At 32.3% G+C, this 62,804-nt stretch overlaps 2 protein-coding genes across 2 annotated transcripts in view; both read right to left on the bottom strand.

The window, feature by feature from the left end:
- Positions 1-4,013, bottom strand: part of LOC134249899 (tripartite motif-containing protein 3-like) — a 7,711-nt gene extending 3,698 nt beyond the window's left edge. Inside the window, exon 1 of the mRNA XM_062732261.1 lies at positions 3,949-4,013. The gene's annotated coding sequence lies outside the window, so the exon portion shown is untranslated. The remainder of the gene's footprint in view (positions 1-3,948) is intronic.
- An 11,766-nt stretch (positions 4,014-15,779) lies between these two features.
- Positions 15,780-48,442, bottom strand: LOC134249896 (uncharacterized). Its single transcript, XM_062732258.1, has 18 exons — positions 48,431-48,442; positions 44,545-44,728; positions 44,127-44,234; positions 43,436-43,505; positions 34,644-34,771; positions 34,376-34,426; positions 32,533-32,802; positions 27,969-28,241; positions 26,425-26,907; positions 25,806-26,045; positions 24,885-25,529; positions 24,388-24,524; positions 22,071-23,213; positions 21,068-21,116; positions 20,252-20,592; positions 17,704-17,910; positions 17,235-17,373; positions 15,780-16,839 (listed from the first exon to the last, which is right to left on the bottom strand). The coding sequence occupies exons 1-18, from the start codon at positions 48,440-48,442 to the stop codon at positions 16,205-16,207; spliced, it is 5,115 nt and encodes a 1,704-aa protein (XP_062588242.1). The 3' UTR covers positions 15,780-16,204.
- Positions 48,443-62,804: the final 14,362 nt, after the last annotated feature.

Here is a 62,804-nt window from a genome sequence, read left to right on the forward strand (position 1 = left end):
ATGATTCAAATGGTGATTCAAGATCATTTCATTTGGTATAAGGAATTCTGACTTGACAGCATGATAAGTGGAGGGTTTGTGAAAATAGTAGAAAATAGAAATCCTTGTATGCCACATAAAAAATTGAATGAGTGAAAGATTATACCAGAAGCCCCGTTTTTAAAGAAGATTCAAAGTTATGTGCTTGTCCATCTTCTGATGTTTTTTCATATGCTTATAAAATGACAAAAGTTGTTTTAACAATTGACCCAGTAAAGACTTGAAAATGTAAAATAATTCTTGTAAGATAAGAAAAATTGTAAATGTTTTCTCATACAATGTATTTAAAGGGACAAAAAAAACTTTTTTTTAATGACAAAATGAGAACTCTATCGTATACTGTACAGCAGGAAAATAACTCGCGGAGTTAATATTCGCTATATTCGCGGAAAAAGAAATTCCGCGAATTCAACATACAGTGAATAAATTCTTGAAAAGATTTATAAAGATAAACTGAAATTTTATTATCATCTGTGATTAGATGTAGACAGTCTTTATAATTATGCGAGTGTATCACTGTATGGATCAATTACAAACACGTAATTGTTGGTGTTTTTAAAGCTTATAGATTGTTAAATTAATTTCTATAGCTAACGATTACGGTAATTTTGCCATCTAGTAGACGTGCAGTATAATTATGTATAATTTCACCCGTGCGAATCACTCAGTCATTACCTTTAATCAAGGCATGTACACATACGTAGTAAACAGGGTATCGGCAATTAATTTATTTCAATTATATGATTAAAAGTTCAACATTTTGACTACTGTATATGATTTTTTTTATTTGGACTCAAAAATAAAAAAAATTCTAAATGTGTAACATTATTTTGACTTCAAATTGGGATCAGTCCGGTCTTTCGTTATTACTAGTATTCAATCGGGCTAAAATTGACACAATACATAGACTTGCTTTTCCTGACTGATATGCGCGATATACATGAACAGACTTTCGTAAGACAGAGACTGGAAATAACAGTTCACACAATATATACGTAAAGAAACATGCTTGTAAGTACTGTTTAAAAAATGTATTATTTTTACCTTTCCGCGAATTCAAACGACCGCGATCTGCTGAAAATTGAACAAATCGCGATCTTTTCCGACCGCGATTTTAACCTGCTATACAGTAATTAAAAAAATAAGGTTGCAATACATTTTTTCCTAATGTGATTCTAATAATGTTTGTCACTAAGATTAAAATACTTGAGAACACATCTTACAAATCTTGTTTAAGGCAGAGATATATTTTTGGATGACAACCAAGATGTGAAAAAAAAACCCAAAACTATAAACACTTGTGACATCTCATTGATTTTGTTGTTTACAATTTTATGTGTCAGATATTGGACAATATGTATATAGTAATTTCAGCATTTCAAAATTTGATATGTACTTTCAATTTAAGGCAGATTTTTGTACTGATATGACCTTGACCCCAAAGAACAGAAATGTCAAAGTCAATGATTAAAAGAATTATTTGTTGGATGTTTTTTACATTATTTTTGACCTTATATCTTACATACAATACCATGGAAAACTGTCTCGAATAAGATACCTATAAAGTTGAAAAAAATGAATATTGATGTTGCTTAGCAAGCATTTAAAGGTCATTTTACACAAATTTGAAAAAAAAATAATAAATGGATATTGCAATTTAGTATGATGCCCTCTAGAGAGTACATTCAGAATTTTTTCTTTTGCACCCATTGTTAAAAAATTTTCGCAAAAAAGATGAAACGTGTTGGAAAAGAATTCTAATATTATGCACGTATTTGACCTTTGACCTCCAAGATAATGAATTTATTCAGGTCAAACTTTAAGACAATTATGTGATGTATATTGTTTTCAGTATTATTACCCCACATATGACTTTAAAAAGTAATGGAATGCATAAATGTGTGTGGGATGAACAAAAAACAAGAAATACTACCTGAAATTGAAAAATACTCCATTGCATAGCAAATTATTTCAAGTCATTATTTGCAGAATTAAAAAAAAATAGTTCATGTGATTAATTTAGTAAAGGATAATACCCTTTTGCGAGTTTATTCTGAATTCCTTATTTCTATGTGGATCACTGTAAATATTTAACGTGAAAATTAAAATGTGTCAGAAAATGCAATAAAATTTTGAACTTATTTGACATTTGACCTCCATTTCAACTGGCGAGATTAGTCATGAAGTACCTGGTTAGTTATGAAATTTCATTTCCAGAAAATTCTCTACAAAATGGTATGCACTATGCGTAGGTTACTTTTTGAATAAAAAAGTTATAAATTAATTTATAAGAAAATGTCAAAAGGTCTGCAAAACGCTTAAAATGTGCCGGTAGAGAAAGGGTTGAATAGTAAAGAAACCTTGTATTAATATTTCTTTTTAAATAATAATATAGATTTCAGCTTCCTATTATCTGTAAAACTTGATAATTATTTTATCATAACTACTTTAATTTAGTCAGCTTTCTATAAATACGTTCTGATGTGTTCTAGATTATCACTTGACAGATCCATAAAAATTAAACATTTATTTCCCTTTCATCGTCATTATTTCCATCATATTCAACCTCCATAGAGACCTGTTTTATATCCTTTACTATAATTTTAGGACAATATTATCGCAAATTAAAGTTGCAAAACAATTGCCATAGTTGTTTCGTAAATTCCAAGACACTGTCGAAAAATAATCTTTTATTGAACTTAAGTAAATTGACTTGATTTCTTATCATACTAGTAACAGTAAATAGCATTTAAATCAGTAATAATACAGTAATGCACTTTCTTCAAAGTACACCAGTACACCATTAAAATTCCGTAAATTAGTGTTTCTTTGAATTTTTCCAACACCTTTTTTGTGTAAATTACATTTTTGTAAATTATGAAGACATTAAATCCTATGTTCCTCTTATATATCTGCAAATTACATTTTATTTCATGACAAATAAATTATAATATATATTTTTAATTTCGACAATTACATTGCAATCAGTGACCTGTATATTGTTATGCCTCCCGCTTGAAAAGTTGGAGGGTATGTACATGTACATGTAGTAATCGTGATGTCCGTCGGTCCGTCTGTAACGTTTTGAGTATCAATCTCTTTTCCGCAACTCCTCTCATACCACTGAATGAAATATGATGAGACTTTCATTGAGTCTTTATTACATGTTGCCATTGTGCACTTTCTATTATAATTTTTGATTCGACAGATATATTTTTGGTTTCTCATAGCAAAATATGAACACTTTGAAGGATCATTCCTGTAACAGAACTGGTTTATACGGGCGTTAATTATGCGGAATCGTTCGTGTAACGTGATGTAAGTTGTCAACAATAACGTTGCAGTGACTGTAAAAGGCCAAGTTAATTCAAGAAACTATAAATATCTTAAGCACAATTTAAATGCATATTTCATTCAAGCACTTCCATAAAAAAAAAATATCGAACATACGAAAATGCATTCCATCACCTGAGGCATTTCAAAATTTAATACGATTTGGAAGGCCTACATGTAGCATGCATGCATAAGGGGTACTGGCTCATATGTATGAGCTCTTTAACTAAAAATGATTACTCAACTTTGAAATTCCATTTACTTTTCTGTTGTTCCTTACAAGGAGTAAACTTTACCAATTTGCGCAAAAACATAAATTTAAACTGTTAAACCGTTAAACTAATAGCTACATTCCACTGCTCGAGTGATTAAACCATACTTTGAGAGACCTCATCTGGATTTACATAATTCCTGTATTGAAGTCAAAATTGTTAGCTATGATCACTGTCTCTCATAAAGCCTCGGAGTATTTCATGTCCAAATAAAGCGATTTTGAGATATTATTTCTGACGTCGTTATGTAAAGGTTGCCTGAGGAATTCAATTAATCAAATCAATGATATTTTAACAACCTTACCTGCTAATGTCATCAATTTTCAGAAATAAACCTTTCATTTTTTTCTAACTTTCGTTTTAATTTTTGACTTATAATGTATGAAAGCCACAAAGCGTCAAAATTTTCGAAGAAAAGGAATAGTAATGTTACATGAACAAGAAACAATTTGCTTCGAGAGAGCAAAGAGATGTAATTATTTAGGATCAAGTCGGTATATGAATCATATATGTACTAATATTTCCATTTCCAATTGCTTTCTCTACGATGAACACTAAAAAAGTCTTGTTAATTTTTTTGGTAATGTCTGTGGTACATGTATGTATATTTCTCTATTGAAATATTTCTGATAGGTCAAATGTCAACCTGCATGTATATGAGTGGCGTATAAAGCACTGAAGAAAAAAATAGATGTTTATTTTTAAAATTATAGTTTCAAGAGTTATCCTTCCTGACTGAGTGATTGCTTTTGACTTTGTTGATCAATGATTCTATAAAAAATCGCTTGCATAAAAATAGTCATCTAAATCATTTTTAAAAGGATTGAAACTTTTGTTGATATTGGAAGGTCTGTTTTTCTTGTATCTTATTTCATTGTTTGTTATTTCTCAATTTGTGCATCTTCCTAGTTTGACGAGGTTAAAAATTATGCGCTCTCTGATTGGCATCATGCAAGTTTTGTTTAACGTAAAACTAGATTGTTAACAAAAAAAAAACATTCCAGTTGTAGTCCTAAGAATTAATCATTAAATGGTTCAGTCAAATGTTTGTCTCAGCTTTTCAGTTGAGTGATCTTGAATTTATTATCGACTTTCAATATTATCTCGAATTCTCTGTTAAATTCATTCACTCTAATTGGCAAATAAAAGAGGTCAGTACAGAGTTCAAAATGTGTGATCTCACTAGATTGCGCGATAGTAAACCCCGTCAAACTTAGGTGGTTCGGTCATGGTATATGAGGAGCGGAGCGGATCAGAAACTCTTGACTTGGTAAGATGCACTTTGTGTAATCTCCCTTTCCGGGGGTTTGGTGGAATGAGTAAGTTGCAGGAAACACTATAGAAGTTTAGATATAGAACCATGGAAGTTGGTAAAAATACTCATGTCATCGAACACAATATCCCGTGATCCTCCCCTCTGTCATACCCAAGCTGATGTCTGTGATCAATGAGATTCTGTCACAATTAGTCTAAAAAATAGTCCATATTGTAAATGACCGAGTAAATGAAAACAATCATGACCTTCAAATGTCAACTAAACAAATGGAATGTCTTTTTGTTTTGAGTACACATGTAACAGAGACAAAGCGACCCACATGCACTTCAATCAAATCAGGTGAGAAGTCTCAACAGATTCAACGCTTACTCAGTTGCTATCCAAGTCCAACTTGCCTTTCATTGATAACATATTTTGTTTCTGCAATGATGGTTTTCACTAAAAGCACAAAATTAATTAGGTGTATTTTTTGAATATATATGCATTTTTAAGAAGAATTTTTCGCAATTAATAATTTTTCCAAGTATTTTTTATATCAAGTGATACTTTCTATCTGTTAATCAAATAAAAAAAATTATAGACTGTTAAAGTTTTAACTTTATACCTCCCATAGTTTTGATGCTATGGTAAAAAATAATTTTTGGACATGTTGACCTTTGACGAAACCTTAACTGGAAATGCCTTTGTCAGCCTAGAAGAAATCAAAGTGATATAGCTAGGCATATTTTACAATTTGAAATCAATTAAGAATTACAATAAAAATATAATCACACTTAATTAAATTTGCTTTTTAGCTCGAATGCTGTTTGTTATCTCAATATATTTCATATACCGACTCGTTACTTACATGTAATATAAATAGAGGATATTCAATGTTTTGTAGTTGAATATGAAATTTATTTCACGAGTGGGACAGGATTTTTTATATTTTCACGAGTGCGAAGCACGAGTGAAAATATTAAAAAAAAACCTGTGTCACGAGTGAAATAAATTCCATATTCAGCTACAAAGCATTGAATTTTCTGTTTATTACATTTTTAAATAAAATCCTTTGATTTTTCCTTTGCCTCTGTCTTTTTTTATTACACACTTAGTAATAAATACAGGTTTTTTGCATATGCGATATGGCTGACGTCACAATAGCCGTATCAGCCCTGCAGGGCGGATATGGATTTGCGGGGCTGATATCCGTATCAGCCCTGCAAATCCATATCAGCCCTGCAGGGCTGATACGGCTATTGTGACGTCAATATTACACCCTTAGTAAATTAAACCACAATAACAATACTTGTGATCATACACAATTTTTGGTGGGTTCATATTCTCTTAATTTTAACTTTTTGAAAATAAAGTTAATCTTAATTTACAAATACATGTAATACTATAGAATATTTTCAAATTACGGATCAAGTGCATTGAAATAGAAGTAGAAACAAACCCAAATCTTAAGAGACATTAGACTATGTACATGTATGTAAGAAGTCCATGCATGATTATTTACTTATTTTCTTCTCAACTGAATGTGTTCTGTATTTTATTACTAAGTATGTAATAAATATAATAAAACATACCCTTTTCCACATCACATCCTGTATCAGCCCTCGACCAATATCAGCCCTCGGGCCTTCGGCCCTCTGGCTGATATTGGTGTCTCGGGCTGATACAGGATGTGATATGGAAAAGGGTATGTATTATTCTCTATGTAATACAGTCACAGGCTCGTTACGTCATAGTTGAGCGGTTGAGACGTCACAGCTATGTGAAGTGAAAATACTGTAAACATTTATTTAGCAACATAATTTTGGTAATTTTGACAATTTTATTCGCTGTCAGAATGGTTTATTTATTTCCATCTATCTTATATTAGGTCATGGGAGATTTTTTTATAGTAATATTCGTTATTGGAAGGGAAATCGAGAGTTTTCCCGCACTTCTGATATTCGTCACACTGTGACAGAACATCACATTGATATCCTTTCACACTGTGACAGGATATCATTTTTATTCAATGAATAAATTACAGTATTTCAGGGGTAAAAATGTAATAAGATTTGTTATTATTCAGGAATTTTAATTGGAGTTTACTTTGAGCAACAAACATGAGATGTAGTGAAATATAAGAAAAAATAACAAATAAGGATTTGGAGATTGCGAACAGTATTCATTCTCGAAGTCCATAAAACAATACAAAATAGGAGCAGAGCAAACACGGACCTCCGAAACATCAGAGGTGGGATCAGGTGCCATGGAGGAGTGAGCATGCCCTGCTGACCCTTTACAACCGCCATGTGCTCCTTGTCATGCTCAGGAAATAACGGAAAATTCGTCTTGAATGCAGTCTATAAAAATGGACTAACGATTAGTATGAAAACGTCAGTCAGCAATTGACTCAATGATAAATTGTATTAGCTGACAAGGTCATTGTATCGACAATACAACTTACGAAATGATGACCTTAAAAGAGACTGTTGATATTCTTTTTTCATCAACTTGCTTGTCAATAATATACGTCATTACAGAAATTGTTCATACATACGGCGTGCTATTGCATATCGAATCAATTTACATATATATACTCCGTATGCAGTTGATTAAGTATATTGCTGCATAAGTAAGGGAAGTTGACGATAAAAAAGATAAAGTCATTACGTTTATCATATAGCTCGGTTGTTAGATTGCCACGCAGTACAGTTAAGGTGGAAATGGAAATGGAAATATCGACCAAATTTTGTATTTAAAAATGTATTCGTTATCGGGGTGGCGATTATTTTTAGTACATTACTTATATCGGATAATTGTAATTATGATTAATACCTACATATCAAGGTCGATTACATTTTATATTTAGATTAGTCACGTGATGCGGCAGTCACGCGATTTTAGCACATTGACTTTAAATATTGATGTTACATATAAATATCACTAGTGCAAGGGCATTTATAACCAAGTTCAATTTCTAAGTTTAATATATTAATATTTTCAACACGCATTGTAGTTTCTAACAAGTGCTGCGATCCTGTCTAAATTCTGCAATTTCATTGTTAAAATTATACTTGTATGTCCGAATGCTATTTTTTTCTTTTTTTGCTGGTCAGCGGCATTAAATATTGATATTATTAAATTTTTTTAAGAATTCATCAGTATCGCAGCACTTTTCAGAAACCTTTGTAGTTCTATAGTTGAAATGTAAAAGATTACTTTGATTCATAGAGTTTATGCCCTCTGCACTAGATCGATTTATAAAGACCCCCCACATTACCCTCCGATGTACTTGCATACAAATATACGGCAGTGTCAATATTAAATACGTAATGTACAGAAAATGTATTAATAAAATAGAGAAGAAGACATTAAATTCAAGTTATTGGCCCATGAAATGTCTGTAAATATTATTTTATTTAATAGGAGAATATATATTTTGTTGAGAAAATATTACTTGATCTGTCCCTCACTGCATACAAACTACGTCACGTTGTAAAAATTGACGTCATATTGAAAAGTGTATTGCGATCAGTGACTGTTTATAATTTGCTATATGGGATTTAACTTACGACAAAGCAACACACTGTAGTAAGTTTTTATGTAGTTTTATGATTTCTTACTTGTTAAATTAGCAGATAAACTCATTTTGTGGTATTTTAAAGAAATGGTGTATGACGTATATTGTGAATGATGTCATAGTAAAGTTTTCCCGTACAAATTAAACTCCGCCTCCTTTTTGTAACATGAACTGTGCTGCTCATTAACGTCTTTTTCAAGTAGAATATCCAAGTATGAAACAGATGTGTCAGACACTGTGATATCTTTCATCTCAATTTCACTAGGATATATGGTATTGACGAAGGGGTGGAAATTATAATAGTTAATTGACAATACGTCGAGCATCAATGCACCATTCAACATCAACAACATGTAACCTGTTTAGCACAAAGACACACACACTTTCACAAACAAATATGTGTTACTATATCTGCCCCTCCAACTCCCATGTAAGAGAATAATAGTTAGTAAGATAAAAGCAACTTATTTTTGCACATCGTTATCATCAGATAATTGAAACCTGATTGTTTGATAAACAATAGGTCAAACCCCACAGCAATGTTAAGGGTTGAAAAAGGGGGCGGGGCCTAATTTATACTGGAAAAGTTTACTGTGACGTCACGCAAAATTATTACTTTTATGTATTTCTCATAAAACGTAAAAATGAAATAATTTGCAATTTTTAAATGTATTAGCATAACAAACAACAATATAACTTATCAATGCATAAAAAAAATTGCTAGTTAAATCCCACGTTGCTGGTTATAAGCATCGTACTGATTGCGATGAACTTATAAACATGACGTCATATTGGTAAACATGGCGTATTTCATGTGCTGTGAGAGACAGATTAAGGAATTTTTTTAACAATGAAAAATGCGTTTTATTATTAAACGGATTATTATTTACAGGTTTTAAAAAGTCGATAAATACCAATGTATATCCTTTGTAAAGTGCAATTATTAATTAACTACCAAGAGAATGTATTTTACTAATTATGTCGTGTTTTTATGTACAGGTTACGTATATTTTACATCGAGATGTCTCATAAAATTGTACTTTCGCAAGGGCATACACTGCATAGATATGAACCATTCTTTGAATAAAGATAAAGGATATTTTTCTTAACTTGAAAAGTGCTGCTGCTTTCTTTAAATCGAGGGCGTGATTTTATAAGTAAACAAAATATTTGGTAAAAGTCAAACAAAATTCGACATTGGCCTATAAACTTTAAAATTTAAGTATTAAAACGGGAATATTATTCAAAGCAGAAGCACTGTTCAGAAACTACAAAGTATGCAGAAACAATTATGAGCTTAAATTTTTAATTTCAACTAGGGTATGCCCTTGCGATATTGAAATTTGTTAATGACCTACATTCAGTACACGAATTATGCATTCATTACGTGACTGTCCAATGATGGGACGAAACTTCATACAGTACAGAGTGGGTTATACTATAATATTTTCAATAGGTATTAAAATTCTTTGATAATAAAACAGCTAAATTAAAATAAATTCAATCTTTAAAAAAGTCTCCCTTTTTTGCACGTCTATTTTCCGTTGATTTCTCATAGTAGGCCTTAACAGTGCATGAGACCTTAAAAGACATCCTTTGAAATAGGGCAGATAAAATGCTTATAAGACATCATGGATCTGTTTTACAAAAGAACTTATTACTTAAATGAAAAATAATTTTGAGACTAGTTTTTTTTAAACATTGATTTGTAAATATTTTAATCCTCTTGAAAATAAGGTTGATAAATAATTTCACGCAAGCAATTCTTAACAGAATCATTAAATACGAAAGAATACATTGTATAGTGTTTGGTCCTAGTACAATGAAACATATAGATAATGAACAGTAATCAAGATCAAAAGTTCACAAAAATACATAATAGGATCAGAGTAAACATGTACCTCCAAAACATCATCATTGGAAACCGGTTAGAGGAGTGAGCATCCCTTGCCAACAGGTCACCTCCACTGTGTGCCTCTTGTCATGATCGAGAGATACAAATGTAACGTCAAAAAATACTTTTCTTAAAAATGCTTATGGTAAATCTAGGGATATATTGTAAATTAAACTTATATAAGGTACCTGGCAAGATCTTTTTTTTCAAAAAAGTTACCAAATACATTCGGCACATCGTTATAGGGATTGACATTCTTTTAAAGTTCACATACTCCAATTAAATAAATTCTGTCAGAAAGTCTTAACCATTGATTATAACACATAGCCGCTTCAGTGATACATATACTGGTTGATATATTGCTTTAATTAATCAGCAATTAAAATACATGCACAAAAAAGCATTTAATCAAAAGTATAGATATTGTTAAATTATATGCTAATTTTTGTTCATTTCTTATCATATTCGTAATTTTTGACTTGTGTCACATTTATAATATATTGTTTATATGAAACTAATTTAAAGAATAGATCAATGCAGCTCCCTCCCAAAGAGAAACAAGAGGGCCCTTCGGCAACATCGCTCATCTAAGCACTGTGGCTAGAAAAAAATATATAAAATGGTTTATTATTGAAAAGTTTACATCCAAAAGTAGTCTCATGACCAATCACGGATTTGCTATTCTTAAAGGCTGAGGTTTTCAACCGTACGGTTTTCCTCAGGTAAGTTTGGTGTAGGGTGGAGCTTAATCGAAGCGACTGAGAAGCCCCGAGGGAACGTCGCTGGCTTGTGCATACTACCTATATACACAGGATGTTACCTGAGTGTTTTACCTGTATGCGTTTTCCTACCACTTTGTAAACCGAGGCTTTTTTTTCATGTTTTGTTCATGAATTGAAATGCGATATAAAGCATTTTTTTGTTGCAGGCAGAATCCTTCTCAATTTCGTATTTTTAAATAAGTGATATTTTAATAATTCGACATTTTTTATTTACAGTGTGTTTCTTAATGAAGTGTTATAACGAAAATACATTTAGGACGAAAATCTGTCGTTGTAATCTTGGGACAAAAAGGGAAGTAATTCAAATTATACGTCGTCCACGCAAAACGAAAGAAGAAAGTGAATCATAAAACAGTCTCTCGGTAAATAGCAATGAAAATTAGAAACGATGTTTTGAGAATAAAATATTGAAGTAGAAGTATTTTTGTCTAAATAAATATCTTTTTAGGATTAACCCTACTTGATTTTTCCATAACGCAAGGTCTGAGGGACCGGTCTGTAAAAATGACCAGTGCTTCGGACCGGGGTTGTTTCCCCGACAGCTATAAAACAGGAATGGAATCAACTGCATCGTTTTTTTTTATTTGTCGGGATTTATTATTAATTTCAAACATTAAATACAAAGCAAGATGTTATATTCCGAGTAATTTCTCTTCTAAAACTTATTATTATACCATAACTTCTTCACCATGTCTCGAAGAAAAGCGACACGTAAGGTGTGTCTTATGAATATAAATTCGCTTGACTCATGAACAATGTTGTCATACTTATTTTTAAAAATAATGTTATTTGATTCCATGATATTAGCTTCAAATGCAGGTCAGTTGATTTTGTCAATTAATGGAGGAATAAATGTACGTCAATTCATGTTTTGATACGGAAATTAAAATTATCGATTGTAATCCTGATATGAAATCCTCTCTTTTCAAATTAAATTTATAATATATATTATATAGCCATGATTTTTCTCGTCATTTATTTAATTATTAGATATTTGATTATATTTATGGCATATTCTTATGAATTAAAAAAGAAAAGAACGATTTGTTTGCTTCGATCTTTATCGCGTTGGCATGTGCAGTAGGCATCAAAAGCCTGAAAGTTAATTCAATGGTTGGTACGATCTCCAGACAAGGTACACAAGATATACACAACAACAGCAAGCTAAATGTCAATCAAATCAAAGTATCCAACCCCAGGCTTAATTTCAGATGATTGACAGAGGTTCTAGGACCAGGTAAATTTGAAGGAGGTGCTTATCCCCCCCCCCTTTAAGAAGATGATTTAAAAAGAATTGTCCTATATATTTCTATGTTAAACTTTGGTCGGCCATTGTGGCCCCGCCCTTCCTCCGGAGGTCATGATTTGAACAAACTTGAATCTACACTACTTCCAGATAATTATGATGAATTATGGCTTTGTGATTCTTGAGAAGAAGATTTTTAAAGAATTTTCCTAAATATTTCGATGTAGAACTTGGTCGGCCATTTTGGCCCCGCCCTGCCTCTGGGGGTCAAAATTTGAACAATTTTGAATCTACACTACCAGAGGATTCTTTAATATAAATTTGATGAATTATGGCTTTGTCATTCTTGAAAAAAAGTTTTAATGAATTTTCCTATATATCTCTATTTAAAACTCTTGTCGGCCATTGTTGCCAGGCCTTACCCCCGGGAGTCATGATTTGAACAAACCTGCATCTACACTACCTGAGGATGCTTCCATATAAATATGATGAATTATGGCTCTGTCATTCTTGAGAAATTTTTAAAGAATGTTCTTATGTATTTCTATGTAAAATTTTGGTCGGCCATTGTGGCTCCGCCCTATGCCCGGGGGTTATGATTTGAATACACCTAAATCTACACTACCTAAGGATGTTTCACCATAAGATTCATCTTTCCTGGCACAGTGGTTTTGAGAACAAGATTTTTAAAATATGCCACCAAATTTTAATTAATTCCAAATTATCTCCCCTTGAATGAGGGCGTGGTCCTTCATTTGTACAAACTTGAATCCCCTTTAACCAAGGATGCTATGTGGCAAGTTTGGTTGATATTGGCTAAGCGGTTCTTGAGAAGAAGTCGAAAATGTGAAATGTTTACAGACAGACATACAGACGGACAGAGGAACAGACGGACGGCGGACAAGATGTAATCAGAAAGGCTCACTTGAGTCTTCGGCTCAGTTGAGATTAAAAGTAAAATAGTTTTAAAATTATTATGCATCATCGTTTAAAATGCACATATGTGTTTAAGGTCATTGGCAACGCAAGGTTTATAGAGAAAAAGGGTTGATATATAGGTTTTTACACTTGTGAAAAAAATCATTGAGAAAACAAATAAAGCATATGTTACAGACTGAAAGGTAAAGAAAAGCAGCGATAGGTTTCTTTATACTGTGCAGTCAACTGGTCGTTATTTAGAATCGGTACATGTATATGAATGCTGAGAAGTGCAAAGATGTGAAAAAATTACACTGAAAGTGGTGATAGCTAGGTAGACCGGATGAGAACGATTCTATAGGTTATGTGAAGGAGGCACCATTAAAAGTTACTAATAAACCCTTGCAAAATGTTTTATGACAGTTCGTTTCCAATAAAGCTAGTAAATTATAGAATAGAAACAAACAACCAGTCTCTTGATCATTAGGAATACTGATTAGATGGTAAGGTAAGTAACTCAAAATTAAAGAACAGCGCTGGTATTTCTGAGTTTTGTTTTATTATTTGCACTTTCTGCCAAAGTATATGCATGTTAACGAAAATAAGGTTTCAACAATGTATTCTATGTAAAAACCTTATGAAATAAATTAGTTTTTGAGAAAACTCATACTGTGGTTTCATCAATTTTCGTTGGCATCAATTTTCGTGGATTTTGTAAAATAGATAGTTTCGAGGATACGTAATTTCGTGGACAAAAGCATTTCCTATACAAGTGAATGTCATATTTCGTAATTCGATGAACATTTGAATTCGTGGATCTGCTCAACAACGAAATCCACGAAAATTGGTGCTCAACGAATATTGATGAAACTACAGTAGTTAAAAATAACAGAGGCCCATTTTAGCACCATTTTACAAAGGAAATGTATTGCGAATTGTAAAAACATTGATTTGACAAAATATATAAAGGAAGGCTGGCTTGATGGGTAAAAAGGACCTGAATTGAACATGTTTGGTACCATTAAACCTGTTCAAAAAATCTTGAAAAATTCTATATGAAACCAAGAAACGTTGCCAATGTCCTTAAAAAATATTAACGTATAATCATAAAGCTGTTAAGCTTATTTCAAAACAATGTTTTATTTTTGTTTGCCTTCTTCATAGTACTGTAATTTAGCATGCTTGTCATTCTATGTTGAAATATCCAATCGACAAATATGTATTTTTTTTTCTATCAAGTCTAAAACCTAGACTCCGTAGCATATGTCCCTTAATTTCACCAGAAAAAAAGATACATGTAATGCATATACACTGTATATGTACTTTATGTTTATATTGATTAATCAAGAGAAAAAGAGATACAGAAAAATGGTGATTTTCAAATACCAACAAAGAGGGTTGCTTGCATTTTAAGGTTTCACCAAGGTCAGTATATCCAAAATTTATTTTCACAATAGCTCCGAAACTATGTGAGGTATAAAATTAAAATGTTTACGGTGTATAAATACATGTATATCATTGATTTGCAGAAAGAAAGTATCGTTTTACATCAAACATTTTAAAAATATATTTTTTGAGAAAAAATATATATATATAATTTTGCATATAAAAAGTACGTCCTCTTTATGTTGTATTTTTAGTAAAAATCATCATTGTAGAAATAAGGTATGTTTATTAATGAAGGGGCAAGTAGGAAGTGAATGGTCTCTGATAGGCTGTTTTTGAAAGCATGATATGTATGAATACAGGACCCCTATAAAACCCGTCATTTGCATTGTACTTTCGGTTTCAAATCTTGACATTCAGACAAAATAAAAAGGGAAACAACTTTCCAGATGCTATCGAAGTCCTACCGGTACTTGCCCTTCATTGATAATCATATTTTGTTTCTGCAATGATGAATTTCACGAAAAGTGCGAATGTAGTAGGTGTATTTTGTAAAAGTAAATGCATTTTTTAAAAGAATTTTTCTCTTGAAATATTGTTTTTTAAGTATTTTTTATCAAGTAATAATTTCTTTCTGTTAATCAATTATAAATTTATAAACTGTAGAAGTTTGAAGTTTAGAAACGTCTTAGTTTTGGAGCTATTGTAAAAATAAATTTTGGGGCATGTTGATCTTTGTTGAAACCTTAATGGTAAAATCTGAAGAAAAAAGTGCCTTTCTAATTCAATTGTTGTTATCAGTTCCACAGAGAAGTGTTTTTTCTCAGTTTGATAACGTCTGACTTAGTTTGTCTGTTTGGAATATATAGATGAGTAGGGTCAAATAGTCTAGCTTCGTTTAGCAAAGCATTTTAGGTAACTCTCTGTGTGAAGTGTTAAGATCAATAAGTTTTTGACTGCATAGATTGCTTTTCATTATAACCAATGCCTGTAAATTAGACTTAAATTCTTGAATTGCAGTATTTAATTTTTGTTCCAAGTTGCACAGTCTACAAGATTCGTAGATAAGTGCTTAAAGTGCTCTGTATTCCGTCTTCCATCGTAGAAAATTTGACAGGTTTTTAGAGAATTTTCTTCACAAATTTCAACTGTACCGTAATACAATCATTTTTATTAAATGAATAGATCAAAGTACACGAAAATCTATATATTAAAAAAAAAACCAAACATTCAGCTCTTCATTTCGAAAAGGACCTTAAAAACTCTTCTATTATGTACACTGCAAAATTATCTTCTTTACAAAACCACAGTTTAATCCAATATAATACAACCTCTACGTCTACTTTGCGATTTTTCTAATCATTATAATATACTTGCATATAACTTTCATCTAAATGATTTCATTCATGATTCTGGTACCTTCTGTCTTATTCAAAAACTTTTTTTTAATTCGTGAACTGTGGCATTGATTCTGTCATTTTCGTCTGACATAATAAAATTTATATAGAATTAAATCCTCGACCCATTAGAACTGCTCCTTTTAAAACAGCTATTTCTGGTTCCACTGCTACAACACTGCATTTGGGGAAAGCATCCTTCACTGCATTTTGCAAAATTGCAGACTCGGAAAATCCTCCAATCATGAAAATTTTATCAACTTCTCGAAGAATTGGTAAAGCCAGCATTGTCTGAACATGTTGAACTATTTTATCACAGACTGGCACAAAGAAACTGCTAAACGTTGTGAAGTCAATCATGAGTTTATGAATACTCCCCCTCAAATATTGAACATGGCCCATGTATTTTGTCTCATCTATTTGAGTTTGTATACTATTGTACTGTCCAAAAAAACAGACAAAAGACTCAGGAAAATATAAGTAAATATCCGTCTTTTCCTTTAGTGCCTCGCCAAAACTTCTTTTTCTCACTTCAAATTCATTGAGTATATCTATATAGTCTTCAAAATACCTTGCGCGGTATATGTTTAACTTAGAAAGACCAAATAACTCACTCAAAAACGTTTCTAAGGCTTGGTCTACAATAATTCCACCTATATCTTTAACAAGCTTTTTGTCAAGTTCCAACAGGTTTCCATCGTGTGAAACTTCGTACACATGTAATTCAAGCTTTTTACCTGAAATGAGAAAATATTTCTCAAGTGCTTTGTTTTATTTAAAGTAGACAGCAACATTAACCTGTTGCATCCTTGTATCGTCTAAGACTATAAGTCATTGAGAAATGAAGTGAGACTTGAGATTATGCACTTGGATAACTGACATCGTTAGATATTAAAACATACCTACGCAAATTTTTAGATCCCTTGATTACTGCTGTTTTAAAATTAACTTTTAGAGTCCCACGATGTTATTTTTTTAATTGAGTTACGACCATTATATGAGTGTTAATTTCTGAAATAATAGCTAAGATTAAGAATACCTTTTGCAATAATTTCGGTGTGTGAGCATGTGTGTGTGAGTGTTGGGGAAGGGTTTGTACATGGAATTACATGTGTGTAAAATGCAAATATACCTCCAGCGTCCAGAAGTAAGTATTTGCCGTCTATATAAGAAGGGGTTCCTTTCCATCCATGCTTTGAAAGAATGTCATAATATACTGAAGCAGCTACGGACTCTAATTCAATACACATGTTTTGTTGACGCATGTCAGCCTATAAAATAGATAAATATCATTCTACATATTTATAGAATAAGAAATACGATATAATTCTGTAAATATCGGTTTGTCATATGATCAAAAACTTTTTTTTTCATATATATTTACTTAATATTTACATACTTCTACGACTGATTAGTGACAAATATTTGTATTTATTGTTATGAATCAGTGTAATCATTTATCATTTTTATTATGTGTCAGTGACTTAATATATAGGTACATGACTTGTATTGATATCCTTGCCTCAAATAATACTTTATACATGGAAGAGAATACATTTGTAAGATTTACTGATATAAAAAGTACAGTTAGAGAATCATACTCTAAGGGCCGCTGTCTTCATAAGTTGTTTTCCGGAATCATTCCAATGCGAGGGAACTGTTAACAACCATGCTATTTCATCTGGAATCAGTTCGTCTCGCAGAATTAGCTTCAGTTTTTGATCACACTGCATGTAAAGGCCTTTTATCACCAAGGAGAGTAATTCTACTAATGGTAATTTCTTCCCCCTTATATCTTTAATCATTTCCTTTTTAAAAAAAAGAAAATTGTATAAATGTTGAGGATACGTACTTGTGTATGATATTCTTTGTTTTGTAAATAGATAATCTATATTAACATTTGCGAATATTTTTTCTTTGATCGAACCTACTGGAACACAATATGCTCTGTATGAATTTATTAGGGAGTCAAAAGTCACAGCTTGATCGAATTACACGGCAAAAAGATATGTCTGTCACTGAAACTGCTTTCCAAATAAATAATTTAATTTCACTTGTATAAAGCAATTTCATTGGCTGAATCATTCAGAGGAACATTCGAGGACTGTTCAATAAATAATGTCCTGAACTATATAACACACATTACAGATAGCATATGACATTAAACTTGACTTTCTCTGATAATGGAATCTTTCATTAACTTATAACAGTTTCAGTGACCATTTTTCATCACATAGTTTCATCGTGAGAAGCTGGGAAGCAAGGGCTTTTCGAGACACTGCATTAAAATGAATGGTAAAGAATCAGTAAAATAGAGTGAAAATAAAAGCTTCATTATAGCTGCCGTAAAACTTGTTAAAAATCCCAAAGAAATATTCACTGAAATATATGACATTTACAGCAACCGATGCCCGTTTTATAGACAAAAGAGCAGGTGGATTTCAATGATAAAAATATTATATAATGGGTATCAAGAATGGGTACCCTCCTTGCCAACAAAAATTATAACAACTTACGTACTGGTTGCCCAATTTCAACAAATACTATTTGATGATGTATGATTGACTTTAAGACACATAGCAATTTTGATAAACATCATATCGGGAGTAGATTACACAGTTTTCAAGAAACGTGTGACGGTAAAAAAGCTTGGTACTCAAAGGTCACCCTATATTTTGAAAAATGAGTGAAAACGACAGCCTATACGAAATTCTAAACAATTATATTAAAATATCAGTAATTTAAGTTATCCACGTTTGTTTTATTTTAAACAGATATTGGAACATGAATCTATTGAATAAAACCCTCAAAACAAAATTTACCATAAGATGTACTTGATAAAAACGGCGAATGTCTGACAAGAGCACAGGTATTCAAGAGCACAAAGACAGATTTATATGTAATTTTCTTAAAAATTAGTGGTATTGTTGTTCAAATTCGTATTCGAAGAGACAGTTTAATTTCTGGAGGATTTTAAAAAGCAATTTTTTTTTAATCGAAAGGTTTAATAGAGGAAGGACCCAGAATCAGGAATCCACTAAATTGAATTTCTTCAAGACAGCGTCCAAACCTGCATGTCATGAAGAGTAAAGGGGTTTTCAGAATAAACAGAAAGTTAATGTTTTTTCACATTAACAATATTCGCCAGATCTTTGACCTTTTGACTTGTTTCTATTTCCAAACTTGAAAAAAACACCTTTCAGAGGGAAGAAACAAGTCCAGGAAATCATTGGATCTGCCATTTTCCAGTATACTAAGGGTCATACCCAAAAATGAGTTCTAAAAACAATCAGAAATTGGATAAAAAATGTTACGGACATGTATTTTACTTACAAGAGATTAATTAATAAAATCATGAAGACTAAATCATTGAAAAGCGTATTTTGCTTCTTTCTGAGCACCGAGGACATTATCTATTGAACAGCCCTCGTATAACATTTTGTATAACATAACTTGCCTACGTCACAATGAGTTACGTCAAAAACGTATAACTCCGCTTGACGTTACTTTTAAAATATTGCTCGATTTGAAGCCTTTTTCCGGAGGAAATATTGTCTCATTGTCTACACTGAAATTAAATTATAAGGAATGAAGCTAATTTCAACTTATGTTATCCGATATAACAAAACTTGGGGCAGCTTCGCGGTTTATAAAGCGTAAACTGCCGCATGTTATGTTATATCGGATAACATAAGTTGAAATTAGCTTCATTCCTTAATTAAAATAATGCTTTGTTTTTGAAAATTTTCCTTTACATCTGTCTTTTTAACACGGTGTCATAAACATCATAGTTGAACAGTTGAAACATCATGTCTTTGCGGTTATGATATTTGAATATTGTGATGTGAATTTTTGCAAAATATTTGGCATTTTTTGTCCCTATAAAGATGATTTAGTTTATATTTCAATCTTATAAAACACAAAAAAAATATTCTTGACTATTTTTGCTATATATACACTGTGACAGAATATCGCTTGGTATTTTTTGCACATTTTGAGAGAGTATCACTATTATTTGATAAACACAGTATTTCGATTTAAGAAAATTAATGTAATAATTATGTATAATTTGTAAATGAATAATGTAACCCTGAAGATTATAATCAGAAAAACTTAAGAAGATAAATAGTCTGTAACAAATGTACATACATTTCCTGTAAGACCAGCATCAAGCAACCATGTGAATTCTCGGAAATAATAGTAGCCCAGGTGTTTCCCTTCACATTTTAGCTCCGTGTACATTTTTTCTGCTTTATAACCGAAGGCTATGCATTTTTTATCCCTGTTTAGTAACAACAATGTCGGCGCCTTCAGTGAATTTATCTTACTTCCCTGCCAAGGAGGAATAATTATGTCTAAAGGGTCTTTTTGTATGTTTTTTGTAAAGATCAATGCGCATCCTGAAAAAGTTGTGCCAATGTCTATGGCAGCTAGTACTAGTTTATCCTTATGTGGTCGACCAAAATAATTCCAAATATTTGGTAGAGACACTGAAAATAAAGATAAGAAAAATATGTCAATTGTATTAATTGGCTCTATTATATTTTCATGGTATTTGATCGACATTCATATTAATAGATAATGAAAGGAAAAGGAAACGCATGAGAACATAATATGCGAAAAAATTGACTATGAGGCCGAAAATAATAATAATTGGTCTGATGTTTATTTCAGGTTTCTTTGCACTAAATCGCTAGTCAACCACGAAATTGATGGCGTCACCTGGTGAAAGTAAAAAAAAAGCCAGAAACATGCGCATATTGAAGATGAAAATTTTGTGATCACGATTTGTAGTTCCAAACGATGCATTAGAGTTAAAGACATCATTTTTGGACTTCTTGAACATGATATTTGTTCCTTATTTCATTCTGAATTTACAGACTTATTTTTCCCCTAAAATTTCAATAACAAAATTATTTGCTAGATTCTTGAAAAAAATTTGCCATGTTTTAAGGTTATTCTTACCGTGACGTTGATCTTCGGTATGATTGTCTTGTTGGTTTTCCCCAAAAGTCTAAAAATTAGTAATAAAGCTTTAAACTGAGTGTTATGCACGATATATCTGTTTGTAAGCGATTTGAAAATTCAAATAAAAACTCATCTAATTCTAAGTTATAATTTCTGAATCAACGAAGTAAAGAATCCTAAATGCATTAAATGCTAAAGAAGATATTATTCTTTAGCAAAGTAATACTCAATTAAAAATCATTTTTATATACTTATAACATAAAAACGTATCGGAGGTAAAGTCCAGACAAGATATAAATTAGATAAGTGTTAACATCAATAAACATATATTTCCGACTGTTTACCGCTAGAATGCGTAATTGGGAGGGCCTAATGTTTTCCTTCTATGACTAAACAAAAGAGAGCATTGGCAATAGAAAGAAATGAAAAAAGAAAATAGAATCTTTGTAGTTAATTTTTTCTCTCAAAATTGTTTGGTATTTTCAGGGCTAGCTGTGTGCTTGAAGATGTCAATCGTGCAGTCTCTATAAGAAACGATTGCATATATATTTACGTTTCTGAGTCTGACTATGGATCAGTAAGAGAGTAATAATTGTTGCCCGCGTCGCAGTTGCGAATCCCACTGATGATGGGGACCTGTCTTTCGGATGAGACTGTGTTAACGCGTAGTCCCCTGCTAGCACGTAAATGATTCCTCGCAGCTAAATCGCCCTTCGTGCCGTGTAAAGGACAAAATTTGCAGCCCTTCACCGGAAAGAAGTAGTGTCTACGTATGGGTGAAAACTTTTGAGAGAGACATTAAACAACAAACAAATATATTGCAATGTGGTGATGAAATATATTTTTTGGTTTTCACTCATAATAGGAATTCAAGTCATAGAATTGACGATTTTATATTTTAAAAAAAAAGGGTTATGCGGTTCTAACAAAAACAACAATGCCAAGTTGCAACTTTAATGCCATCCTTACAAAACATATGCTTAATTATTTCAAGATTTACCTTCCTCCAGATAATCTCTTTAACGATGATCTCGCTACCAATTCCGCAGTCCGAACACCTTATGCTTTCTCCAACTAAATCACTTTCTGCTATGAAATGCAAGTCACACTGATTCGGCTTTCCAAAAATGGCTTTCTTGCACATGTAGCCAACATTATATTTGCAGCATACTAACTTCTCTGCCAGATTAGTAATAACTTGGGTTATTTTCTCACGCACGCCCACATGATCAACATTTTTTGACTTAGAAAGTTCTAGAAACTGAACCACGATTTCATTGTTGTTATAAATGCCTACGAGAACTTCACTCTCATTCACATGAAAAAGGGTTGCCATTTGATAAATGCAATATTCTTTCAATTTGAAAACTTTCCATTTTAGTTGATTGCCACAAGCAGCAATTATGCGATGGTACATATCCAGAGGAAGATAAGTGAACTGAAAGCACAACAAAGATGAACAATCAGACTTTTTGAATTGCTCCACTGGAAAGGGTTTCTTATTCATGCAAGGACAGTACCACGTCTCTTCCAATACCTCTGTTAAAAGATTCAATCTAATCATGCAAGCAATGATTTCCTTTTTATTTGAAATGTAGGAATCTCTTTCCGGTATTCCTTGCCATATCGACTTTAAAAGGGAAAAAGTCAAAAGTCCTGTTTCATTGAATGAAGTCCATTGGTTATATAATTTTTCGTCAACATGTATACTTTTGTGGGTTTCATCAGTGATAGCATGTTTAAAGGCGTTTACAAACCACTGGACATCAAGAATGACAAAACTTCTTAGATAGTCTTCATCATAAAATAAGACAACTCCAATGTCATTGAGAAATCGAAGTGATGTTATGAGATCTTTATGACTTCTTATTCCAATACTACTTTCAATACATTTTCGGTAAAAATTTTCAAAACTTATTATTTTCATATTCTTCAACTTTCTGGTCAAGCTTTCAACATGGAACCAAGACATTGGGATAATTTTTCCCCAGTTAGGAAGTTTTTGAACGATATTCATTATACAGTTCTTTATTTTCTGAATATCATCATGGAAGCCAGTACTGAATGCATTTGATGAATAATCGATGTATGCACTTAAATGTGGCAGCTTGCTTCGGAGTTGTAGAAAGTATTGCTCTCCTAGCTGGAATAAGTGTAAAACTCATCATGTTCTAACATTAAAAATCACTCAAATGTAAGCATATCTATTGAAATTATGGTTTCAAAGCTTATAAATAAATATTACATTGAAGTGATTTTATTTCCGAAAAAGTTGAATACTACTACAAATCAAATTACTGAAACAGTACTGAAAGGCGGGGTCAAAATTAATAACATTCATGCTAGATTTCATATATGGGGTTTTTTTAAAGAGTTTTGACAAGAACTTTTTTTCATAAAATACTAAAATCATATATATATCATTACGTTTTTTTATTTACTTTGAAGTAGGAATTCCAGTAATTGCTAAATCTAGAAACCATTATGAATTGTCCGAATTTTACCTGCTTTGAATAAATATTTTATAGGAAGTAAACAATATATGATGCGTAGGCAACCGTAGTACTACGCAGGGGAATACAATTTTTAATTGTGTGATTTTCAACTAATATTTTTTTTTTCCAATTTACAATTTTTAAAACGCTTCTTTACTTTAAGTTAGAAAAAAGTTCATATCACTTTCTTCAGTTTGATACAGAATGTTTGTATTTTAATCAAAACAAATTCTGCACTCTTTCATAAAGCGTAGATTTAATTCATGTGTCCGGCCCCACGGTTACAGTTTTAAGGCTTCCCCTGATAAAAAACTAATGGACAGGGTCACCTGACCGTCAAAAATGAGATGTAATACAAATATTCACATTTCCAATGTCTTTGTCCGAGAAAAAATTACAAATAGTTAATGTAATTTATTTCTACATGAATGTACTGCTACATCAATATGCACGGTTTAAAAAAAATCACGTTCAGGGCGGGAAAAATAGCTAAACAGTAGATTGGTGGAAATAAGAGCATGTAATTTTAAGAAATAACTGTCAGATTTTTCAATATGATGAAGATGATCAATCATTTGGCTTCCGTTCGGCGTTTATGCAAATTATTAAGCAAATTATCACGCAAGCCAATCAATTGATTATATTATGTAATAAAAAAAATAAGACAGTTTTTCCTTAAATAAAATGATCTTTATGTTTTTTGTTGTTTTGATTTTAAATTATTCTTTATATTTTTTTTATAATGTATAACAACAAAAAAAAAGTTAATGGTAGTGTGAAAAAGAAATCGTAGCATCTGTGGATATATGTAAATGCAACAACCTTTCCATATTTTCCTTCAGCATGAGTTGCAACAAGAATCAGAGGAGCCTTTTTGGGCACTTCTTCATTTATCTCGTCGTTTTGAGCGAGACCAGTGGTATGAGATAAAATTGATTGTATCCAGTATTCTGAAAACTCTAAATTTACAAAGAATATTTTGAAAAAGTTTACCATTAATTAAACTTTATCAATTGCTATAAAAGTTTGTTTTTTTAGGTTTAAAATATTTAATTTTTATTGAAAAAACATGTTTTAGACTTGTGATAAGAAATGCCTTATCTATCATAAGAAAACATTGTAAATGCCTAATTTATTAAATTTCATTCCAAAAAGGCATTCTTTTATAGCTCGAATCAAAACTTGATTAATATGAATGATTGAATGAGTGTAACATTCTTTTCATTTAAAAAAAAGCAAACAGACACAAATAATAAATAAATAATCCCTCATTAATGAACAAAAAAATAATCGTATTTTTTAATTCGGAATTAAATTACCTAAGACAGTCCAATCGCTGTATACAGATCCTTTCATTCTATTGCTTTCTTCATTCAGTTCCTCGGTGATGTCATTTTCTTTTGATGCTCCTTTGGTTTTCTCTTTATGAATTTGACAACCTAATTTCTTTGTGATGTCCATAACTAGAATGTAAAAGTCATTAGGTGAAAAGTATACGTGATGACATGCATAGTAAGAAAATTGTCCAGCAAAGTCAAAGAATGACACTATTTTTCTATCCTTCTCTGTAAACGAGTCAGACAATGTGTGAATTGTAATATCAGATACGGGGAAGGCGTTTTCTTCATCACTTTGGAAGTGACAGGTATCCATATTTTCTATTTCTTCTTTGATAACTTCGTTTTTTCCAGTGGATGGTTGTCTCTTCCCTGCACTCGGTTCACTTGATGTCACACTATGACTGGAAATCTCACTTTGTTTGGTTTTAAAGTTATCTTTTTTTTCTAAAACATATCCAGCATTTTCTAACAATATTTGTGGCGGTGTAGGAAATGACTTGTTATTGTTTACTTTTTCATCTACCATGTGTGTGTGAGGTCTAATATCCTTTTCTTTTCGACTTGGAGCGAGTTCTTCGTTGTTCAAGTTAGAAAGAAGACTTGGTTTGTTTATATTTGCGGTGACTGCAAAAAGAGTTCAGTTGTATTTCATTGATTCAAAATATAAATTGAAACGATTAAAGAAACTATGTATTGTAATAAAATAACCTTTGATACAATGTTGAAAAAAAATCTCAGTATGTATGAATATTTGTTATCCAACACATTATTATCAAAAAGTTGTGTAGCTTTACAGTTGAAAAATACAGATTCAACTTTATCGATATTTTTTGAGAAAGCAAAAAAAAAAAAAACAGTATTTGTCTTTTATATTGATATTTTTATCAAAAAAAAACTTACCATTGAGACTTTCCCCTTGAACCGTAAATAAGTTGACATGGACATCTAATCCTATCGTTGATGAAGGATTGGGATTGTCTTTTCCTTGCAGTCTGTATAGGAGACTTGTTTTACCTACCCCCTCACATCCTACAAGCATGCCTCTGGCAACATATACTCTATGTTCACCAGTTTTAAGACTATCGATATAATTCGATATGCCCTCTTTACCTAAACTCAGAATACCTTTTGGGATGCTCACTGTAAATAGATAAGTTGGTGACATTTCAAAATTAATCAGTCATTATTTTGGTTGGCTGTGTTTTAAATTTTATCTACAGAACACCGAAGTGAAATTTGTATCATGTAGAAACGATGCCGTTTAGTAATTTTTTTTAAGTTTAGAAATTGTGTACAATGAAAGCATTCTAAACCGACCGCCATCTAGAACAGAACAAACGGTTGCAAAAAACCTGAGAATGCATAAAGAAAATTTATCTTTTGAATGATTTGGAGGAGGATGGTTTTCCGGTTTGCCAGATTTGAGAAAATTCACTGTATTAGTACAAAACAAGATCCTGACAATCTTCATTGAATATAACATAGCAAAGGCATTATTAAGTTTTATAACGAAACTTACATTCGTTTTCAATTATTTGGTGACAGGTTTTGTCTGCTATTGTATTATTAAAAAGGATGTCGAACTTCAGACGTTGTACCATCTTCTTGAATTGTTCCTGGTTAACATTGATGCACACTTCGTCAAGACCTCTCTGATACCCTGACGACCGGCAATAAATACCAATATTTTTAGTTGTTGAATGTTTTACAAAAAAATCTAGAAAACCATTGATTCGTAAAAAAGATTGAAACACTTTATCAGGGTTAATCAACCTAAAATCTCTATCTTTAATATCAAAGTGTTTGTTTGATTTTCCATCTTCCACAGAGGCAAGTGCGTTTTCTGCGTTAAACCCTTTTACATGGCCAAAACAAAAAAGGCAAGATTTCTCTAATTTTTCTTTCCATTGCTCTGGTTGAGTTTTACAAATTCGAAATTCATCCTGTAGTAAACAGCAAAGCAAGATACTTTGGTTCTCTTTTGAGCTGCACTGTATGTCATCTATAATTTGAAAAAAAAGATTTTTTCATGCAAAAAAGGACATGAATACATGTAAGTTATTACGAAAATGTCATGGAAAAACGCTGCAACTAATATATGCAAAGGGCATTATTGTACAGGCATAGATATTTGGAAAACGCAGATCATTTAAAAGTCAATGGATAAAACATTCAATTTAATTCTTTGTGCTTTAGACAGGAATTAACGGTTTTAACAACTGCCAAAAATCATTTGCAAAGTCTGCTCGTGCAACCAATAATATGCCGCTGTTTTCCGTTTTTGTACTATAAGCAAAATTATGCATTAATTATAAGATTATATTATATTCTACCACGGTTATTGAAAACTTCAAAGGAAGCCGCCGGACATTATTCTCCAATAAATCACGAACGTCATCAAAAAATTATCAGATCAGAAACACGTATCAGATCTGAACAATTCAAATGCATGTTTGGCTGTAGAATGAAATACTTGTTTACACCGCATCGATGTGTTGTCTTTTGCAGTATAAACACTGTAAATTGCATCAAGTTGCTGATGAATGTCGGTTTTTATAGCTAAGCGGGGCTATTCCACGGACCTCCCTACACATTAAACAACGTGATTTTAGCAGTAAAACAAGAACATGATTTTGTTTTTGTATATTCATTTTAACTGATCAATACATATTACGAACAAATTTGTAATTTAAAAAGATTATTTTTAATGCAACGAAAGCTCAAATCATCTGCATTCCATATATAGGTAAGTCAACAAAATTTATCTCTGGTGTTAAATAGAACAGCGTAATCGAGACATGGTGACCTAATTCGTTTCTCTATAGAGGAAACAATCGGCCGTATTTATCGCCCTTGGTAGAATAGAAATAAAGTCCTTGTTGTCGTGAATGATGCAGAATAACCTCCTCGGTCTCGAAATGTTGTTTGAAATATAAAAGCCTCGGCTAACGCCTCGGCTTTTATATTTTAAACAACATTTCTCGACCTCGGAGGTTATTCTGCAACATTCACGAAAACGCGGACTTTATTTCGTAAACAATGCCAACTTAAAACAAAAATTACCTAGAACACAGGAGATGCTGTCTTCACCAAAAACATTATTAACCGTGCATTCGTATATGCCAGAACTACCATCATTTACATTGTGGATTTTTAGAAAGGAATCGTCTAACTTTCCTCCAGAGTATTTTTCTGGTTCATCGGAAAGTTTCAGGCTGCATCTATTTTTTCTCCAAGATAATGATGTTAATGAAAAACATTCCTTAGATACCTCATATTCTATCGAGACGTTCTGTCCTTTGAATTCAATTCTTTTCAGAGTTAATTTAGGGCGATCTACAATATCCACAATACAGGGAATGCTGTTATTTTGCAAGAAAATAAAAAGGTATAATAATAATTTCCAAAAATAAGTAAAACCGTCACTAGAGTTCCATCTTTCTAGCAATTGTTTTGATTAGAACTGTAGAAAATACAATAGAAAACACATATGCATCAATTTTCTTTAATACAGGTATCAATATGGAATACAATTTTTTAAATATATTATATATCTTATTTTTATAATTATACACTAGACAAAATTGCTAACATACCACTTAAGAAAAAATGATATTTTACTTTTACAAACCTGTTTATGAAGTTTTTGATATGTAAATATTTTACTTTGAATAAAAAAAATATTCCATTTGAAATATCTTGTCATAGGTAATACAGATGTCAAATATGAAAGCCCTATCTCTTCTCAATCAAAGTTAAAAGGAACAAAATGCGTTTGTGAAACATTAATGACCCCGTATGGCAAGAAAGCGAAGATTAAACATTTTTAAAATGTAAATTAAATATATTGGTAATCAAATTTTAAAAAGTAGGTCAAACTGCAAAGTCAAGGTAAAGGGTCAAAGTTCTTAGTATCCAGTGAAAGGTCTTCTCACAAGGATTACTTTTGTGAAGTATGAAAGCACTAGCCCTTACCATTCAAAAGTTATGGCCAAGGTTAAATCTTTTAAAAATTAGATCAAACTCCAAGAACAAGGTCAAAGGGTGTAACTGGTTGATATCAAATGAAAGGTCTTGTCACAAGGATTAAATCTTTGAAGTATGAAAACACTAGCCCTAACCCTTCACAAAAGTAATGGCCAGGGTTAAATTTTAAAAGGTGGGCCAAACTCCAAGGTCAAGGTCAGAAGGTAAAAGTTCTTGATATTCCATGAAAGGACTTCTCTCAAGAATTATATATATGAAGCATGAAAGTTATAGTTCTTACCGTTTTGAAGTTATGACCAATGTTAATGTTTTTTCATAAGTACAGAAATCTCCTAGGTCAAGGTCAAAAGGTCAAAGTTCTTGATATCCATTGAAAGGTCTTGCCACAAGCAATACATATGTAAAACATAAAAGTCATAGTGTTTACCGTTCAAAAGCTACGCCCAAAATAATAAAAAAAAAATTGTGAAAAAGTAGGTCAAACAACAAGGCCAAGGAAAAATGTTAAATTTGGTGGTATCCAAAGAAAGGTCTTGTCACAAGGAATATACTTGTGAAATATGAAAGTCAAAGGTCCATTCAATCAAAAGTTATGGGCAAGTTTAAAGTTTTTGTGACGGACAGACAGACAGACAGACAGCTAGACAGACTGACAGACAGACGAATGAGATTTAATGTTCCCTCGCTTTCGCGAGAGCGGGGGACAATAAATGTGCAAATGACTTACGATGAAAGAACATCCTTTTAAATATGTGGTTTTGTCTTCTTACCATGTTTAGATTGATTGATTGATTGATTGATTGATTATATATTGTTTAACGTCCCTCTCGCGAATTTTCACTCATATGGAGAAGTCACCGTATGCCGGTAAAGGGCTTCAAATTTTGACCTTTACTCGGCACTCAGGGCCATTGAGCAGTGAGGGATCTTTATCTTGCCAACGCCTGCCGCTGACACGGGGCCTCGGTTTTTAAGGTCTCATCCGAAGGACCCGCAACTTTCACTTCAAAGTGCCGAGCGCATGGCGAAGGAAATGTTGCTTCCCATTTTAACGACTAGGTCAGTCGCGGCCGAGATACGAACTCACGACCTCCCGATCACGGAGCGAGCGCTCTACCGACTGAGCTACCGTGACTTGTACCATATTTAGATGCTAGAGAGATATGGTGAGGTAAAAGGCCATAAAAAATTCCAATAATTGTTAAAATGTAACCTGATTCCTAAATAATAAGATTTAATCAATGCTGTATCACAGGCCATTGAACAAAAAGTATATAGTAAACAAGAGGCCCACAGGCCTTATAGGTCACCTGAGTATCATGTAACAACTTTCCAGCGATTGTATTTGGTTCGTGTTTTAATCCAAAAGCCATGAAATTCACAAATTTTGAAAGAGGCACCATTGCTTATCAAAGGGCAGATTTCAAAGCATTAATTTATTTTTAGTCAAAGTACCCCCCCCCCGGTACCCCTGACCCAGCGGCCCTGAAATTATCTATTTTGAAAGAGGCCCCTTTCTTCATTATAAGGCCAGCATTTTTTATGTTTAGGTTTAGTTATGAACATGAGAATAGGAGTATTTTACCCTATCTTTTGACTTTCAGTAGGGCGTGACTTTCTTGGCGCTACGTAATGGAGAATACTAGTAGATTCTCATTGGTTACGAAAATAAAAACATAGGAATTAAGAATTGTTGTTGATAATGATCAGAAGACTTATGCCCCACCTCTGTGCCGTGAGAAAACTTTTAATTGGCTATTTACTTTACCAGTTGACATTCGGCCGCATTTCTATCATATGTATATTTCAACAGTGAAGGGAAGCTGTGCAAATTTCAGAAGCTAATTAGGTAACGTCGAGAATGCCACGCCTTACTGAAAGTCCTAACTAAACGTTTCAATATAATATCTTCATTTTTTTAATGTGTGTTAGGTGAATGTGTAAACATTGTTCTAAAATTTACTTGATGCCTAAAATTATAATTCCTATCAGGGAGAATTGGGGAGTAGGGTGAACATTTTTTCAATTAAGTGTAAAATAATTTTTCTGGCTGATACAAATGATACTACATGCCTGAATATTTTTGTATATTCTTGCCTTTTAATAGTTGAATTTTTTTTTATTTCTTTAGGATATTGTTTTTTTTCTTCCTCAAATGGACTTAACTTCTCCCATAGTTTTATTCATTACATCTGATGCATAAGCAACCCTTTTCTGAAGAATGATGCTTAGACTATAAGCTATAACAGAGACATAAACAATGTCGCTGGCAATATGCAATAAGCAATAGCTACCACGGGCAGTTTAAAACCTGGGGGATAGGAAAATAATTTACAGACAGTTACTTTTGAAACGAATACATAATTATCTTACCAGTATGTGATTGTGCAACAAAGTCGGCAGCATTAAATTTGTCCTTTGAACGGGTGAAACGTTTTGAATGGCACTCTTATCGATGGATTTTACACTAAACCAAGCTATCTCCTCAGATCTAGCTTTATTTACCCGCCGTTTCATCGTAAAACCGGAAGTGCGAGTTCGTAAATTTGAAATCTCGATCCCGACTCAAATTTGACATCGGAAAGAAAATTGTTTTTCTGAAAATTCAAAACCTTGAGCGGAGGGTTTTTAAAACAAAATAAAATAAATCCTGGCCTTAAATATGTAATTAGATCATTAGCATATTAACCAGGAGCAAAGGATAAGATGTTCAAAGAATTCATGCATTTCACTATATAATCATTAGAGCCCCACCTTAAAACAAGAACCCCTGACCCTGGGGCCATTAAATTCACAATTTTGGTAGAGGCACTCTTGCTCATAATAACTATGTATTAAGTTAGTTTATTTAATACCCAGGAGCAGAGAAGAAGATTTTCAAAGAATTCATGTATTTTCACTATATAATCAATAGAGCCCCGCCCTAACACCAGAACCCCTGACCCTGGGGCCATAAAATTCACAATTGTGGTAGAGGCACTCTTGCTCATCATAACTATGTACTTAGTTGGTTTATTAAATACCCAGGAGCAGAGAAGAAGATTTTCAAAGAAATAATGCATTTTCACTACCTACTTATTAAGCCCCGCCCTAGCACTAGAGCCCCTGACCCCAGGGCCATGAATTTTACAATTTTGGTAGAGAACTCATTGCTGATTACAATCATGCAAACAGTTTGACTGCTTGCTGTCCAGGAGTAAAGAAGAAGATATTTAAAGATTGCATTAATTTTAGTGGTTTTGGCCCCATCCCTCAGGCCCCAGGGGGGCAGGGATCATGAAATTCACAATTTTGGTTTCCCTTCACCCATAAATGCTTTGTGCCAAATTTGGTTGAAATTGGTTTAGTGGTTGCAGAGAAGAAGCTGAAAATGTTCAAATGTTAACACACGCACAACGCACGACGACGGACGAAAACAGATAGCAAGAGGTCACCTGAGTTTACTCAGGTGACCTAAAAACGAATCATACAGAAAATGTACATAGCTAATATCAGGTGATGAGTAAAACAACATTATTAATTTTAATAAACTCAGTAAAGAATATTTGTCCATACCGTGACAACCACATCCAATGTTGGATCGCCCTAAATAATAAAGCTATTTTATCCCATGTGTATGTTTTTGACGAAGAAAACTTACCTAAATTAATTCTAACTATGCTCTCGTATTCGTTGGCATATTTAAAGCAGCAAATATATTCTCCAATATCGACATGATTTGCATTTTCTATAACCAGGGTAAGCTTATCACTTGTTAAACTATATCTTCCATTTCTGTCATTCAATTTTATTTCTTTCCCATCTTTAAGCCATATCGCATTGGAAAGAGTTTTCCTCTGCTTTTCTGTAGGAATGCATCTTAATACAACATTTTCTCTGTCTGCTTCTATATGGACAGTTGGGGTAGTTTCTGTTGAACACAATTTTATATGAAAATCATTAAGTTTAATTACAGATAAAAAAATCAGATGGTATTTTAGCGGCAAACTTGTTGGAGAGGTAAATAAGATTACATTTCAAACAGTTCGCAACGTTCTCAAATGTCTTATTAAACGTATAAGTATAATTTTTTATCGTTTAAGGTATGTCACTTGTGAAATTTGTTAAATCAAGGATTTTTTGAGAAGTATATTTTGGATAAGTACTCATATAGTGTGACTTAAAATCGCAGAGAAAATAGGGGGTCAGTGTGCATCTTACTGATCTACGGTACAATGAAGTTGACCTTTTTGCACTTAAATTTTAACTCTTTGGTTAATTACTTTAACCTTTATCATATTTTATTAATTGTAACCATGGAAATAAATATAATTTTATTTGAAGTAAAATAGGTTGAATAATATTTATCATTGAACAATTCTTGCAACTTAATGTGCATAAATTATTGTGTGACCTTTTTGCACTAAAAAATAAAATATTTGGGGTATTAAAAATCTAAATTGACAATCAAACTTTTTTCTTAAACCAAGCTTTTTACGGCTTACGTGCTGATCTGTTACAAGTGTTAAGTACATTAAAACAATGAAAGAGAAAGTTTGGATCAGTGATGTTAATTTTGAAATATTGGTCAAAATATGTGATTTTCAGGCGAAAAATGGTGTAAATTTTATTTTGACTTATTTGGCATATATTCATTTTTTGGCAAAGTCTGTTAAATGAAGGTGTAAAACTTGTTCTAGGAATAAAAATTAAGAACTATATTCAGGACAAAACAAATAAACATTTGTCAAAAAATTAGAAAATAACAACTTGGATCATGTTTAAATGATTTAAATGAAAATATTCACAAAAATGGATTTTGAAGTGAGAAATATTTGTATAGATTAATAAGGATGGTTTCAGAAGGGCAGGCTTTTGAACATCACAGAAGGTTTACAATTTATTTTCTAGAAATTTATTATTTGCACCATTTGCAATGAAATTAGGTCAAAAAATGTTTACCAATCCATGCCTCCATTTTTGTTTGTATCATCTGTCTTTATAAATATCCCTAGCAATATCATAACGGAAAATATTCTCCGAGTTAATGTATATGTATGTGGGGCTAAAGTTCCAAGATATTAAATTTAAGTGTGCAGATTTGCAGAATTATCTGCTAAATATCCTTCCACCACAAGAAAAAGTCCCTCATAAATCTTGCTTCTTTGCATCTTTTTGAGCAAATCTCTCGTTGAATGTTAAGATATTAACAGTGTTAAATTTAAATAACTAATAAATAGTTTTGAAGTAAGGGGTTCTGTGTGACTTTTTCTAAAAAGCTGACGAGTGACATCCCTTAAACAAAAGCCTATGATGAATTAAACATGACTTATAAATGGTAAATTAAATAGTATTACATAAATCATGATTTTTTGAAAAGTTGTAAAACTATAAATTATTATGCATATGAATAAGTGGAGTATCCAATGCGGTATGATATTTGCTATTGCTCTATATACATAGTACATGTATTTTTCAGTCATAAAAAGGTGTTTTATATTCACCCAAAGGGTAACATTCCTCGTCAACATTTTGTTCTTTACAAAATGTGCAACCTGCAGAAGAAAAATTAAAATAAAATGAATGAAAATGAGATGTATATTGTTCTATAATTTCCCTAAAATTTTTAATTGTAAATCTATATGGTAGAAAATATCTACATCATTCAAAGAAACTCCATATTTTAAAATAAAATGAGGCAGTGTTATTTAGCGAACGCATAAAAAATTGATTGTGAGTTTATAATTATTGCTGAATTATATTATTATTTACCTCCAGTTTTCCTCCACACTAATGTGACAATGATTGCAATGATGATGAAAATGATAACAGTTGCAGTTGCCACTCCAGCAATGGTATTTGAAGAGGAACCTTCATAGGATGGTTGTATGATTGTTTTCCTGAATATTAATGTAAAGAAATTTATTCAACATTAAAAAAAATGCAGTAATAATAGTACATATAATATTAATAATACATGAGTGTAAAATATTTTCTTCTACTTTTCTATCAAATAAATTACATTTATTGTCCCAGGAAATATCTATATGCAAGTTTTTCACAATGGTTATGTCAATTTAATTTAAAGTTTGTAATTATCATTAGATTTTTAAGTTCAACTTTAATCAGGATCTTGCTCGCAATATCTTTTTAAATATGGTGGAACACGAGATTATGGAAATGAATCTCTGATATTCAACATTTTGAAAACCTTTGGCAAAAATAAAAATGTTACACTTTCTTCCCAACAACTTGTTTGACTATTGAATAGAGATAGATTCGCGTTTTTGGGATGTCAGTTACATGTACTTCAGGATAAAATTCTCAAAATGATACAACTGCTGGCAAAGACAGAACGATTGGTTGATTGTATATTGTTTAACGTCCCTCTCCATAATTTTCCACTCATATGGAGACGACACCACTTGCCGGTGGAGAGCAGCATATTTTGTCCTATACTCGGCACTTAGGGCCATTGAACAGGGATGGGTATTTTCGTGCCAGCACCTACTGCGACACAGGTCCTCGGCTTATACGGTCTCATCCTCCGAAGGACCGGTCTCCACGTCCAACATTCGGATTTAAATTCGCTGCGAAAAAGACAGAAAGAAAATACTGTTTAAAGACCTGCAGTCTTTGTAAGTCTAGGTTTGCTTTGATTTGCCTGTGACGTGGCAGCACCTACTTATGAATTATGATACTCTTAAGAGATTGAAGTTGTCATTTTCATAAAGAAACTAGTAAGTACTTTAAACTAGTGGACTGACCTTTCATTGATCATTTTAATGGCAAATCAATTTCTTCACAGAAAATCATATGCTTATCAATGTAACTAGTACACGCAGGTGGGCTTTGCAGCTGTATTTGGGTCCGTATTATTTGTGCAATCTTGGCTAGACATTCAAACAATTTGTCACATTATATAAAGAGTATTTTTCACATTGTCATACGGATGGAAATTTGGCTTCCTTATTTGAGTAATCGAAAATGTTGGCTGATATTGAAGATGTTGTTGGCAGGTATCCATCTTGGTAAGTAAAATAAGGCAATGAATTACCTTCTTATGTAATTTTTATTCAATGTTCTATCATAAATGTTGTAAATCTGTTCTGAGACTAGGATATGGCTGTTCAAATAGTTAACATCCTTTTTAGTCATCAACTCTGCCAGCGTATTGCAATACGTATGTAAATTCTATCTTAAATTCTGCCTGCATAGACAATAAGTAAAGGTATACGAGGTCAGCATATGGCTGCTTATATAAATTGTATGTTAAATGTGTTTGAATGAATATGAGCAAGGTTACATAAAAATATGTTAAAACCGGCATGCGTAGTCTGTGAACTGTAAGAAACCTGTGGTCAGCGTAAAGATACTAATGTAAATTGTACGTTAAAAACTGACCGAATTGACTAAAGTGAGCTAAGATATACGAGGCCAGCATAATAATTTTAAGTTAAAATTTGTCTGGATTGACAGAGACTAAGGTACACGAGCCCAGCATTCCATAAAGGCTGCTGAAATTATCTGTATTATAGTCCTGTGCTCAACATAAATCTGCTTATAAATGTTATATAGATGAGCAGATGACTGCTCCTATAAACTGTTTCAGTCGATGCATGTATATCTTACATCATTGAAGAACACATGTTTCTTTTATGTTTATGCACTAAGAAGAAAGTACGGTATGAGCAAAAATCCGCCCAGTCCCAAATTCTAATTAAATTGTTCTTGAAACATGTCTAGGGTGAACACTTCCTAAGTCATTTTAATTTTTGTTATTATCTCAAACCATTTCTCCGAGAGAGCTCTTAAATATAGGTAGTTTTCGTAAGAAAATAACGCAATGACGTTATGACGTCAACTTGACGTTATCGGATTTTGAACGTTTTATTCCCGATACCGCGTAAAAGAAGAATAAATTTTGAACTGAAAAAAGCTTTAGCTTACTCTTCTGTTTCTTTTGTGAGCTATTCTTTAAATGTGGCGAGAGTTTAAATTTCGCTGAATTTAAAAATTATTCGTCTTTACTGGAAATTTTGTTGGTCATTGATTTTTGCTAGTTTTTCCGAGTAAAAGATTCATCAAGAAAGTCAATGGAACATAATTTTAGCTTGAAGTCCATTTTTCCACTTTTTGATCACGATCAAATCTTAAAATTCTGAATGAACGATATATCTTTTTTTATTCAATTTTGTGTGTGAGGGTGTGTGTGTGTGTGTGTATGTGTGTGTGTGTACAGTGTAAGTTTGTAAATAGAAAATAAACACGAGGACATACATTATACATGTATGAATTAACTGCATACGATATTGTTCGTGCATTATTATGATGGTTTTTATGATAAAGACGGCTATCTTAATTTGAAGTTTGTTGATACCATGTATTTGAATTAACAAAACACAATTTTCAGTTTCGGCTTTTACTTTTTAAGAATACATTTGCATACGTGAACATATTTTTTTTTTCAACTTTAATAACAAACAAAAAAAAAAGAACACCAGGATATGCAAAAAAACATTCAAAGGAGCTACGATTCTTTTTTGGTAGTAATTAGCATTGAAAATTTCCCTTCTGACAAGTCGCTTGAAATCATTAATCCACCTTTACGATAGGATTTTCAGCATTATTGATTATGTTAGTACCCCCCCTTTTTCTTGGATCACATGTGATGCACATTCTTTAATTGAAGACTGATCTGCCATCATGTTTACTAAATGCAAATATATCTAACCTTGGTACTTTAAACGACTTGCGTTCAATGCTTATTTCAGATCTTTATTATGTACCGAAATTCTTATAGTAGCTTTACACCTTGCGACTATCAGAATTTCGGAGCGAAAAAGAAATCTGATTTTAACCAGAATTGCTCTTCATGGCAAATGGTGGCGTCTTCATATGAGTGAAAAATTCGCGAGAGATAAAACCTCGATATATTATTAATAATTATGTTCCATTGACATAGTAATGCTTAAGGAATGAATTTAATAGCTACCTATTTTATACGGTATAAACTGGGTTGGGGCAGTTTACGCTTTATAAAACCGCGAAAGCGGTTTATAAAAAAGCGTAAACTGTTCCAACCCAGTTTATGCCGTATAAAATGGGTAGCTATTAAATTCATTGTTTATAATTTAATTTTCATTCATTTGATGCAAGAAAAAAAGATGATTGTTCTAACAAAATGACTTTAATTTGTACAAAATTTGAATGTAACGTCAGGCGGATTGATACGTTTTTGACGCATGTCATTGTGACGTAGTCATCCCATTTCATACGATATAAAGTAAATTTTTTATCCAATCAAATACAGCGTTACAACCAGAATTAAATTATTTTAAAATTAAAATGCGGGATATAGATTCTTTCAGATTTATACAGGCATGTAGCAACGGGGGGCACTTTTATTTTCCAACATTACTTTTAATATTGAAATTGTTTATTGAAAAGCTGGTCGGCCCCAAGCTTTTACTATGGTAAAGTGATGTAAGGGAAATGTAGTATTGTATGCAAAAAAATGGTACTGAAAGAACTCGGCACCTGAAAAAATAATTGGCCGCTTCTCCTCACCCCCCACGAAATAGGAATTTCAAGTTTTGGCAATGCTTTTATTTTTTAGCTCGTCAACTTTTCCGGGTGAGTAAAAAAAAATTCACCCCCCCCCCCCCGTTTTTAAAAAACGATGCTAAGTGCCTGTTATATACATGTAACACTTGTAAATCTCTTTTTGTATATTTCTGATTAGAAACATAACTTCACACGAACAAGTTGTCATTTTAATTTGATTGAGAATGTAAAGTCGAACTAAATTTCAAAGCTAAATATGGCGAGATTAAGTGTAAATTAAGATGATATTTGCTATCTACGTTCAAATTGATTTTTTTTCACGAATTTGAACTTAAATATCCCCAAGTTTCTGTGGGTTAAATTGACTTTTAAACTGTGTCTGATATTCTTTATCCAAGCCGGAAATAAATAAATAGGTTATTGTTTCAAATCTGTGATACTGAGTATCTATGAAACGCGGTTGATTTAAATTGCCAAGTATAATTTACAGGAATTCCGAAATTTATATAAAGTAACAAAACAAATCGAAAGATCTGTTTAATTTCATTTAGTCTGCATGCCGTTTATGGCTTGAAAGCAAGGATTTTCGTGATTAAACGAATATACAAGTACTTTGTGAACATTGCATTTAAATTTAATTGAACTTTTTTGCACAACACTCGTTTACAAGGAATACATATACTTAAAAATATACCTTTACAAGATGATGATGAAAACTTACAAATGGATACGGATTAATGAGAACAAAGTTTGCTAAACGTTTATTTTTTTAATAACAAAGGGAACTATATGTCTGAAATGTGTTGTACAGCTCTCTTCCCAAGACACAAAAACATTGGATGAAATTCGGGGCTGATCAGGAGTGACAATTCTGGTATATCTATAAGGGCCGCCGCACTGAGTATTTTTTTCTTTGCAATATGCCCCCCCCCCCCCCCATTTTTTACAATAACTGTTTCAACGATCCCCCCTCATCCAAATTGCTCCCCCCAGGTTTTGTGTTTGAATTTTCTTTTTAACTTCTATTGACGTTTCAGGTTCCCTGACAGATAATTAATGACCGTCATTTTTAGTTTATCTAGTAATCTTTATTTAATAAAAATAATACTAGGTGAAGTTTATGCCTTTTTTGTTAATTCATCGTGGAATATAAACACCCCTAAAAATATAGACTGGTGCATTCAAAAGTTTATCTAGAGGCGCAATAAACAACAAGCGACAAATATAGAGCGTGAAATTAAATATTGATCAACGTTTTCAGGGTATCTTTTTTTTTTATTAACCATCTGACTGAGGGAAGGATATATTTTAAAATTCATCCGTAACGTACATAAACATGTGTGTTTATATAATAATGCAACAATATATGGCCTCAGAATATTGATTAATTTGAACAGATTTTGCAAAGAATTTTATTTTATATTATAAGTTTTTTGAATAAAAAAAAATAATTCATATGAAAATCAAACGGGGTCTATTGTGACGTCATCTTTGTTATTATTACGTAATTTATTCACATCTGTTGACGGTAGCTATATGAACTTTCTCAGTTTTTCAAATAAAATTATACCTTTGGCATAAAATACAAACCCGTTTTCTTCTTCTGTGCTAATAAGATTAATCAATTGATTTTTTTTTTAATTTAGCGTTTTCATTGGTTCTTGATCCTTATTGGAAATGATTGTCAGATGCAGGTTAGGCCTACACATCGCAGGGCCCATCGTCATCTGTCTTATTATTCTTTCGTATTTTCAAGTTTGTATGCTATTTTCTTGACAAATAGACTTATATGAAAAATAAATATATTGCTGATGCATGGATTATTAATTTATTAACATGTTGTATGAACTATGGTCATATAATTTCACATAAATAAAAATACACCTCTCAATGAACTTTCGATCCGCCACCGGAAATAGTACTGTAAGGTCAAAATAAACATACTGCACATTCCTCGAGCAAAATCTTATCCCTGTTTTCATTCGTCTCTCATCAAAATGTTTTGAAATATACGTGTTTTATTTTGCTCGAGGGATGTGCACTACTTCAATTTTAGAAATATCTGTCGAAAATAGTGGAAAAACTAGCAATATCCGGAAAAAACGGATCTTTAAACGTTGTCTATACGTCTAAATGACAGAGTGTGGAAATTTTTCTTCGCATATTCTAAAACTACCAATCATTTAGTACATGCACATAGATTTAAAATTTTGGCAAACCTGTATATTATATTACGGAAAATATTGGGCCTCCGTATAATAACTAACGTACTTAATTCTTTCAATACATTATATTAATATAAGTGTATAAAACAATGTTTTATACACTTTGTTATTTTATACATTTAATTGTAAAATTGATTATTGTAGTGCTACCATAGTCAATCAAACACTCTTCCAAAAAATTATTTTTTTTTCAACAGTACTTTTCGTTCAATGTAGTTTAGCGTGTTTTATGAACTCTTTTTGTACGCCATCTTTTTGTTGCAACAACTTTGCAATCATCGCAGGGGTAAAAAGGAAGCATACAAAATATTCTACCTTGACTAAACCAGTGCTACATTATGACGTCATAGTAGGCGAGATGACGTCAATTTTAGACAAGTTCTAGTTATATTGGTATCTAGAGATGTAATTTAACTCTAGAAAATGAATAGATAAAGATAAGATAAGATAAAATAATATTTATTTAAGGTCGGGAACATAGAAACGTATTATCATTAACAAAAATAAAATGTTCTTATTTTTTATGCTGTGTCTGTCATTTTGATTAAAATCTATCACCGATGACGTCATATGTGTACATCAAGTAACTTGAAAATTGATCTTGTCGTGTAAAGAGAATTTGGCTAAGACGGCACGTACTAAGATACGTGAAATGGAGTTTAAAAAGAAATCTCATATGTGAAATTCATATGGAGTTCAGTTAATTACAGGTATGCTAATTTATTTCCATCGGTTATATTCTCTTTCGAAGATAGTCAGCTATATACGTAGCCCGGCCGGCTTTTCCTCTGTCATTCGTGACAAAAATGCAACAGAACAACAATAAGCTGGATATTTCAAAACATTAGATTTGTACATATGGTAAGTTTGCCATCTGACAAACTTGTAAAGTGCTGCTAGAATCCAGAGTTAATCATGGTTTTACGAAAAATCTCGGTTCACATGTATATAATTCAAAACAGAGGGTAAGATTTTGTGCGAATGTGTGAAATAATTATTTTACTGACGGGACAGTGGGATTTTAGCAGCACTTTTAAGGCAAAATAGATGTTTATCAATTATATTATTTACTCAAATACATCATCAAACTCCGGGGTATTGTTGTTCTGTTAGCTTTTTTATTAAGGAAAATTTCGCTATTAATAGAAGTCACGTGATGCCGTGGCGGTGGTGCACGTCTTTGCGTTAGACACTCTTTATCTGTATAAAATAGGTAATAAGAGTTTACGTTTATCAGCGGGTTTGGTAATTTTTCAAAGTTAATTTTCTTTAAAAAGTCTAAATTTTCCGAGAAATGACTTATATGCTTCCTTAACATATCCGCGATCATATAAAATAGCTGGGATAAGCACTACGTTGCAATCTAATATATCTTAATTGAAACAACCGTATCCCAGCTTTTCATGTATTATTTTGTAAGTAGTTATATATTAAACTTCCTTTGTTAAGTTATAAGTTTTGTCATTTAACTTGGCAATAAATGACATTTTCACTAAGTTTAATTGTTTCTTCAATTCTGGTTAAAGGAACAAGAACAATTTTCAGGTAAAACATTCAATTTACTAAAAAGTGTATTTTTAAATGAAAAATTTGTGAATATCAAAAGATTTTAATCAGCTATCAATCCACTGGCAATTATTTAGAAGAATGTGCTTTTCAGGCAGAATAAACTAACTAATTTGTTTAAAATGGCATACATTATAGTACCGTTCACGGTAGCCTAGTGGTAGAGCGTTCGCTTCGTGATCGGGAGGCCCGGGTTCGATTCTCGTCCCCGGTGCCGCGTCAAACCTAGGACGTAAAAATAGGTAGCGACTGTTCCTTCCCCAAGCGCTCGGCATCAGAAGTGAAAGTCACGGGTCTTTCGGATATGACCTTAAAAACGTAGGTTCCGTGTCACGGTAGGCGCTGGCACGATAAAGAACCCTCACTGCTCAATGGCCCTGAGTGCCGAGTATAGGTCTAAATTTGAAGTCCTTCACCGGCATACGGTGACGTCTCCATATGAGTGAAAAATTCTCATGAGGGACGTTAAACAATATACAATCAATCAATCAATCATACATTAAAACTTTATATACCGGTATTTGATCTTTGTCATTAACTGATGGACTTGTATTGAGATACGAGGCAGATTTAAAGTTGCCTATACTATTTTAACTAGTGATAATTTTGTAGTATATATGCCTCATACTTACTCTTTTGAAGCTAAATATACCATTCACGGTAGTTTAATCGGTAGAGCGCTCGCTCCGTATTCGCGAGTTCGCTGCCGCGACTGACCTAGTCGATAAAATGGGTAGCAACTGATCCTTCACCATGGGATTGGAACTTTGAAGTGAAATTTGCAGATCTTTCGGATGGGACGTTAAAAACCGAGTCCCCGTGACAGCGGCAGGCGTCGGCACAATAAAGATCCCCCACGCCTCAAAGGCGCTGAGTGCCGAGTAAAGGTCAAAATTTGAAGCCCTTCACTGGCATACAGTGACTTCTACACATGAGTGAAAAATTCTTGAGTGGGACGTTAAACAATATATAATAAATCAATCAATCGAAGCTAAATAAGTTCACAATGCGTTTTGTCCAACACATTGTCTCAATAAGTAATTTGATTCTCTAGAAATCATTTTAAGTGTCTAGTAAATATACAGTTCAATTATGTGTCAAAAATATATGTACTCCATGACATATGTATAGATATAGGTCTTTATAATATCAGAACTCTTAATGTGTATATAATATTAAAAATTAAATATTAATTAAGGTTTTTACTTCTCTTTCAAGCATTTTTCATCTGCTTGAAAACATCCTTCCAATTTATTCAACTGTAAACATTGTCGATCTAAAAGACATGAAAAAAATTATACATAGCTGTAATTTAAACTAAAGAGGTAAAATCTAGAGTAAGGACAATTGTTTCATCTAAATATCTGTACCCCACAATAATGGTGTTCCATAATGTCCGTTCCTTTGATTTGGATAATATGAAAGCAATAAAGGTAAGAATTAAAAATAATATCATATATAATATACGCGTTTTTCGAGAGCCAACTGGTTATGTAGATACTTATACACCCTGCGTGAAAAGTGGGAGGGTATACTGTAATCGGTATGTCAGTCCGTCCGTATAGCTGTATGTCCGTCCGTCCATCCGACTGTCTGTTACGCTTTGGGGTACCCATCTCTTATCCGCAACTCCTCTTATACCACTGAGTGATATTAAATGAAACGTTCACAGAATCTTTATTAAATATTGCCATTCTGCACCTCCTATTTTACTCTTTGATCCGACACATATTTTGGGTTTCCCGGGCACAGCAAAACGTGGACCTTGCCATCATATCCATATGGGAGGCGGGGGTATCATTTAGTGAGCTCATTGCTCACAGTACCTCTAGTTTTGAAGTTGTTGAGAGTATGACATTTAAAAACCATATTTTTTTTAAGTAAAAGGCATACAAACATTTATAAAGTTCGTCACTTCTGTAGGTTTCATTCGGACATCCTTCTGTGAATCCGGAACAGTTGAATGTGTGCACGTAATGTACATCCAGTAAAATCCAACAATAACCTTAACATGAGAACAAAAGAAGCTTATATGGCATATATACTAAGCTACAAATTGTTTGACTTATACATGCAAGACAGTGTAAGTATCATATATCTCCTTCATTTTCCTTTTCAGTAATTTTTCTATTCTATTTCTATTCTAAAGTCTTTCATAGCCTACTGCACACTAGCCTGACAGGCCTAATGCATATTCATTTTATAACTATATATCGATCTGACAGACCTGTTTTGTTTGTTTTTTTTTTAACATGATCTGAATAAATGATGATGACAGTATAAATCTGAACTTTTCAAAATAAGGGAGAGGTTACCTTTCAACACGAAGGTAGGCGGTTCATCGTAACAGTATTCCAGTAAGGATGTCTGATTTTCATTTGAAGTACACTGATATCTGTCTGGAGACGTGCAATTCAAGTAACGTGATGCCCTCTCCCATGACGATTGGTTTGTAGGGCAGAAGTCAGTCTCCTTGACTTGAAGTGTCTTTGTATCAATCTGTACAAAAAGTCCACCTTTACTTATTACATATCTAATATATACAAATGTTTGAATTATCTACAATTCTATAATACACATATTCTTTACCAAAACTTCAGTTCTGTTACATACATGAATAAGCTGTATTTAATTTCGACTCCAAAAATGTTATTTTTGGCTGATCATGTTTTCGAGAGCATACATTGATTTAAACAGAAAAATAGCAAACATATATCTTATACGGTTCAGCAGTATGAACTGAGTATATCAAAAGAAGGCTAGGTACGTGTTAATTTGAAAAGAAACACAGACTCAGTACAAATATTTGATTTAAATTTTTATTTGAACCCCCTCCCAGAAAATAATTTATAACCTTCTAATAGATGTGTAAGTTACAACAAAATATCAGATTTTAGTGGATAGTACAGTACATAATAATTGATTTATATCATGACCTCCCAACTCCAATGCTCCTTCATGTAATAAACCCTCAGTGACGTATTTGTCAGTCTTTAGTGCATCTAACACAAACGCAATTCAATCGATATAGATGTGATTCTCTTAGGCATGGAGTTATGTTCTGCTCATGAGGATATTATTCCTTTTCTCCGAGTGCTCGCAAAGGTTTCTATTAGTAAAAGGAATCTTGGCGAACGTTTGCAATGTTGTTGTCTCAACGAAATAGTTCGAACGGTACCCATTCCAAACGGCACATGGTGAAAATGTCACCTAGTGTATGCAAATCGGCACTTGGTGAAAATCAGAAAATAGCACTTGGTTAGACCTGTACTTGGTTTAAACGGCACTTGTGATATACGAGAGCCGCTTAAAAAAGTTCGTTGATTACCGTCATAAAATTAAAACCGGTTTATGTACATAAATGAACTTTAAAATATATAGACGGGTTTAAGTCCTTACTCAGCTCCAGATGATCAAAATAAACGTATGGGGGAGAAGAACCGGACATTTAAAACAACAATGACGTTGTCGGACATCATGAAACTAAACGGCAACGGCCCTAGGTGATCATATAATGTCTTTTTATTATTTTGATATATCTTGGCAAATAATGAACGTTTAAAGCTAAAATGATCAAATTTTCTTTGTTGTTGTTGTTGTTTAATGTTCCTTGTGAATTTTAAAAGCACGGACTACATGGTACTAATTTTATAGCCCCATTCCACGAACTTTTTATCAATTCTTCGTATATGTGGATATTGATGTGTAAACTCTGTGTCATAGGATTGATTCTGAGCAAAACATGAGTTCATTTTCTGAATCTGAATTTTTTTTTGTCTGCTTACAAAGGAATTTTTCAAGTTTTCCTTTGAAAATATCAAAAATCTCTGTCTCTGAATTATATCTATACTTTTCAATGTATATATAAACATGTATATATTTTATCAAAAATGTATTTTAAAAAAAATAATGATAGTCTTGATGACATCTTTTTAAATTTAGTATCACTCAACACATGCTCTGGTTACTATAAATTTCTTGATAAGAGTAAAAGATGTCTGTTGTTAATTCCAATTAAAACATGGATATCTATTATGTTTACTGTGCACATGTATATACAATATAATTGAATGATGTAATTGTATGAAGGCCATAGTTCACAGTGACATGGGTATCCCGATTTCCAGTGTTTGAGACAAGTTTACAATGTAAACATATACCTGATTATTTTAAGGATTAAAGAATTCTATTCTGTAAAAATATTGTACACTATTTCAATTTTAATTATATCTTATGCTTATTCTTAAAAAATGTTCATTAATATTAAAGTGGTAGAAGACAAAATTTAGTATTTCCATCTGATGAAAAGTTTTAAAATACGAGGTATGTTAGAAAGTTCGCGGACAAGTTCTATTGTGTGCGCTATTTCTGCGAATCTTGTAAATCTCTCCAGATAAAAAATTAACGTATTTAATATTTATTGTGGTCTTAAGCTTTGATTTCAGATTAAGATTTGGTGTTTTACCGGTGATTTTGTAAAATATATTGAGTCATATTGATTTGATAAAACACACTGTAAAAAATGTGTTTAGAGTCTAAACATTTTTCTAAACATTATTCCTGTAGACAGATGTTTTCACATGTTTAATTCTTAAACACATTTATTTTCTAACCGTGTTTAGGTAAACGTTTAATTTCAAAACATGTACAGGGTGCAGCTCATGTTTAGGGCCTAAACGTATTTAGATTTTAAATACGCTTAACACTTAAACATTATAAAATCCATGTACAATCAAACTTGAAGAATTATTACCCAATACTGGTACACTTATAATAAACCAACGTAGTTATCTCTATACAAATTACAAAGAACTTCAGAGTAGTTTTATTTTCATTATTAGTCTATTAGAATTAGAAAATTTAAATTATATCAAAATTTTTAATCCATCTAAGAATACAAATCAATTTTTTAAAGCAAACTCATACATCCAATACAGTATACCAGAAAAACCTTAAAATACGTATTTCAGTTATCAAACTATTTGTCTTTTAGGTATTTTTTTTTTAACTAAATTTTTTCTATGTTACTGAGATACAAAACTTAAAACGTCTAGAATTTGAAATTATTTGGGATATCTCAACAACACAACACAATACAACACAACACAAAAAAGTTCAGCGAATTCAGGTTAGTAGATCCCATTATCTCCAGTCTTCTTCCAATAAGTAAATGATATTGATAATGTTTTTTTTCCTGAACTTCAACTTGGCTGGATCCTTACGTTCTTGCTTTTAATAAAATGTTGTTTTTCTACAAAACATATAAGAAAAATAGAAAATAATATAAAATCAAAACAAATGCAAGGGACAGAAATTTCAAGCTTGACACGAAAGAAGGAAACAGTCCATTGGGAAAGCAGGCTGAATAAAAATCTAACATAAAATAGAAAGAAACAACAAAATTAACACATTCAAATGAATTACAAGTGCAAGTAACATAAATTACCTTGTACCACTGATCAAATCAGAGACTACCTAGCTTTTCTGCTGGAAGTTTATGTTTTCTCTGTGTGGTTAAACGTCTTTTTCATTTTCTCAATCATTTTCTCTATCATAAATAAAAGAATTTTCAATGATTAATTGGTTTCATTTAAGATCATATTTTGTACTCTATCCACGATTTGATCGTGTGTTGAAGACACATACAACATACTATTCGTATTTCAATAATAGTACAAGGTATATGTGTTCCTTGTTAATACTTATCGTCCGTTAACATCCATTATTTTATATCCTTATTATGAATAGTCAAGCTGTACCAATTAATTTAACACCCTTCCCCGCAGTCACGCATTTTAACGCATATATCATTTCCTATTTCTAACGCAAAATCACGCTTTTACCGTTTCCCCGCAATTACGCATTTTCACGCACTTTAAAAAGTTCATTTAATCTTCAATTTATTGCCATATTCCAATAATTTTATAATTGCTTGAACCTCATAAAATAGGAAAAGTTATTTTTTAATTAAAATATTATTTCAGAATATTATTTACGCTAAACTTTAGCGAAATTTGTACCCGGCTATAAAGTGCTTGCGGGGAAATGGTAAAGTAATATTTCTATGACGCTAGGATTCAATGTATGTTGCATAGCAATTCTGTAAGTTGTAAAGAGTTAATGATAGTGTTCATTGTATCTTTTAAATTCAGTTAAAAATGTAATAACCTAAGATAAGCAAGTACTGCTGAAATTGTTTACCTTTCTCGTCATGCTCATTTTGTTAATAAAAACATACAAACCTTTTAAATCACAGTTTTTAAGAAACCTCCCTCGATCGTGCATTTCACTTTCTCTGCAACGATTTCATCTTAAATTTCTATCTTTTTTGTTGGAAAAACGGTTTTTTCGTAATGTTGTGATGATTTTCTTTGTTCGACAACCGCGCTAATTATTGTTTGAATATCTCAATCATTTCCGAGAAGACAATTTTGTTTCTTACTGACTGAAAAATGAAACATGTGTTTAATTTCTAAACATGTTAATGCATTAAATACTTTAGACCGAGATGTTTACTTGTTAAACATAATATTAAACAGGTTTAGATATAAACAGGTAATGGTAGTGTATATTTCCTAAGTACATTTTTTTACAGTGGCATGCTTCACGAAGGATGTTACTTTTTTCGCAAGTTAATATTACATAGACATTTGATTGAAATTAAAAAAAGAACAAAAAGATTTATGATATTTTACCTGTTGCTATACAGCTTTCATAAAACGATTCTTGGCGAGATTTTGTATCTAATTGGAGGGCATACTATGACTGTTTTACATCCATTTATAAATAATTAACACGTAAAAACAAAGCCAAGGATGGGAATGTCATGGAGCACTGTGGCAACGCACTTCGAAAAAATTACGCACTTTGAAAAAAAAGTTGTAACAGAGCACCTAGCTACTAAAAATTATGTGTACACAGACAGCAAAATATGAAAAAAACATGTACCAAGAACAAAAGTATTCAAATAAAAGTAGATTTATAAGAATTGAAGGACTAGCATTTCTAATTATCAACTCCTGGGATACCTCATATATCTTAGCTAGCCAAGGGTTTCTGATCCGATACCTACTCCAGGTGTCGGATCGGAAACCCTTGGTTAGCGAAGATGTACCTCATTATACAGTGTTATACTTATAAATTTTTTGAAATTTTATTGGTTGAAAGCAATACCGTATTAAACGATCATGGTATGCTGATACATTGATAATGTGCCCCTTCGACGTGACCTACCGACCATATATTAACTTAGGCCTACATGAAAATTACCAACCACCCATGATCAATATACTGTTTTCATGTGACCATGCATCGAGCTTGATAACTGATGTCGCAGTGCGTCAGATTACAACATCAACACAATGGATGCTTCCCTCAGTAAAAGCGATATGTCTATTGGTTTTGTGTTGTTTCCATACCTGATTGCTAAATGGCGTAAAGGCATTTATTTTAAAGATCTTGTTAATACTAGTAGCCAAAAACAGCACAAAGATATTATCGAAGAAAAGTAACATGTCTTGATATTTATTTTATTCTTTATGTAGAAAAAAGGACAAGAAAAGTCTCAAGAAATAAAAAGATATTTAGAATTGTGAAAAACATAAACGGGTTTGAAATCTGGTTTTCACGTCACTTGACACCAATTGATTGTTCTGTGAATCAGATATGACCGCATAGTAAAAATCATAGTAAAAAAAAAAGTCAACTTTCAAAATTTTATTAAATGTACCTCATTTTTCACATACAAACAAACAAAATATATGAATTTCATCAGGTATAGATCATAATTCACAGTACACAATAGATTTTCCGTAAACCAATGGGTCCGCTAACTTTTCCAGCAACCCTCAAATATACAACATGTATAAGGCTATTACCGCTTATTAAATTTATTTTAAATAATCCAGTTTATTTCTTGACTTATGATTAATATAAATTTTTTTAAAAAATCAAAGATCAAATGGGACTCGTCTGCGTTTTAATGCAATCGATACACAAGTAAACAAACGAATTGACCTTTGATCTGGTGTTAAATGGAACAGCGTGACCTAATTCGTTCCTCATAAGAGCTGTCGTTAAAACTGAAGAAATAATTAAAGTTCGTTGTTATTGTGAATGAAACAGAAAAACCTCCTCGGTCTCGAAATGTTGTTTGAAATATAAAAGCCTGGGCTATTATCTTTAGACAACAAGCTCGATCAGCTCAGAGTTTCTCGAGCCCAGAGTTTATCCTGTAACATTTACGAAAATGTAGACTTGATTTTTTTTAAATGGCACATTAACTACAGGTTGTTATTTAATTAAATGACATTAAATATCTTGAAGTCAAGGTCTATTAATGAACAATTAATCACTGTGATAAAAAACTTTAAGACAATTATCGTCAATCAAATATTATTTCAATTCACACGAACAAAAACGATATTGATTTCGTTACAGTTTCATGCACATGCATTTTTTTTTCTAGAGTATAAAGTCAAGTTTGTTAAAGGTATAAATATTTGGGGATATTGTTATTCTGCCAAACTATCTATCTTACTTCGAAAGATATTATGTCCAAAAAATTTTGGGAATTACAAAAGCACTTGTTCTCTATTGTTCCTTTGAAATCTGTTTTGGGGTGTGTAAAAATACAGTATTCTGATTAGGCCAGAAAATATTCAATTCATAATTAGGCCATCTTTAAAATGTTTGTCCGCTCTCAACTCTGAGTAAAATCATTTTGTCAGTAGCTCTTATAGGTAGGGAACATTTATTTTCCAGAAAATTTCAACATATTTGTTGACCGAAGAAGAGGAATAAAAAAGAAAAAAATATCTTGTGCTGGAATCTTAAATATTAGTTAAGAGTCGGACCATTGGTAGTCAGTCTGTCGGAAAATGGAAACCAAACATTGTTTTAAAGATGGCCTTCAACATGTTCAATAAAACTAAACATTGCTTTAAAGATGGCCTTTAAAATGTTTAATGAAATACATTTATACTTTATACCAATTTTCAGGTATTGGAAATCATACAGAACTTTTCAATGTGCTTCTTCGAAGATTAGTTTAAGAATTGATGCAGAAAGCAGAACTACATACATTTTTATTAATTAATTTAGTAAGTAATCGAGCACTAAAAAAATAGCTAATTATCTTGAAGTTTGTATAAATTAATTACTAAAAAGAAAACAAATCAAAAGTACATTTAGTTTAACTCATTAGGTTGTCAATATTTAAAGCACCATTGTGACGCACAAAGGGGAAATTTGACAAATGTAGAATTTTTGCATGACCCTTGTTAATTTTGTTCAATTCCTATAAGTATTAGGTTTCAGAAAATTATAGGTTTCAGTTAGACTCATATAGTCCCGTGCCGTATACTATTGCGCAGATTTTACGTATACAGAGCGAATATAAGAAGTCTTATTTTATTTGATTGTGTTTTGTTGTGTGTATTAATTCTATAATCTTTCTTTTCACAAAATATAAAAAAATTAAATAAACACATAACAATTTTCATACTGACAATTATAACCCCGGTCAAGTAGCATTGCTTAAGATCCACTCCCCAAAAACCTAGATTTCAGATAAGGAGTGCCTCTCGCTTAGTTGGTCAGTTTCAGTGTCAGGAAAACCTTGTTATGCAATTTTCTTGCTGGGCAGAGTATAGCTGTTTGCAGCTTATCTAGTTCAAAATTTGAATTCAACTGCTGGACAAATAATTTAGTGCGCGTCTCCTTGTTGATCATATTTAATGTGTTTTCAAGCTATATACATAAGGATAAAGACAGTAAGTATTATTTCCTTTTCATGGATTTAAGAAATTTTAAAAGTTTTTAGTATCTGTATCATTTAATTGAAATCTGCGTGAAATGCACATCCTTGGTTCGTGTATTATGTTTTTTTTTGTTAATATTCATTTGGTTATGAAATATAAGTATACTAATATATTTTACAATTTAATTAATTGTAGTTCGTCCTAAGATTCAATCAACCAGTGGTGCAGGGAATTGATTGTATATATATATTCAGCATTGATTGCATCAGATTCTTCGCTCCTGTGCAACATTTTTAAGTACACTTATGTCTATGTATGTACATGTCTTTAACATTTTTCTATAGTAATAATTATTTATAAGCATACTAATACGAATTTTAACTTGAAGTCAACTATAATTCTTTTAATCATATTAATTAAATTCAAATACCGGAATATATTCCTTTATCTGATTTTTAAAATCATTCATGTATACCTGGTATTTATTTTTATCGTTTGAAATAACGTGTTACATGCATTGTATCGAACAAATGGCTTTTACATCTTTATTTCTTTTATTAATAGGCTTCTGCTTTAGAGGGTGGATTCTCCTGTTCATTTCTTTCATTCATGGGACTTAACTATGGGACTTAACTATATGCGTGATTAAAATAAATGGATCTGCCACTTTGTGGAACTTAGTAGTGTAAGACAGATGCGTACTTCGAAGAACCTGGATGTGATTACTGTGACCCACTTTTCAATAGGCATATAAATTTTGTCAAGCAGTGATTTTTGATATTCAGTGATTGAATCCGAATCTGTGTTTGTCTTTAAAGTACATACTAAATTAAATTATCTCACAATCATAATACTGGATTACAGCTTATGTTAATATTACGCAACTTGAATAATAGAAATACTATAATTGTCAAAATGAACAGAACAAAATGCCTATGATTACTGGGCTGCTACATCATTTAACTCTTAAGTACAAAGTAGAAAAATGCATATCAATTCAAAATTTTACAATGAAAAAGTTTTGATAATCTATGGTCACCATGGATTAATATTTTTGAGTTATAAACACTTATTTAAACACCAACTTTAAATATTTCTTGAATTTTATATATTTTATATTTCATTCTTGTTTAAATTCAGAGGGGAAGTGTGAATGTGTGTGTGAATGTGACTAAAAAACTTATGTAACTTGACATGTCACTTCTTGAAATAAATAAATAATTATTAAAAAAAAAAAAAAAATATTATAATTTGAAATGTATCTGTTTATAAAGTAAAATGTAATATGAATTCAAGGTGATTTCAACCAAATATCAGCGTTTGTACAACCGAAAAATTTCATCCAAATCTCAACCTAATTATAACCAATGTTCATTTTTGTTCAATGTTGATATTTGACGTTGAAACGTTGAAGCTTCAACGTTGCATCAACTTTCATTTGCAACCAAAAATCAACCATAAATCAATCAAAAATTTAACCCATTTTCAACGTTTATTCAACGTTGAAAATTGACGTTGAAACAACGTTATGTCTCAATGTTGCCTCAACTTTCATATGCAACCAAAATCCAACGTTGATTCAACGTTGAAATGCAACGTTGATTCAACGTTGAATCAACGTTGAAATGCCTGCAAAGGATCTTTTACTTGAAGTGTCTTTGTATCACTCTGTGCACAAAGGTACATCTTGATTTATTATATAAATTATATTTTCAAAGGAACATGTGCATGTGAGAAAGTTTTAATTCGCAATTCTGTTAGATGTTTATATTAATTTATATTTTCAACTCCACACATAAAGGGTTATCTGATTATACAACACTGTAAAGGATCTATAGAAGTACAAAACAAAATTAATTGATAGAAGAAGCAATGTTGCCAAAGATATTTTAAAAAACTGGTAAAAATACCCCCGATTATTCCTCGTTGAATTTGCTAGACTTATGTGATCCCCTTGCATTGGGATCATACTTGGTTTTCCAAAGTCTTCCAGGGATCATGATGAACGCCAGTGAATACAAATACAACATGTACAATATACAGAATGATATGCCTTCGTCACTTGTCTGGTGCTACAATTAAGTACACAAAGAGATGGGAATAAAATGTGGTTATTTGCCACTTTTCATTAATAACAATAAGTAATACAACTCACTGTGATTCTTTGTTCAGTTTAATAAAGTATGAAAACAAATATATCCAGTGTTTTGTGAACCATGGCAATAATCTATATCACCGTTTTGTAAACATAATGTGTACATCATTACAATTTTTGCTCACTACATGAATATAATTAGTTCTTAATGTAGAATTGGAGCAGAGAAGAACATTTTTAAGGAATAATGCATTTTCAATAACTAATCAATAGAGTCCCACCCTACCACCCGAATTCCTGATCCAAGGACCATGAATTTCACAAGTTTGAAAGAGGCACCTTTCTTCATCATAACTATGTACATTGTTCATCGGCTTAATACAAAGGGGCGACAGAAAACATTTTTTGGAGAATCAATCCTATAAACTTCATACATGTATTCAACAATGATTCAATCTAGCACCTGGACCCATGATCCTAGAGCCATGATATTCACAATTTTGAAAGGGCATCCTTCCTCATCATAACTACATGCGTGTATTTAATTCATCGGCTACATATCCAGGCGCAGAGGAGGAGATTGGTTTTAGAATTAATGCATATAAACAACATGCATGTCATCATTAGAGACCCGCCTCAACACCAAAGTTTCTCAAACATAAGTCTTGAAGTCTTGAAGTTCACTTTTTTTCGAAAAAAGCATTATTTATAGTCATAACTATGCGAATAATTTATCGGCTTAATTTCCAGAAGCGGAGGAGAATATTTCTTAAAGAAATAACGCATTTTCACTATATATTCAACAAAGCCCCACACTAGCACCTGAGACCCTGAACATGTCCTGAATTTTAAAATTCTGGCAAATGACTCAATGCTAATCACAATCATGCAAACAGTTTACAGGCTTGGAATCTAGGAGTAAATTTTAAAACAATTTAAGGAAGCATTTAATTTGGTGGTTTTAGTCCTACATTTTAAGCCCCAGGAGGTTGGGGGCCATGATTTTTTCCCTTATTTCCATGAATAAAATATGTCAAAAATCCTCGAAATGGGTCCAGTGGTTTAAGAAGCTGAAAATTTACAAACGTTAACGACCGATGATTGACGAACCTTTAACGAACGATGAAAGATAAAAACAGATTGAAATAGGTAGGTCACCTGAATGTCTCAGGTGACCTAAAACTATTTCAAATCTTGGTAGAAGTGTATTTCATAAGAAAACACTAAACAAATAACGATAACTTTTGAGAAAAAAAATACTTCAGTTGTTGTTCAAAGTGCATTTTAATACCAAACCACTAGTATTAAAATAACGTTCGTTATTGAAACAAAGATTTCGATTGAGTTTTAGATGGATTTGAAAACCTTAACCAGGTTTCAACCACGATTGAAATAATGTTCACTATATGTGATGATCCTTTCCTTTCCAAATCATTGGCAGAATAAAAAAGAAAATTATATACCATCATTACATAAAACTTTCATATGTTGCATGTTTGTTTTCGCCGAGTCCGCCAGTTTCAGCAGAAGCTTGCACCATTGAAATCATGGGGAGCAGCAGTTTGAAGCTTAAAACGTAAAAGTGATATAGCATGGGTAATTCGGTTACTGGGAACAATGATACAAAACATATAGAGTACCTTTTAAATCGTGCATCTTCACATATCTGAAGTTACACTCGTTAAAAGATACTCTATATATTACATAGAGTACCTTTTAACTCGTGTAATTTCAGATTACACTCGTTAAAAGATACTCTATATATTACATAGAGTACATAGAGTACCTTTTAACTCGTGTAATTTCAGATAACAGACGGAGGTAAGGGGGGAGGGGCTTAATGATAAACTACATGTAAATAATAATATTAACATTTGCAGCAACAGTTATATCCTCGCAATCCCTAGGATCTCGATTCAACACTTTGCGACCTGACGGCAATGTCAACATGATGACATAGTACCCCAATAACATTGCGAGGACGAAGCAAAATATGTTTAATGTATACTAACGCATAAGTATTTAACAGATTTCAAATTTCTGTTCTAAAAAAACAAATAAGCATACTAAAAATCAAACCTACCACAATAAAAAAAGAAAACATGCATATTGATAGAATAATCAGCGGTACTGCCTATAAATAAGTCTCATTTCAGCACAACTGATATTTTTACATTTTTAAATGTGCATTGGGGCTTCTTTTGGTTTAATTTTACAATGAATTAGATTGAAAAGAAACTTCGAAATGAATCATGCAAGACGGTATTTAACATAGGCGTGGGAATTTAATCCCTTTGTATTGAATTTCGCACAATGTACCACACAATGACCTTGTTCCGTCCTCTATAGATGCTTGAATTATCTAATGTAACTGCTCAATGATTTTTGCCTAAGTAACATTTAAGGGGGGCGGCTGTAGTTTCCATTGCGCAATATTTCGCGCATAATAGTAAAATGAAGCGTATTTACTGTTTTAATGCAACTTTTTTCGCTTTATTATTAAAATTAAACAAAAAAAAAAAAAAAGAAATGATAGGCATAAAAATGTAATTACAATTTGATGTAACTGATTTGTAAACCGATTTTGCAATTGATATGTAGCTAGGTTGGCGTCGTTGCAGTGTGTTTTTGACGTTATGATAATCTGTATCTCTGAAAGAAAGGGGTAATAAAAATATTATTAAAGAAAAAGTAATAAACATACGCTCTTGAAATTTAAAACATAGAAATTTGAGAATATCTCCAATATTTTTATTCTGTCTTAATGTGAATCCATTGTGTACGTCATATTTTTTAATACTCTTTAAAAATAGTAAAATTTACTATTTTTGGCATTTTTAGATGCCCCCTCTGGTAACAAGACGGTAGAATTTTGTGTTTCTTACATATATTGTATAATATAGTATTATTTATCAAATATTATAGTTTGAACAAAATATCTATTGTAGTACTTGTATAATTTGCTTGAAGTGCTAAAAATTGGCATTTTCCTGTATAATCCTACAGTAAATGTATCTGTATTTTGAGAGGGTCCCTCAAAAATATCTGGACGGTAGATTTCCCCCAAACTTTGCATGAAGTTAATGTAAGTTATATATGGTATAAAAATGAAGAGTTTCGCTCTTGTACTGTTCACACAATAAAACTATAGTCGGCCCCTTTAAGCCGATGGTCGGGCGACTAATTTTTTTCTGGTCTTGTCGGCTGAAAGAACATGATCGGCCGACACAGTATCGGGCGATACAGAGCAGTCACATTATTTCCTTCCGACACCGATGACCTAGATAAATACTGTAGAAGTACTTTTTTCCGCGTGGTATTAATTTACGCTATGTACGTGGTCACGAATTTTCCGCGGAAATTTGTCCAAGCGTACTTAATATAAATGCAAGGCATATACTGACAGTCTAGAAAATCCGCGTAATTTTCTACCAGCGGATTACACAGAAATTGAGAATCCGCGGAATTATGACCCCGTGGAAAAAAGTACGTATACAGTAACACAAAAAATCTTTTCCATTAGAAAATCAGAAATATTTTGTCATAGATCTATATTCAGATAGATGACGTGAGTAAAGTTTGCAAGGCAAAGTGGCAGAATCTTATAAAATTGTGACTCAATGTTGAAAATCTGAGCAAAATTTTGTATGCAAACGACAAATGGTACATATCTAAGCAGCAAAGGATACTTAATTAAGATTTCTTAATATCGTACGGAATATTTATTTATTGTATTTCCGTTCAAAAAATATATACCAATCTACGCATCAAAAATGTGTGTGTAATGTATCCTATATAGGTTAAATACTCACTCACCAGTCGGCCAATCGTCGCCTGATCATCAAGCTCTTAGTCACAGTTTGATTTTAACCGTCGGCCAAAATTTTGGACACCCTTTTTGTCAAACGATGGACGACTGACTTAATAAACTGACTCCGGTGGTCAGTAGATGATCGAAGGTTGGTCGACGGATAACTTCAATCGAAGAAATCGGCCACCGACGCATAAAAAATTATAACTTGGACCGATGGACACCAAATTGGTCGGCCGACAAAAAAAAAGAGGTCAAAATCGGCCAAGACAACGGGCGATGAACTGCCGACTGTCACCCGAAGAATCCAATTTTTGATTCAAAACCCATCGGCCGTTGGTCGTTTTTGGAAATGTGACTGGGGTTTTTCTCGTATATTTTTGCCATTCTAAGTTTTTTCTATGCTTAGCGTCCGCGTGCGCCTTGGTTTTTAACACCCCATATGAGAAAAAAAAACACAACAACAGGAGTCCTGAAATTGATAAATTTAGTCGAAATTTTTTTAATTTTGTCAATTTCTCCAAACAATTCTGTACAGTAAGTTATATTGGAAAAGAGCGTTTAACGGTCAGTTGCTTTAAAACCTAATCACAACAATTTTCTTGAAATATAGTGAAATAAGGGTTTCGTAGTAATGTGTAAACACAAGAGGCCAATGGACAATATAATATATGTCACCTGAGCATTATGCAATAACTTTCCAGTTATTAAATTTGATTCATGTTTTAAGCCAGATGTTATGGCATTCACAATTTTGGAAGAGGCACCATTGATCATCATAACTATACACTTAGCAGTTTCTTAGTTTGGTTACTTAATACCCATAAGCAGGGTAGGGGAACAAAAAATACATTAAATTAAACCGCCCCTACCACACATGAATCCCTGACCCTTAGGCCTAGATCCACACATTGCACAATTTTTGAAAAGGCATCATTCCTTTTTTAAAAAATATTTGCAATTGATTATTTTCAAGGAGCAGATTTCAAACAATTCATTCATTTTCAGTATATAAGTACAGCCCCCCTCTATGGTACCTTTGATCCTGGAAGATAAGGGTCCTTGCTCATCATAACTATATAGGTACTTCATCTAACACCAAAATCCCTCACCCAGTGACCATAAAATTCACAATTTTGGTAGAGGCACTTTAGCAAATCATAACTACGTACTTAGTTGATTTATTTAATACCCAGGAAAAGAGAAGATTGATTGATTCATTGTATACTGTTTAACGTACCTCTCCAGAATATTTTACTGATATGGAGACGTCACCATTGCCGATGAAGGGCTGCAAATTTAGGCCTATGGAGGAGGGAGGGATCTTTATCGTGCCACATATGCTGTGACACGGGGCCTCGGTTAACACGGTCTCATCCGAAGGACCGCCCCATTTAGTCGCCTTTTACGACAAGCAAGGTGGTACTGAGGACCTATTCTAGATAACCCGGATTTCCACGGGGCGGGACAGAGAAGAAGGTTTTCAAAGAAATAATGCATTTTCACTCCATACTTACATACACCCCGCCCTAGCACTAGAGTCCCTGACCCCAGGGTCATGAATTTCCCAATATTGGTGCCAGGAGTAAAGAAGACGATTATTAAAGATGGCATTAATTTTTTGGTTGAAATTGCTTCAGTGGTTGCAGATAAGAAGCTGAAAATGTTCAAACGTTATACGCACAACGCACGACGACGGACGAAAACGGATAGAAATAGGTCACCTGAGTTTAAAAAATGTTGGTACTGAAAGAATTGGTAACCTCACAAGAAAACATCTTCATTTTAACCACCACCACTAAAATGGATATTCGAGTTTGGACAAAATCCTTTAATGATTTCTTTCTATTTTAGTTTTGTTTGTTTGTTCTCTCGGTTTTGTTTGTTTTGTCTTGGTCAGTTTGCTTTTTTTTTTTTTGTTTTTTTTTTTAGATAGTGCTTATAATGTTATCCCATTTGATTATTTCGCAGCTACAAGGATTTACATACTGCGAAAAAAAAAATCATGCAGAAGTATTTTTATCGCTCCTACTAGGAATTTAAAAGGCTCTTGACCTACATACGTAATATATATTTTTTAAAGAAATTTTCTAGCAGGTTTAATTTGATTTCCGAAAATAGAATACTATTTTGTCATAACAGTAGACAGGACAGCTACCAGCATTGCAGAAGTTAAAATTATGCATAGCGATTTTTTTTATTCTTTAGATTAATGTAAGCAACCCAAGCGAAAACTATACACAGTTGTACTTAATTTGATATTATTCAGTTCCTGTGTATTGTTCAGTTACTGTATATTATTCAATTCATTAACAAATATCGATAAAGATAACGACAATTTTTCACAATTGCAATAGTTAGCAAACAAACATACATTTAGTCTAACTTGTACGGATTTTCAACTTCCTTCTGAGAAATAATTATTTGTAGTACAAAACCTACCTGTCTCAAAGAAATTATCCATAGGAATAGAACAGTGCAGCAGAGCTGCGGACAAACTATTCTGGAAAGCCTCATATCAGTACATATTAACATTTTTAAAGTAAAAGGTATTTTGAAATTGGGAGAAGTCTTCTTTTGGTTAAATTACGGCGCAGTTCTGAAAATGTCATGCCCCATGTCAGATGCCTTTTAAACTGTGCAATGAATGGAAGCGTAGAAGTATCATAACCGGTTTTACTATTTGATCAGTGCATTTTCAGTTTCGACAATTTCAATATTTCTACCTACAATTTAATGTATTTGTATTCTTGTGTAAATATGATTTATTTTCGACATTGTTTTAACCTAGGTCTGTTGTTTGTAAAGTATTTTTTTAGGCCTTTATATTTAGAACAAGGGTGATCCAACTTATACGGTCCTACAGTTATATAACCTTTTGACTAAATTTACTTTTGCAGGGATCAGTTTCAAAATTCTGTAGCAGATACCAATCTTAAATGTTAGAAAGTCTATTTAAGCTTAACTAGTTCGATCAAACATTATACAACAAAAGGCACTGCAAAGCTAACAGAAGGGGATATAGTACATGTAACAATGTGTGTTTGTGTGTGCTACTTGATCCTTTTGCGAAACGGAAGTGACGTATTTTGAATCGGGATCAATGTTGAATGTGATGTCTTTATCTATAGAATATTCATTTTGGGAGGCTCTTCGAGGCTTTGCGGTTCCCCTGCTTACTTTTTTAATTTCAGTCTTCACTTCTTTAACTATTCTTTACATATATATGTAACTATTCATTATGTCAGATTTGATTAAGCATTAAATTATCATTTTGTGAAAATGCAGTCTCATAACTGCAATGGTGTGTGCAAACAAACTGAGTAACGCGCGGTAGTCAATTTGTTTGCTCACCCCATTGCAGTTACGAGACTGCATCTTTCAAAAGATGATAATTCAATATTTGTATTTACATTTTTCAGCATCTGTATTTTCCGCAATTTTGTTTTTTTTTAATAAATATCCCCGCCTCATCCTTCATGTAAGTTGCATTTGATAGAACAGCTTTTGGAACAGCTTAATACAAATTTCTTGCCAGGGTTCGTTTGCTTGTAAACCAAAATCTGCAAAAGAAAATAGTGCACAATAAAACAGATAGCAATAATCAAGGGTTGTTTTTATTTTTCAATCTAAAATGATAAGTTTTACTTTTGCAGCAACGAAATATAAATGAAGAGTATAAAAGACATTTATGATTAATTTTTCGCTTTGTTTAAACTGTAATGGCGTAGTCCCTGTATTCATACGCCAGACAGACTTTGGAGGTTTGGTCCTGTGTGTTATTGTATTTATCACTTGTAATTTTAAACGGCATTTTATTAGGGTCAAACAATGTAAATGTAAATATTTTGTTTAAAAACAACACAGGAAATTAAACAATATAATGAATAGTGGTCGGACACATGAATTAAATATACCTCGAGTTATGATTTTTTTTTTATATTGAAGTATGCCACTAGCTGTCCCTTTCATGTCCTTTTTTTTTGGTCGTTCAGGTTCCATTATATTAGATTGTTCAATATATCTTACAGATATCTTAGCAAACCCTTCCCTGGTGTAATATATTAAGATCTGCCAAAGATTTACTTCAGAAAGGGAATACAGAATGTTTTTTTGAAGCATGGTGACGGCGATTTCAGATTTTTTTCTCAAAATTATGGGAAGGAAAGCAAAGGATGACTGCACTTAAGGAAACATAGATATTGCGACATAATTGATTTTAAAAATGGATATTTTTCTTGTAATGGTAGAAATGGCCAATGTCTTAACTGCAGCTTTATGTAATTACGTTAAATAAAAGTTCGTATTAACGAAGTTCGAAGTCGTTTTTATGGGGAGGGGTCATCGCATATCCAGGAATCTCCATAGGAAAATAAGTACGCCCACCTTTTTACAGGCTTAATACATAGTCAGCGCATGTTTGTCTATTATTCTCCTTTTCGTGGTAGTTGTATATTTATATAATTATATTAGTTCATATTAAAAGGAGATCAATAGACAAACATGCGCTCATGGTTAAAAAGAGAAAAAAAAACTGTTTCTTTATGTGTTCACTTTCTCCATTGTAAACAGCTATTTTGAACACGTTGTTACCTGTTGAATATTATAATTAACCACGTATTTCTATACCCAGGTAACTCTGTGAATACTAAAATTCCATCACGTGACGTGAAAGGAAACACGCCTTCTGCTGGACGATATTGATTGTCTATCTGTTTTAATCCGTTCCCATCGAGCCACCGGTTATTTTTTCTCTTAGATATTTGTAAGAGTTTATTATATTTATATTTTTCTCAAAAGCGCCTCATTTTACTATATTTATATATATTTTTGAGTGTATTTGGTTGGTTTTCTTGATTAGTCTATCAGAAAAAAAAGAGATATGTTTTTTTATGTATTGAACCATTG

This window comes from Saccostrea cucullata, unplaced genomic scaffold (assembly GCF_032062105.1).
Source record: "Saccostrea cucullata isolate Sc308-1 unplaced genomic scaffold, CSIRO_AGI_Scuc_v1 ctg1629, whole genome shotgun sequence".
Taxonomy (NCBI): domain Eukaryota; kingdom Metazoa; phylum Mollusca; class Bivalvia; order Ostreida; family Ostreidae; genus Saccostrea; species Saccostrea cuccullata.

Bases quoted from the DNA above. Each gene is read 5' to 3' on its own strand.
- LOC134249896 (XM_062732258.1), bottom strand. The intron at 32,803-34,375 runs GTGAATATAAAA...TGTGTTCAACAG, and splicing joins CGAGGAATGTTACCCTTTGG to AAACTACCCCAACTGTCCAT. The intron at 25,530-25,805 runs GTAAGTTTTTTT...CTCTTTTTGCAG, and splicing joins TCAAGGGGAAAGTCTCAATG to TCACCGCAAATATAAACAAA.